At 35.2% G+C, this 71203-nt stretch overlaps 5 protein-coding genes across 8 annotated transcripts; 3 read left to right on the top strand and 2 right to left on the bottom strand.

Annotated features, from left to right (window-relative positions):
• The first annotated feature begins 23068 nt into the window (after positions 1–23068).
• On the top strand, positions 23069–28611 carry LOC121247249. The gene is made up of 14 exons (XM_041145625.1): positions 23069–23346; positions 23861–23939; positions 24040–24241; positions 24902–24976; positions 25098–25214; positions 25407–25435; positions 25757–25870; positions 26134–26248; positions 26346–26536; positions 26634–26750; positions 26969–27049; positions 27183–27421; positions 27563–27602; positions 27804–28611. The coding sequence occupies exons 1-14, from the start codon at positions 23312–23314 to the stop codon at positions 28386–28388; spliced, it is 2019 nt and encodes a 672-aa protein (XP_041001559.1). The 5' UTR covers positions 23069–23311; the 3' UTR covers positions 28389–28611.
• An 821-nt stretch (positions 28612–29432) lies between these two features.
• Positions 29433–32083, top strand: LOC121245765 (LIM domain-containing protein PLIM2b-like). Its single transcript, XM_041143621.1, has 5 exons — positions 29433–29806; positions 30266–30365; positions 30501–30532; positions 30991–31080; positions 31650–32083. Exons 1-5 carry the CDS (start codon positions 29672–29674, stop codon positions 31935–31937), a joined length of 645 nt encoding a protein of 214 aa, XP_040999555.1. The 5' UTR covers positions 29433–29671; the 3' UTR covers positions 31938–32083.
• A 1094-nt stretch (positions 32084–33177) lies between these two features.
• On the top strand, positions 33178–45889 carry LOC121246242 (K(+) efflux antiporter 2, chloroplastic-like). The gene is made up of 21 exons (XM_041144336.1): positions 33178–33410; positions 33726–35477; positions 35910–36093; positions 36192–36282; positions 36880–37016; positions 37114–37173; positions 37326–37445; positions 38198–38266; positions 38629–38694; positions 39310–39399; positions 39874–39978; positions 40058–40186; positions 40471–40680; positions 41317–41466; positions 43147–43200; positions 43333–43391; positions 43931–43997; positions 44070–44246; positions 44364–44420; positions 45268–45342; positions 45460–45889. Exons 2-21 carry the CDS (start codon positions 33823–33825, stop codon positions 45583–45585), a joined length of 3681 nt encoding a protein of 1226 aa, XP_041000270.1. The 5' UTR covers positions 33178–33410; positions 33726–33822; the 3' UTR covers positions 45586–45889.
• Positions 45890–46830: 941 nt separating this feature from the next.
• Positions 46831–54957, bottom strand: LOC121247186 (putative threonine aspartase). Of its 4 annotated transcripts, XM_041145539.1 has the most exons (12): positions 54693–54951; positions 54247–54297; positions 53408–53528; positions 53105–53189; positions 52380–52461; positions 52067–52199; positions 51220–51380; positions 50947–51110; positions 49225–49342; positions 49053–49157; positions 47254–47338; positions 46831–47155 (listed from the first exon to the last, which is right to left on the bottom strand). In XM_041145539.1, exons 1-11 carry the CDS (start codon positions 54834–54836, stop codon positions 47258–47260), a joined length of 1245 nt encoding a protein of 414 aa, XP_041001473.1. In that variant the 5' UTR covers positions 54837–54951; the 3' UTR covers positions 46831–47155; positions 47254–47257. The 4 variants fall into 4 exon arrangements, 3 of the variants coding, with proteins under 3 accessions (XP_041001473.1, XP_041001472.1, XP_041001474.1); XM_041145538.1 differs by having other exon boundaries at positions 46831–47338; positions 54693–54957; XM_041145540.1 differs by having other exon boundaries at positions 46831–47338; positions 51220–51377.
• Positions 54958–57113: 2156 nt separating this feature from the next.
• On the bottom strand, positions 57114–62363 carry LOC121246251 (phosphomannomutase-like). Its single transcript, XM_041144356.1, has 11 exons — positions 61947–62363; positions 61704–61748; positions 61543–61609; positions 60910–60986; positions 60454–60489; positions 60110–60165; positions 59932–60031; positions 59696–59791; positions 59482–59571; positions 57718–57769; positions 57114–57300 (listed from the first exon to the last, which is right to left on the bottom strand). Exons 1-11 carry the CDS (start codon positions 62013–62015, stop codon positions 57242–57244), a joined length of 747 nt encoding a protein of 248 aa, XP_041000290.1. The 5' UTR covers positions 62016–62363; the 3' UTR covers positions 57114–57241.
• Positions 62364–71203: the final 8840 nt, after the last annotated feature.

Below are 71203 nucleotides of genomic sequence, written 5' to 3'. Positions count from 1 at the left end.
TGAGATAATAAAATATTGTTAGAATATTATTTTTTAATATTATTATTATTTTGGGATTTGAAAAAGTTGAATTGTTTATTATATTTTGTGTTGGAATTTGAAAAAGTTGTAATGGTAAGTTGAGATGAGTTGATGATCCAAACGAAGCCTTAGTCTCAGCCAGTTAAATTTCAGCACAAGTTCACCGGAAAACAGAACAATTCATGCAAGGACAAGCCTTATTGCAGCCATTATGGGATTCAAGGTCACACAGTTGAGAAATGTTATCGGATTCATAGCTTTCCACCTAACTTCAAATTCACCACGAACAAGCAAGCATCTGGACCTCCTTCAGCCAATCAAGTTTGCATTGATGATCTCACACCTAGTTCTGGTCCAGTCATACCTTTTTCTCAGGAGCAGTGTCAACAGCTTATCTCCATGCTTCAATCTCAATCTCTTTCTCATAATTCATCATTTAATCCACAAAATCAACCATCTGCTAATCATGTAGGTATTGTTTCATCATCTGACAATACTTCAAGTTCCAATGTTCCATCATTTTTCGGTAAAAATTTCTCTCTTCTTTCATATTCATCTGTCTATTCTGTGAATGAGAATATTTCTAAGAAATCTTCTATTCATTCCTGGATTTTTGACACGGGTGCAACTGATCATATGATAAGCTCCCTTCATTTGTTTACTTCTATTCCTTCTTCCATTAATATTTTAGTTCATTCCAAATGGTAAGTTTGTTCCAGTCACTCATATTGGCAATGTTCAACTCTCTACATCTTTATTACTTAAAGATGTTCTCTATGTTCCTTCCTTTCATTGTAATCTCATTTTAGTAAGCAAATTAGTTTCTTAAATCCCTTGTTGTCTCATATTTCTTCATCATTTTTGTTTTCTACAGGACCTCTCCAGCTAGAAGACGATTACAGTGGGTAAAGAAACTCGAGGCCTTTATCATTTACTGCAAGGTTCACAAAAGACTATTGATGATTCTTCAATTTGTTTTTCTTCTTGTAATTTCAGTTCTACTATCAATAATAATGCCTTTGAAATATGGCATCGTAGATTAGGACATGTATCTTATTCTCGAATAAAATTTTTACTTCATGAGTTTCCTAAGGAATTTTCCAAGGAATCTTTCATTTCAGTTTCAAGTCACTCTTCTTGTAAAATCTGTCCTCTTGCAAAATAGAAAAGATTACCTTTTCCTGTTAGTACTTCAACATCTTCCTCTATATTTGATTTGGTTTATTGTGATATTTGGGGACCTTATTCAATAACTTCATATAATGGTTTCAGTTATTTCCCCATTCTAATAGATAATTTTAGTCGATGTACATGGGTCTATCTCATGAAGTCTAAGTCAGAAGCTAGAAATTACATTCAATCCTTCTTCCAATTTGTTCAAACTTAATATTAATGCACCATCAAGGTCCATAGATCTGACAATGGATCTGAGTTTGACATGAAACAATTCTTTAGTACTCATGGTGTTTTACATCAAAAGAGTTGTCCTTATTCTCCTCAACAAAATACTGTTGTAGAGAGAAAACATTAGCATATTCTTAATATTAATCGAGCTATCATGTTTCAATCTTCTTTACCATAAAAATTCTGGAGTGACAGTATACTAACTGCAGTCCATCTTATTAATATCCTCCCTACACCTTTGTTACCAGATCACAAATCTCATGAAATTTTATTCTTTGTTAAACCAAGTTATCAATACTTGAAAACATTTGGCAGCCTCTACTATGCTTCAGTTCTTACTCATAAAACCAAGTTTGATGCTAGAGCTAAGCCTTGCATCTTTCTTGGTTATCCCACTGGTGTAAAAAGGTTATAAAGTTTATAGCCTTCTTCACCATACTGTCCATATTTTCAGAGATGCGATTTTTCATGAAACCCCATTTCCTTTTAAATCCACTACTTCAGATTTCTCATTTATTTTTGTTTCTTCTAAACCTTCCATACCTAATCCTGTTCTTCCAATTCTTTTTCCCTTCCTTTATCTGTTTCCACAGATTTTACTCCATCTACAAACTTTAATTCTTATCAAAATAATTCCTCAGATTCTCAAATTCCAGCCCCATCCCATACTCTTTGAAGGTCATCAAGGTCTCATAAGCAACCACAATACTTGCAAGATTATCATTGTAACTTGGCTTCATTTCAGCATTCACTTCATCAATCTTCCCTATATGATGGTACTATTTCTACACAAAAAGGTATTAAATATCATTTTTCTTCGTGTATCTCTTATTCTAAACTTTCTCCATCTCACTTATCTTTTACTTTAGCTACTTCATCTCATTCTGAGCCTAAATCATTTTCTCAAGCCATTAAAATTTCTCATTAGAAAGAAGTTATGCAAGCTGAGATTTCTGCTCTTGAAGCAAATAACACTTGGACCTTAACTACACTTCCTCCTAGAAAACATCCTATAAGTTGTAAGTGGGTCTATAAGTGCAAACTTAGGTTAGATGGTACTTTGGAGAGATACAAGGCTCAATTAGTAGCCAAGGGTTGCACGGCGGATCCTTTAGACCTAGGTCTTTAGAGATCTGTCGTCTGGACTAGACCATGTTAGCCACGGAAGTGTGTTGGGGAGCTATTAACGTATGTAACTGACTTTTTAAAGTCAAATTTGTATGTTCTTTTTTATGAATGAAATGTGATCACTTTTATCACAAAAAAAAAAAAAGATTGATTATTTTGATACTTTTTCTCCTGTAGCTAAACTTACTACTATTAGATGTTTACTTGCTCTTGCTGCCTCTCAAAATTGGTGTTTGTAGCAACTTCATGTTAATAATGCATTTCTTCATGGAGAATTACATGAAGAAGTGTATATGGTGATGCCCCTTGGTTTTGCCAAACCCGTGAATATACGGGTTTGCAAGCTTAATAAGTCCCTATATGGGTTAAAACAAGCTTCTAGGCAGTGGTTTTTCAAATTTTCCACTACCTTAATTACTTATGGATTTGTTCAATCAAAGTCAGACTATTCTCTTTTCACTATGATCTCGGGTTCTTCCTTTGTGGCTCTCTTGGTTTATATGGATGATATTGTTATAGCTAGCAATGACTCTTCAATTTCTGCCCCCAAGTCCATCCTTGATTCTAAGTTCAAGTTTAAGGATTTAGGAAATCTTAAATATTTTTTAGGGCTTGAAGTTGCTAGAAGTTCCACTGGTATATCTATTTGTCAGAGTAAATATGCTTTGGAACTTCTCTCAGATTCAGGTTTATTGGCTGCTAAACCTGCTCAGTCTCCTATGGATCAGACTTGCAAGCTGTCCAAGGAAGATAATAATGTGTTGGGTGATTCTAGTTTATATAGAAGGCTTATTGGTCATCTTATTTACTTGACAATAGGCCAGATTTTTCCTATGTTGTAAATACATTAAGTCAGTTTTTAGACAAGCCATGTCAATCTCATCTTGATGTCGCAACTCGGGTACTAAGATATGTGAAGTTGAACCCTAGACAAGGTCTTTTCTTTTCCAGCTTCAGTTAAAAGCCTTTTGTGATTCAGATTGGGCTAGGCCCTGATACTAGAATATCTGTTACTGGGTTTTGTATTTTCGTTGGTGATTCCCTTATTGCTTGGAAATCAAAGAAGCAAGTGACAGTGTCTCGTTCCTCTGCTAAATCCGAGTATTGTTCAATGGCTGCTACTTGTTGTGAACTCAAATGGCTTACAACTTTATTTCAAACCTTTCCAATCTCAGTAAAGTCTCATGTTGTGTTGTATTGTGATAATAAGGTTGCTTTGCACATTGTTGAAAACCCTGTTTTTCATGAGCGAACAAAACATATTGAGATAGATTGTCACCTAATTCGAGACATTCTTCAAGCTGGTTTTATCAAAACTTTGCATGTATCTACACAATTTCAGTTAGTTGGCATTTATACTAAATCTCTCACTCATGACAGATTTAATTTTCTTGTTAGCAAGCTAGGACTCCTAAGTTTGTATAGTCCAGCTTGAGGGGGGGTCTTAATATTTATGTAATGTACACGTGTACAGTCTCTAGCCAAGTATATAAGTTAGATTTTTTATGTACAGAAAACAACTTTACTTTACGTGTAACTCGAGAACTTCAATATACAAGGCATTTTTCTCTTTGCTTTCTTTCTCTTTCGTAAACTCATAATTCCAAATTCAACATTTTGTTACAAATCATCGAAACCCTAAACACAGATAGAGAGAGAGAGAGAGAGAGAGAGTTAGTGTAGGAGAAAGGCAACAGAGAAGGAGAGAAAAGTATCCTCACTTGAGACGGCGTCATTGAACGATGGCGGCGATACAGAAGGGAGCAGACGCTCGGTTTGGGCTCGAAGCAAGAGGGCTTTTGGGAGAGAGAGAGAGAGAGAGAGATAGAGTCAGTCGGTGATAATGGCCGGTGCTGTTCAACAATGGGGCAAGCAATAAGAAACAGAAATTATATCATCTGGTTTCAGAGAGAGCAAAGAGGAGAGAGAGAGCACGTAGAAAAGAAGAAGAAGAAGGGCGCTTCATCTTGAGCGCCAATCCAAATTTGAGAACAAGCTTCTGATGTTTGCCGAAAGTAAACATCACATCATGCAGAAATTTCAGAATCGATAAATTATGGGGAGTTGCGTTCAGAGTCGAAGGAAAAAATAAAAAAGTTATCCACGTAGGACAAGTAGTAAAGCAGTAGTAGTCCAACCGCAATGGTATCATTACCCAAGTCGAAAATCCCCTTAATACAAAAATTGGCAAAAAATGAAAAGAGTTTGATGGAAACTAAGGTGGGCCTACTCTTAAAGATTATTTGCAAGTTTCAGATGGGCCAATTACAAGATCAAGGGCCAAGAAGATCAAGGAAGCAATGCACGAATTGGTGCAATCCACTTGGAATGAAGCTAGAATAAGCCCAACACTCAAGATGGGCTTGAAAGAAGGAGAACCAGCTTTAATCCACTTGGGATGAACCATCATACATTATTTTAGTTCGTATCTTGTCTTATACTTACTGTTTCATTCATATAATTTCCTTGATTCATGTGCTATTTTTTTTTTCATTGCTTCCGTGTTTTTCTTGTTCTTGTTTATTGGACCTAATTACTAGTTGGGATAAGACAATGTTACTTTGTCTTGATTGAGTTCAATTAGTTCTTAAAGAACTTGAGTGGAAAAACTCTTAAGGTAAAATGCAAGAGAGTGTGAGACTATTATCGGGAAAAAACCAAATTAAGAGTGAAACACTAGTGGAGTGCCATTATTCGAGTGTAAACACGTAAGGGAGTGTGTGAGGCTTTCTTTTTTGCCACTAACATTTTTTTGTGCAGCACCTTATAATGCCTCAGCGGAGTAGCGCATCACCAAGGGGGAGAGCAGATAACTCATCCTATGTGTTGCAAGCCATGCAACAACAGTTTGATCGGTTGAACTTTGTGTTGGGTGAAGTGAGAGACAGTATGGATCATCAAGAAGCAGCAATTAGAAATATGCAAGGTGAGAGAGATAGGAGGCGACGTGAGCATAGAGTTGAAAATGAGTATGAGAATGAGGGAGATGGTGAGGATGAGGAAGACTTAGCATCTGAAGTTGGGTTAGGTAGACATGGAAGAGTTGGGCGTGAAAGACGACTTGAGGGGAATCTCAGGGGTCGGGATGGTGTAGATAGAGATCTTGGGAGTATCAAAATGAAAATACCATCTTTCCAAGGTAGAGTTGACCCTGAGGTTTATCTAGAGTAGGAGAAAAAATAGAGTTGGTGTTTGATTGCCATAATTACTCTGAGGAGAAGAAAGTGAAGTTGGCGGTAATTGAGTTTACTGATTATGCTATTATATGGTGGGATCAATTAGTGACCAATAAGAGGAGGAATTATGAGAGGCCAGTAGAGACATGGGGAGAGTTGAAAGCTCTCATGAGGTGGAGATTTATACCTAGCCATTACTATAGAGACCTTTACCAGAAATTACAAAATCTTACACAGGGGTCTAGGAGTGTGGAGAATTACCATAAGGAGATGGAGGTGGCGATGATTCGGGCTAATGTAGAGGAGGACCGGGAGGCCACTATGGCTAGATTTTTTAGTGGTTTGAATAGGGACATAGCCAATGTAATTGAATTGCAGCATTATGTGGAGATAGAGGAACATGGTGCACATGGCTATGAAGGTGGAGAGGCAATTAAAGAGAAAAGGGACAGCAAGGTACACTTCGGTTTCTAGCACTACTTGGAAATCAAAGTGGGATAGAATGATCAAGCTGAAGCAAAGAGAAAGACCGAACCACCTAAGGGAAAAGATGAGGGAACTAGCAACAAACCCAAGGTAGAATCCCAACCTTTACGGAATAGAGATATTAAATGTTTTAAGTGTTTGGGTTCAGGGCACATTGCTTCTCAATGTCCAAATAGGAGGGTGATGATTATGCGTGACAATGGAGAGGTGATGACTGAGAGTGAGGATGATAATGATAAGGTGCCTGAGTTGGTTGATGCTAGTGATGATCATGGAGTGGTATACCCCGTGACAGGTGAGTCTCTTGTTGCTAGGCGTGCTCTCAATGCACACATTAAGGTGGATGATGCAGAGTAATAGAGAGAGAACATTTTCCATACTAGATGCCATGTCAACAGTAAGGTATGTAGTATGATCATTGATGGGGGAGTTGTACTAATATGGCTAGCACTACTTTGGTTGAAAAATTGAATTTACCAACCTTAAAACACTCTAGACCATACAAATTGTAGTGGTTGAATGATTGTGGGGAGGTTAGGGTGGACAAACAAGTGTTAGTTACTTTTTCTATTAGGAAGTATCAGGATGAGGTGTTTTGTGATATTGTGCCTATGCATGCTGACCATATTTTGTTGGGGAGGCCGTGGCAGTATAATAGAAGGGTGACACATGATGGGTTCAAGAACATGTACAGCTTTGAAAATGAGGGTAAAATAATCAAGCTTGCTCCTTTAACTCCAAGCCAGGTCTATGAGGACCAACTGAAATTGAAAAGTGAGGTTGTTCAAAAAAGAAATAGTAAAAATGAGAGTGATCAAAAGAGAAAGATTGAAAATGAGAATGATCAAAAAACAAAGAGTGAAAAAGTGATTGAGCAAAAAACAAAGAGTGAGAGTGAAAATGAGCATAAAAGAAAGAGTGAAAAAGAAAGTAGAGAGGTGGCTGAGAGTAAAGAAAAAAGAGTGGAGCCACGAGAGAAAAAAGAAAGAGAGTTTGCAGAGAGAAAAGGAAAGGCAAAAGTGAGTTTCTATGCAAGAGAGAATGAGGTTAAGAGGGCTTTCTTCGCAGATCACCTTATGATTTTTCTTGTATATAAAGAGTCTTATCTTACTCTTGATGAAACTAACTAGTCTCTTCCTAGTTTGGCTGTTTCTTTGTTACAGGAGTTTGGGGATGTATTCCCGGAAGAGAAACCAAATGAGTTGCCACCCATTAGAGGCATTGAGCACCAGATTGATTTTGTGCCCGGAGCTGCTATTCCAAACCAACCAACCTATAGGAGTAATTCAGAGGAGACAAAGGAGCTTCAGAGGCAAGTTGAGGATTTGATGGGCAAAGGGTACGTGAGGGAGAGCATGAGCCCTTGTGCAGTACCAGTGCTACTAGTGCCAAAGAAGGATGGACGTGGAGGATGTGCGTTGATTGCAGGGCGGTCAACAATATCACGGTAAAGTATCGGCATCCCATTCCTAGATTGGATGATATGCTTGATGAATTGCATGGCTCATGTATTTTCAGTAAAATTGATCTTAAAAGTAGGTATCATCAAATTAAAATGAAAGAGGGTGATGAATGGAAAACTGCTTTTAAGACTAAGTATGGGCTTTATGAATGGTTGGTTATGCCATTTGGACTTACAAATGCACCCAGTACTTTCATGAGATTAATGAACCATGTCTTACGTGCATTCATAGGCAAGTTTGTGGTTGTGTACTTTGATGATATCTTAGTGTACAACAAGGACTTAAATGAACATATTGAGCATTTGAGATATGTGTTTGATGTGTTGAGATATGAAAAGTTGTATGCTAATTTCAATAAATATGCATTTTGCATGGAAAAAGTTATTTTTCTTGGTTATGTTGTTAGTACAAAAGGTATTGAGGTGGATGAAGAGAAAGTCAAGGCCATCAAGGAGTGGCCAACGCCAAAAAGCATCACTGAGGTAAGAAGCTTTCATGGCTTAGCGAGCTTTTATCGGCGTTTTGTTAAAGACTTTAGCACTAGTGCTGCACCACTCACTGAGGTAATTAAAAAGAATGTTGGGTTTCATTAGGAGCTAATCAAGAGAATGCTTTTGCCACTATTAAAGAAAGGTTGTGCTCTTCACCTGTGTTAGCATTACCTGATTTTAACAAAACTTTTGAGATTAAATGTGATGCCTCAAGAATAGGGATTGGATCCATTTTGATGCAGGATAGGCAGCCCATAGCCTTCTTCAGTGAAAAGCTAAGTGGAGCATCCCTGAAGTACCCTACTTATGACAAAGAGCTTTATGCTCTTGTTCGTCCATTAGAGATTTGGCAGCATTACCTATGGCCAAGGGAATTTGTGATCCACACCAATCATGAATCATTGAAGCATTTAAGGGTCAAGGTAAGTTGAATAAAAGGCATGCTAGATGGATGGAATACATTGAGACATTTCTTTATGCCATCCGTTACAAGTAAGGTAAGGAGAACATTGTTGCTGATGCTTTATCCCAGAGGTATGTACTTCTTACTTCTATGAGTGCTAAAATGCTTGGTTTTGAATATGTGAAAGAAATGTATGCCGATGACGCTGACTTTTCTGATGTGTATATGGCATGTGATAAAGCGGCATTTGGTAAGTTTTACAAGCATGATGGTTACTTATTTAAGGAAAGCAAACTTTGTGTGCCAAGTTGTTCTATGCGTGAGTTATTGGTGTGTGAGGCACATGGTGGGGGCTTAATGGGATACTTTGGTGTCAAGAAAACTTTAGACATTTTGCATGAACATTTCTTTTGGCCTAAGATGAAGAGAGATGTTAATCGTATTTGTGGAAGGTGCATTACATGTAGAAAGGCCAAATCTAAGGTTTTGCTACATGGGTTGTATACACCCTTACCCGTTCCTAGTGAGCCATGGGTAGACATATCTATGAACTTTACTTTGGGGCTGCCTAGGACAAAAAGGGGTAGAGATTCTATTTTTGTGGTTGTGGATAGATTTAGTAAGATGTCACATTTCATTCCATGCCATAAAACAGATGATGCCACAAACATAGCTGACTTGTTTTTTAGAGAGATAGTGTGACTCCATGGTGTACCTAGAAGTATTATTTCTGATAGGGATGTTAAATTCCTTAGTTACTTTTGTAAGGTGTTGTGGGGAAAATTGGGTATTAAACTCTTATTTTCCACTACTTGTCATCTACAGACTGATAGTCAGACTGAAGTAGTTAATAGGACTTTAACTCAGCTTTTACACACTGTTGTTCAGAAGAATTTAAAAATTTGGAAGGATTGTTTGCCATTTATAGAGTTTGCATATAATAGGACCATGCATACTACTACTTCATATTCTCCTTTTGAAATTATTTATGGATTTAATCCACTTACTCCTTTGGATTTGATGCATTTACCTGTTGATGGCAGGAGTAGCTTGCATGGACAAAAGAAGGCGGAGTTGGCGAAGTCACTTCATGAGAGGGTACGACTTCAAATTGCTCAAAAGAATGAAATGGTTGCTTCCCAAGCCAATAAAGGGCGAATGCGTGTCATCTTTAAACCGGGAGATCGGGTTTGGGTTCACATGCGCAAAAAAAGATTCTCAGCCCAAAGAAGGACAAAGTTGCATCCTCGAGGAGATGGACCTTTCCAAGTTCTTGAGAAAATCAATGACAACGCATATAAAGTGGATCTTCCAGGTGAGTATAATGTTTCTGCTACTTTCAATGTTTTTGATCTTTCTCCTTTTGATGTAGGTGAAGATTCGAGGTCGAATCATTTTGAGCAGAGGAGGAATGATGGAAACCAAGGTGGGCCTACTCTTAAAGATCATTTACAAGTTCCAGATGGGCCAATTACAAGATCAAGGGCCAAGAATATCAAGGAAACAATACACGGATTGGTGCAATCTACTTGGGATGAAACTAGCAAGAGCCCAACACTCAAGATGGGCTTGAAAGAAGGAGAACCAACTTTGATCCACTTGATTCAAGCTGTGGAAGGCATGACTTAGAGATATGGCCTATTGTTATTGAAGACTTCCAATTTAGTTAAATGATTTATTTTATTAGTTTAGAATAAGTGGGCTTGAAGATGCCGGGCCCACACGTCTTATTTTTAATGAACTAGGGTTTTCGAGAAGGCCTTATATTTTGGCCAATGGCTTATTTGGAAAGTTACTTTTTAGGAATTAGGGTTTCAAGAGGTACTGTAGCGTTACTATAGCCGCGCGGACTGTAGCGCGACACTGTTCATCAGGGGCATTTTGGGTAAAAAGGGGTTTTATTTTGGCTAGGGTTTTAATTAGGTTTAGTTTAAATACTCCTTGTAGCCTCATTTGAAGGTTAGACAATATTGAATGTTATTTGTGAGTTGAGATTTCTCCTCTTGTTCTTGATTGAACTCTTAAACTTATCAAAGGTAAATCACAACTTTTGTGGCGTTCCTCCTTTGTAATCTAGGTTCTTGAGATGGGTTCTTCAACGGGTCTAGATTTTGGTATAATCTAGATTTTTGAAACGAGTTCTCATCGGGTCTAGGTTTTTTCCATCCATTGACTTGAATTTGGCTTTCTTAGGGAGTTTTCAAATTGATTGTGGTTCAAGGGATTTCATTCCCGCGGGTTCATATCAGAGTTCCTTTCACTTCCAACAACAACCTAAAGTCTTAAAAGAAAGTTAAAAAATATATTCTAATAATATTTTATTCAAGTTTTAACTTTAATATCAACTCATTTCATTTCATCTTTGAAAACAAACGAAGTAATATAATATTAAATATAAAAAATATTTTTTTAATATAATTAAACATTTAAAAAAATACAAATTTTCTAGTATTCATTTCTTTAATCATTAAAAAAATTAAAATATACAAACGGTGAGAACCAAGGACCAAACTCAAGTGAATACTATCATTCCCTTTAGTACCAATCCATATTTGAATTAATACCATTATTCATCAACAAATATTTATTTTAAGTGATTTTCTCCCTCTCTCTCAAATATTTCTCTCTCTAACATTCCTCAAAAAGATATTTAAATGATACAAAAAATAAATAGACAAATAAAAATAAAGGCTACTTGAAAGTTCACAAATAGCTTATTAGATCAGATGGAAATTTAGAAAGCATTTTTAAGTGCCAAATTAGGCTCTCTGTGTCTCTTGCCTTTTCCCCTAAGGGTGGCTGCTGATCAGGGTTAACCAAATGAAAACCAAACGACTTTGGGACTCATTTGCTTGAGAAAATTTTGTTTCTCCAGGATTTCTATTTAATGCTATTCCCAAAGTCGCCTACATTGAAAAATATTTTCTTAATTTTATTTAACCTCAAATAGATAGTATTTTTTTTTAGTTCTGCTACAACCAGTCACTTTTGCGTATTTCTTGTGCACTTCACTAATGTGATTGATCAAAATAATTATTTTATATTAAAAAAAGCGGCGCAGCCAATCACATTAGTGAAGTGCACAAAGAGTACGAAAAGTGACTGCATATAGAATTTTTATTTTTTTATCAATTAAAAAAAGAAAAGTCTTCTTACAAGCGAGTTTGCGTATCAAATCGCGCACCAATACTGACATGTAAGGCATCCATTTAATAAAACGGTATGAATTGAAGACAAAAATGATATTTTTCTCTCAAAATTTATTTATTTATTTTTATTTTTAATAAAAAAATGTCATGTCAGCGTTGGTACACGATTTGGCGTGCCAAACCATTGTACCTAGCAAGGCTCTAAAAAAATGAGGTATTTTGATCAATTCTAACAAATAAAATACCAAAATATCCCCTATTTTACATTAAATAAATACTACTCACTTCATTTAAAATGAAGAGTCACTTATGCAGATAGTTTATAGCACACACCTGAATAAGCATTATCTCGAGCCAAATAACACCTCCCCACAAGAAGTAAGCAAAATAAATTTAAAAAATAAAATTACAGAGGATGATCAAACTTTCCCCCTTCTTTATACCCTCTTCTCCAAATTAAGCTTGACAAAGTACAGTTAAGTGATGGGTAAGTAACAATGAAAGTAATTAATTTCCCTTTGATCTTGGCTTGACGATGTTGGTGTTACCAGCTTGTTTTACAGCTTCCACTATTTTTGGATAGAGAAGCATAATATGCAACCACCCTGCATCCTGTCTATTGAAATGGCTGTGAGTATTTTATAAGACCTGATGCTCTACACAACACTCTGAAACAAGAAGTACTTAACTTTCCAGCTATCTTCTTCCAATTCAATCACATTGAAGCCTTGGGGTTAGAGGAAAACATTACAAGCTGATATATATATATATACATATATATTATATGGTAGATCACTAGAGCAGAGCATAAAGTTGGGTTAAAATTAGCTCGAGTGGGTCTAGTTGCTGACTAGGAGATTCCTAAGAGAAATGAAATATCTACTCTTAGCTTGCAAAGTTCGTGCACTCCTTTTGAAAAAAGTGAATTTTTCAAATCTATATGAAAAACTCATTTTTTTTTTTTAAAGTGAACTCACTTCTTTCCAAAGGGAGTGCACGAAGCATCCTAAAACTATATCTAACATTATTCGATTAGACCTATTTCCAAATATGAAAGAATATTGTAATCATTGGGTGTAGGAATTTGTAATCTCTAGAACAACATGGATGTGATTTAGTGATATTCCTAGTTTTATATATTTTCCGAAAGGAGGATTGTGTGCCCCTAACCTTGCAACACTTTCACTCGCATATTGTAAGAGTCTGAGGTCAATGCCCGACAAGATGCACCTATTCCTTTCATCTCTTCATTATTTGAAGATACAAGATTGTCCAAAAGTTGATTCATTTTCAAACTGGCCAAGATTGGGTTTGCAAATACTTCCCATTCTAGAATTATTGAAAATCGATGGCGAATAAAAAAATGTGGAGTCCTTTCCTGGGGAGTTGTTGCTGCCCACTACTCTGACCAATCTTGACATTTATTCATTTCAAAATTTGAAATCTTTGGACATTGAGGGGTTCCAAGTTCCAACACCTCACCTCCCTTGTAAGATTGTTTATATGTGACTGTCCAAAGCTCAAGTACATGCCAGAAGAAGGCTTCCCTACCTCCCTCAGTATTTTAGCGACAAGAGAGTGTCTTGTGTTGGTGAAAGAGTTGAAAGGGAAACAAGAAAAAGAAGGGCTCAAGGTGTGGCTCATGTCCCTAGCATAATTTTTTATTACAGATAAATTCAAGGAGATGAAAGGTCAGGTGAGAGAGCCCCAATCTCAACGTTTTAAGTTATCTACATGACATAATTTGATTTGTAAGATTCATATAAGATTAATTTTATTTTTCAAAAGCAAAAGCATATGACTTTTCTTCTTAGAAAAATCGTGACACATTACTTTCATTCGATTTAACTATAATAGCAGGCACATGGAACACTTAGGTGCGCCCAGTTTGCTACTGATATGTTCATGGAGAAAATCTTATTATCTGCATTTAGATTTGATCTGAATTCTGAAGTTCATCATCTTCTCCTAAAAGTTGCTATGTGGGAAAAGGTAAACAATTGTTGTAGAGAATTTTCTTGTGGCAAGTGTGTGATCCATCCATGATAAAGGTGACTGATGATTTATCCTAATATCCAGACGACATTCACTATTTGGAGTGAAACACTTGAGTGCACTGTATTGTTCTTGTTTGATTTTACGAAGCTTGGACATAGTTGTGCTAAGGTCAAAAGGCCAAAAATTCAAATTCTGAAATGGACTCTGCCAACCAATATTGGGATAGTCAACATTAACATTTATGGGAGTAGTTTTAGAAATCTGGGAGGGGTGTTGTGGAGGTGGTTGGGTGATTTATTAGAGATGCTGAGAGAAAATCTGTGACATGTTTTTTCCACACATTGTGGTGAAGGTAAGAGCTATTGATATATTTCTGCAGTCGATTCCATTTCCAGTAAAGTGGTGCATTGAGTTTTGTCTCTTTTTTTGGGTTTGTTTGTGCACAACTTTGTTACTAATCATGAAGAGAGTTATTTGGTAAGTCAACTGAAAAAAACATGTAACGGATACACTCCATTGTTGTGACATAAATCTCTAGTAGCACCAAGAACCGGATGGATTTGGGAAGGATGCTGCCCCAAAATTTGATGATGGTGCCCAGCAAGGAGAAGAGCATGCATTTGAAACCTTGTGGATCTTGCCCCCAACATTTGCAACTTCTAGCTAGCTAGTCTAAAAAGATTGATCAAGACAAGTTAGAATGTGAGATTGGACTTCAAATTAAAAAGACCCAGATTTTCATCTGGTTTTTTATGAGTGATTATCATCTTTAAACAAGTCACGGATCATGACAATGATTTTCTAAATGCAATACCCAACGAGGAAATCTATGGTGCCTTGAAGCAAATCCCAAATCATAAAGCTCCTCGTCCAGATGGAATGACCGCTCTTTTCTATAGGCATTATTGGAATATCATCAAAAGAGAAGTAATAGTTGTAATCCAAAATTTGTTTCGAAGCATAAAGGTATTGAGACAAATGAACCATTACAAACATAGCCCTCATTCCAAAAGTCACCAAAGCTCAGCTCAAAATTTTTGACCAATCAACTTCACTAATGTCATCTACAAAATTATCAAAAAATCCTAGAAAATTGTCTAAAGACCACACTTCCTTGCATCATTTCTCCATTGAAAACAACCTTTGTTATGGGTCACAACATCAAAGAGAATTCCATAATTGCCCATGAGTTATTCCATCACCTAAAAAAGAAATCGGGAAAAAATGGTGAAATGGCGATTAAGCTAGATATGGAAAATGCATTTGACTACATAAAATAAGACTTTTTATTTGTAGTGATGAAAGTGTTAGGATATAACAAGGATTGGATCAATTTGATCAAAGAATGTGTCACGACAACCTCTTTCTCAATCCTTATTAACTACTCACCTAGAGGATTTTTCAAAGCACAAAAAGGACTTAGATAAGGTGATCCATTATCACATTTCCTATTTATTCTACGCATAGAGGTGCTGTCAAGACTAATTGCTAGAGTGGAAGTACAGGGAAAATTTGCAGGTATATGATTAAGTCGAAATAGTCAGCCAATATCTCATTTATTGTTTGCGAATGATTTAATTATCATTGGTAAAGCCAATGAGAGAAATGCACAAACTATCATCGACAATCTTGAGAAATATCAAGCTTGGTTAGGTCAAAGAGTCAACCAAGAAAAATCCTCTATCTTCATCACAAGGAATACCAATTCTGCCATAAGAGCTGAGATCTCTATGAAAATGCCATACAAGATGTCAACATCTAGGATGAAGTATTTGGGAATTCTACTCTCATTCGGCAGATAAAAAAGATAGCTATAAAGAAGTGTTGGAAAATACCAACAGGAAACTAGAAGGTTGGAAATCAAAATTACTTTCACAAGCAAGAAGAACAATGTTAATTACAATAGTGGCAAGCACAATTACTTCATATCAAATGTCAACTCACCTTCTGCCCATGTTAGTTTGCAAATCTTTGAATACGTGTTTCAAAAACTTTTGGTGAGAACGACAGAAGAGCAAAAGCACAATCTGACTCTCAAACCTTGGAAATCAATTTGCCAACCAAAAAATGAATGAGGGTTGGGTTCGATACTAATGGAAAACATGAATTTAGCTTTATTCACTAAAACAAGATGAAAAATGAGCCAAACAAATTCAAGATTGTGGCACTCACTCTGTCGGCAAAGTATCTAGACACATAATCTTTCTAGAGAATAAAGCAAAAAGCAACTGATTCATGGCTATGAAAAGGTATTTTGAAGATAAGAGAGTTATTGGTAAAAGGTAAAAGCTATCAAATTTTTAATGGGTTATTAGTCAATGTGTGGACAAATCCTTGGATCCCAACTATAGAAAACTTTAAACCAAAACCTCTTGCCCAAAACAATGAAACCCAATCTTCTCTGAAAGTATTTGATCTGTTTATTCCAAATACCCATATATGGAACACCTAGAAAATGCTAACTCTTTTTTTAGCAAGATAGCATTAGTGAAATCCAAAAAATTCCACTACCCCTCAATTATCCAAGATTGGATTGCCTCATATGGACCAATAGCCAACATGGATTTTTTTTTTTGTTAAAACAGCTTACCATGATGTTGCACCAAAAAATTCTAATATCCCGTTGCCAATCTTCCCATACCCAATTTTGAAAAAACTCTGGAAGCTGAAAATTCATGATCACCATAAATTACTCCTCTGGAAAATTATATGGATCATCCTTCCAACTAGAGTAAGATTGAAAATAATTATCCCAAATCTGCCTTCAACTTGCTACCCTCTATGCAATGAACAAGAAGAAACCATGTTCCATCTCTTCATTGAATGCCTAATTACCAGAATTTTATGGAGCCAAAGCAGTTGGCCTCTAAATCTCACATTGATGTCGATCAAGTTGATCTAGGAGAATGGATTCTGATTATTATTAATCCATAGCCTAGACTGGGATTAAATATCAAGGGGAACACCCATTCTAGATTTTTGCAATTCTAATGTAATATTTTATATGGAGAACGCGAAATGAACTAGTCCACAATCAATTCACTTTCTCCATCAGGAAGGTAAATGAACAATTGGATTTTCTCTACCAAGAAAATCTACAGGCATGGAAACAAAAATTGAAATCTCGGTTAATGCTGACATGGCAACCCCTGTAAGGAATCAAATTAGCATTTCCTTTGATGTAGTAGTGAGAGATTCTTTTTCTACGTCTTCGACATTAAGTCGCGACTCAGATGGTAAGATATTGGAAATCTGGACATCAAAAAATCAGTCCACTAATCAAGCTTTCGCATAAGCCATCTTTAGCCCTACTTGTAGTGAAGATGACAAAACACTTGCAAAAGGGACCCATTATCCTAGAACGAGATGCCCAACTAGTAATTTCTATCATAGTTGGCGAAGCTCAAATATGGCAGATCACGCCTATTATTGAAAACATTGGTTAGCTACTACAAAAGCAGAATGATTAAAGCTTAAAAAAAATTCATCGATGCTAAAATCAATGTGCGCACTCAGTGACACATGGACAGCAACCAACTTAGTTTTTGGTTGTATATCCTTAGATAATCTACCTACTTGTATCTTGCATATTGATAGTAGCAAGAACCCTCCCTCTTTATGTTTGTAATAGTTTATATTTATGGTAAGTATGCTTGATTAGAAAAAAAAAAATCTAAATAATGAACCAATACTTTAAATCTGTCCAGAAATCCAATGTCAACGTATCACAGACTCAATGCAGGCTACTTTACAGTCATCTACCTCACTTATTCTCTTTGAAAAACAGAATAAAAAGCACTCATGGATGCAAAATACATCTTGTGCATGCCTCGATTACAGTAATAACTTTTTAACAACCTAGACGACAGGCTATAAACCAAAAAGAAAAATTGTCAATTCATCCACCAAATTGTAATATCAAAGAGAGATGAGAATCGACGACTTGACTTTCATGCGAGCGAGGCAATCAACGACTGAGGTGTCTTTCTCCATGTTTCGCTCTTTGGTTCCAAAAGTATAGTTCGGGAGTTGCTAAGTCTTGTTTATATTTGAGTTGAGATGAATTGAATTTTTTATAAATAGTAATAAGTTGAGATAGTGAGTGAATTTTATGAGGCTCATCTAAGATGAGTTTAGATATATTTAAATGTTAATACGAATTTAAATGTATTTATGGAAAGTTAAATTTTTAGGCTCATCCATGGTTCAAAGGCATTGACTGGGACAAATTGTATGGAGTGAAAGCTGCATTTATTCCTGAGGTCAATGATGAATTGGATACTCAAAACTTTGAGAAGTTTGAAGAGGTAAATTAGTTGTTTTTACCATTTCTGAGTGTGTGAAAATACACTGATCTGCATGTTTTTGAGGCATTTTGTTGCTAACCTTTATGTTCTTTCTCATGATTTATTGATAATGCTATAGGCTGACAAACAAATCCAAACTTCGTCAAAAGCTGGTCCATGGAGGAAGGTTGGTATATACAATTTGAATTGAAATGAGACTAAAGAGGTGCTATAGTTGTAATAACCCTGGATGAAGTCTAGGAGGGTAGTGAATGAAATCCCACATTACTTGAAAGAGAGAAGTTCTTGCGTTTTATAATGATTCCATGAGGCTTCAATTGTTACCAACTAGTCATTTTGGAGCAGAAGTCAATATGTGGCTTGGGTTTTCTTTGGTTATTTATGATAAAAGTGTCTTCACAGCTAGTCAGGGTCCGTTTTATCCTCAACTTGGCTTGTATCTCATAACGTTGACCATTGTTTGGCAATTAAGTGCCATTTCCCACAGTTTGAGCAGCTGATATGACTCCATTGTTGATGGAACCACTGTTCTATTCACTTCTGTCATTCCAAAGTTTTCTTAATGTACTGTATTTGGCGACTCTGTTGTTCGGCATGTTCATAAATCATTTGGTGTTTTCCTCCTGTTGGTCTGCAAACTGCAATTGTTTAGTATTCAATTATTCATAAATATGATGAGAGCTTCCCTTTTTGTTTAGTTAGTTGATTCTTCTTGAGGTGTCATTAATCGGTAGTATGTTAGCACTACGTATCTTATTGCTGTTTAAATTCTTTACTGAAAGGGTGGTATTTGTTTCCAATGTTCTTATTGCTGTTTTCTCCACTGCTGCAGATGCTGTCATCTAAGGATATCAACTTTGTTGGTTATACATACAAGAACTTTGACATTGTAAATGATGATCAATTGCCTGGGATTGGTACGTGCTTGCTCTCTTAATGGATGCATACTTCTATTTGTCCTATTGGTTTAGTTTCCTTATTTGTCGATTGTTTCAACAGTTTCAAGAGTTCTTTAGGCTTTCTTTCTTATTTCTAGGTTTATCCCCTTTTTGTCGTTTTCATACTTTTTAATGTGTACCTAGCTGCTAATAAAAAAAAAAAAAAAATTGCTTACCTAGTTTGGGGGATTGATGGTTTTGGGGATCTGACCAAGGTTTTTATGTGCTGTGGGTCACTAACATGTCATAACTCATTTCAGGGTTGGAATTTATGCAACCGACCCAATGTAGTTAGTAGGCCTGTGCACATGGGCCGACGAACTGATTGATCCGATTTATTCAATCTGATCCGTCCGACAATATGACTGGTCATTACAAATCAGTTCTCAATCCGCTTAATGTCGGATTTGTTCTTTGGGTGTTAATTCCAGCGACTCTATAAATTTAAAACTTGCCACGGAAGTTAATGCGTACGAGTACGACTCTCGCAACTTTTTTCTATTGGCTTTGACACCATCTTGCATTGTCTTTCATATATTACATCTCCTGTAAAGCTTCACCATTTATGGCCATTGATATGCCTCGAGAAGCACAAGTTCTAAATGTTTTCATCATTTGCCTTTTACTCTCTCTCTCTCTCTCTCCTCCATTGCCTATGCAGCCTTTAACTCATCTCTTCCAATTTCTTTCTTTTTTGCATTAAAAGCCTTTCCTCTCATGGCGAAGACTCCATTAAAACGCCATAGAGAAGAAACCCTTTAGAATGTGTTCCGTCTCTATTTTTTTAGCACTGTTTCTCCTCTCAGACTTGAACAAATATCATTATTTGGGACCTTTGATTCCTCAAACCCAAACCACTAGCTGCCCACACAGCCCACATGCAGGCTCACCATACAGAAAATTTGCGAGATGAATTAGGAGAAAGAAAAGAAATTAATTAGTGATACCAAGAAAAATTCGCCATGAAAGCAACTCATCATCCTTTGAGCTTCTTTCTTATTCTTCTGTCTTCGCTCCCCCACCAGAGTCTAATCCGCCTCCTCCACTACCACCACCACTATCGAACCCAAGCTCCGAGTACCTTTTCTTCCATGAAGGCGGGTCTCCCCCTGATCAGATTCAGCATGCTGTTTACAGATCTGGTTCTCTACCGTCAGTATAACTTTGCTTGAGCTAGACGCCGCTGTTTGCAGATTTGTTGCCGCTGTTGCTGCTGCTGGTGCTGGGCAGGTCGAGGCTTGGGGATGCCTCACCTCAGCTCGAGATCTTCTCCTTCGATCCGAAGACCCCTTCTCTCTTTTCCTCTCCCGTGGTTTGTAAACCATTGAATCGGTTTTCATTTTTTTTCCCCTTAAGCGAATCGGTTTTCGTTTCTGGAAGCATGAAAACGACATTGTTTTTAAAGGTCGGGTCATACGGGTTCAACCCGGTTTGATTTTGTTTGGGTCGAGTCGGTTCGGGTTGGTGCCTTATATGAAAGTTCTCGTGTCGGGTCGGGTCGGGTGCAAACCTGGCTTTACTAGGTCGGGTTGCAGCCCTAGTAGTTAGGATTGGGTTATATGGCTGTATTGAGGTTATTAAATTGTACAGAGTTTCCTGACTAAATGTGGGGAAAGGGAGAGCTGATTATGAAAGTTCTTAACCTGCCTCTTCTACCATTGTATTCAAGCAATAGTTTACTTTTTTCAAACCTTTTTGCAAGACCATTTCTCAAGTGGTGGCCATATCCTTTGTGGACTGTGGCATAACTGGAGTTATTATTTATATACTCACCACGCCTGGTATGTCTTAAGTTGTACTAAATTGAAGTTTTAGAAATTTATACAATGATGTGCTCATTATAACATATAAAGCATAGCTTGCAATTATGTTCAGGTTATAACTATTCTATCTGTACACACTCTTTTATCGTTCTATTTTTGAAGTAAGAACATAACTTCATCTACTGAGATAAACGATGTGGAAATGATCTTTTATGTGGATGTTTTTTTGGGATTCATATGTACAGCTGAATTAAAGAAGAAGAGCACTAAAACTAAGAGGCCCTCCATCAAGTCCCTTTTTGGTAAGATATTTTCAGAACCTCTTATATTCAGTTTTTTTTTTTTTTTTATCCCCATCCCATTAAGTTTAGGATCTAGTGCGAGTATTTCTTTCATGATACTAACAAATCATAGAACTTTTAGATGTAGAGCCATATATATTACTTCAACTGGAAAGGGCACTAGGGCCCATGTTTCTTTAATTTCAAAGTCTTTTTTATTCATTCTTTTTTGTACGGCAATGAGAAGACTAGGAGTTTTTAAGGAATATCTCGGTGAAGTTGCCTAACTTTTAAGCAAATTCACAATGTCCCTTGCCTTTCCTCATCTACGATGTTGAAATTTGAACAGACAGTTCAAGTTAGTTTTTATTTATGAGAGTGCAGCATTTTGGATTGGCTGGTATCGATGTGCGAGCTTATTTCAAGTTTTCAGATTAGTGCTTGGAGTAAAGCTGATGCAGTTCTGTTGTCTTATAAAATCGGTTCATCTATTACAGATGATGAGTCGGCCAAGGCTGCCAGTCAACCTGTTCATGGGAGTTTTCTCAACCTCTTGCCTCCCCAACTAGAAGTCCCTGAGAAACAGAGACAATCCTAATGATCTACAGTTATTTTTGTCACAACCTCAGATGGCCACGAAAGAGTGATTTGTTCTTCGGTGAATGTCTTTCATTTTACTGCTTGGAATCACGTGTAAAGATGTGTTGAGTTGAAAAAGATTGTGAGTCCTACGTATAAAGAGATTTTGAATTGGAATGAGTTGAGTAATTTAAGAGTTGAATGTTTAGATGTTAAATTTATCTTAAAATTAGACTGAACTGAGTTAATCTAAGTTTCATACGGGCCTAAGTGTTTCACAATCGGAGACATCACCATCTTCTCCTTCCTCTGTCTCTCTCTGTGCGACTGAAGGATTCTTCGTAAATAGACGGGTACAAAACTAGCAGTTATTAGAAATTAACTGTACAATAGTTGTAAGTATACATTAAAATTAAATTAGAATATCGCGTATTTGATTATCTTTTAATTACTCAAAATTGTTAAATGTGGGCAGATATTCAGGCCGTATTACATGTTTAAATTCTGATAAATATCCGAATTAGTGAACAGTCTTATTAAATCAAGAGTAATGTTAAGTATAAATTTCAAATAAATAAGTCAGAATAGTTTTTTTTTAACACTTTCTTAGATAAGATCTATTTTTTTTATAAAGGCTTGTCTATTTAAACATTGTACAAAAATTAAGGCTAGATGAGATGACCCTATCTTGTTCACTCTATAATAGGATTCACTTGACATGCCCTTTTAGGTCATTTCACCGTAAGGGTAGCCAACTCTTGCCATCCCTTGGGTTGATGGGTAACCTAAGATCAAGGCCTTTCTTTTTTCTATTTTATTAATTTTGATATTAGTTGTTTGAAAATGAGTTAGAAATGAATTGTAAATAAGTTGTATGTGTATCATTACATCAAATTCAAATGATAAAATAATAAAATTAGAAACTCAATAATAAAATTAGAAAATGAGGACTCCTTTTATATTTTGACAGTTTTTTGAAAAAGGTAATTACTTAAATTTTATTATTAGTATACACTCACTTGTGATGAAAGGATATATTTACAATTATAAAATATAAGTACTCAAGATGAAAAAAAAAAAAAATTGAAATGGCCAGGAAGGGAATTGAGAATTAAAGAAATAAAAATTTTATTTACAGTCATTTTTATATAATTTTAATGTGATTATATGCGTTATTTTTTTAATATAAAATAACTGTTTTAATAAATTTTAACAGTAAAATATGAAAAAAATATGTACAAATGACTTTAGAACTTATTGAGAAATAGTGGAGTAGGTAGCCGAATTTCTTTCTAACCAAAATTAGCCAATCATGAAACGAAAGATGGGCTCAGCTAAGAAGGCTAATAAGGTAATTTCCAGATCGAATTTCAGTTGAAAATCTTCACCTTTATAACGCATAGACACGTTACAGCGGCAGTGACTTTACACCTTTGCTTTGTTGGTGAGTTGGTCTCTCTTTCAAGCACAGTAAGATAAATTTCTGTAGGCTCCTTGTTTTCAATTGTATCTGCCCAAAACATTTGAATGTTTTATACGATGTTTTTTTTTTTTTTTTCTAATGTTTTATACGATATGCTTACTAAAGGATAACTAGTGCTTGCACAAATGAAAAATTGGACCATTTGATTGCTAGTTTGTTGGAACGAAAGGCGTGTTTTTGACCGCTAATTGATGGGTTTTGTATGAAATGGATATTCTGAGCAATTTCTGGTGATATTTTGATGCTGAGAAACTTATGGGCTATGGTGGTGGAAAGGTTCTCCAAATGTTCATAATAAGTTGGACTTTGATGGGTTTACAAAATTTTGTAAACCTTGCGTTCTTCGGGGATAATTCAGTGACCAGTGTGTATTACGACAATGGAAGTTTTTCTTTTTGATTTATATGGTTTTTAGGATCCCACTCTTTGAAATTTGGCTGTGGTACGAGCAGGAATTATTCAGTTCAAAAAGTTGATTCTTTAGTAATAATAAAGCTTGTTGAAATCGTATTCAAATTTCAAATAATTAGACAAGACATCATTGTAAGTTATGTTTGGCAGTTGTCCAATTATAGAGCTTGTGCATATTAAAGTCACAAATCAATACGTTATCTACCAGTGGCACAGATTGTTTTCTATCGTGATTTCACTTTCCATGGAGAAAAGGGCCTAAAAACATTGATATATGTCATGTTTCAACAAAGCAATCCAGAAGAGTCCGTCTTCTTAATAAAGTTGCATTAGATGGTGGTTACTTGGGCATGACATCTGATCACTAATTTGCTAGCAGGTCCACCTTTCTGTGGGGACTTCAGTTGACAATGGAAAGCCAAGACAGAGATGAGATTCATAGATGTGTGATCAAGCTGGTACTTTTCTTTCCTTTCCCTTCAGTTTCTTTCACTTTCAGTTGTCTTTTATCAGGCATTCAGATGTAGAGGAATGCTGATTATGTTGACCTTGATGCAGAGAGTAAATCCTCAAAAGCGAAGGGAGAAGGTTTACATCGGCTGTGGAGCTGGGTTTGGAGGAGACAGGCCATTGGCAGCTCTCAAGTTACTTCAGAGAGTCAAAGAGCTAAACTATCTTGTACTGGAATGCCTAGCTGAACGGACACTTGCTGATCGATATCAAGTTATGGTTTCTGGTGGTGATGGTTATGATTCACGAAGTATGTCTCCTTTTTTTCAATAGTAATTTTAAGGTTTTCTAGCTCTGTGATGTTTATGTGAGTTACTGCCATCAAAACGGGAAGGGAGCATACAATTAATTAGAAGCACCCAAATATAGTTACCTTTTCTTCTGGTGATAACGAAAACTCAATGGTTCATTAGCAAATTTTTTGGCTTTATGGTGTTTAAATGTCTGGTTTATGTCCCTACTGCGTTGCATAAGTTTGGACTAAAGGTTTCTATTTACAGCCAAGTATAGCTATTGAGAAGCCATTAAACCTATTTACTACTTGTCTAGACTTCCTGAGAAAGCAAGTTGCTAAAAAGTTCCTTCTTCTATATATTCATAAAACTATGGCTCCTTCATGTGTTTTCCTTAATTTGTTATCCACTCTAAATTGAAAAATGAAAAGAAAGACATCTTAAACAGCTGTCCCAGAAATTTACACCTTAAACAGCTGTCCCAGAAATTTTCTTACTTATTTATGGAAACATATTAATTTTTATTTATTTATTTATTTAGTTTTATGTTTTGCTTTTGTTACGTTGATCACTTCAATCCAGTTTTGTGATATATGGTTTGCACACATTTCGTTCGTTAGAACTTTTCAATGACTTTCATTACTTATGAAAAAATGTACTTTTCAATAATTTGACAGTTTCTGATTGGATGTTTTTGCTGCTACCTCTGGCTATGGAGAGACGAATATGCATAATTACAAACATGGGTGCAAGTAAGAGGCTACTATTACAATCACTATGCAAGTTACATATCACTTCTTTATTGTTTGGACAGAGTATCTATTTGATCTGACTTTTTGTCCTTTGAATCTTACCTGTCTTTTTCCTGGAAAGTGGATCCTTGTGGTGCCCAGGAAAAAGTTTTAGAAATAGCTGGCAGCCTGGGGCTTCGTGTCTCTGTCGCCGTGGCTCATGAAGTTATTGACACAAAATCTGGTATTCTTGGTCACATAACATAAGAGGTTGCTAAAAGAATGAAATAAATATTTAAAATCAACATCAAGCAATCTTCATATCAATTGGGATCAATTATGCAATAAAATTGAGTATCATGCAGATTTTTTTATTGTTTTTTCCCCTTTATGTTTTGATGCAGAGATTTATAACTTACAGTAGAATTATTTTCCTTGTTTATCCATTCAGGTTCAGAGAAATCGTATTTAAGTGAAGGTGTAAGAATCTTGTCTTGTGTGTACCCTTATTTAAATTTGATGTTTATCTGCAATTTTTTAGAATTATTTTTTGTTTCAAAGTTTTGTTTCCATTAGATGCTAGCCACTTAATCCAAGGGACCCTTTGATTGAAATGTAATGCTTGCGTACTTGTCAAATTACATGAAGGATGTAAACTATTTTTCATGAACTATCTATCAAATTCTTAGAACGAAAAACTTGATGCATGGCAGTTTATTCCCTTTCCTTTTATTCTCCTGCCCCTTTTTTGTAATGCTATCTGTAAAGTTGATTTTGATATTTTTTTCATAATCTATGAAGGGTGTTAGCACGTATCTGGGAGCGGCTCCAATTGTTGAGTGTCTAGAAAAGTACCGGGCAGATGTGATTATTACGTCCAGGGTTGCAGATGCTGCCTTATTCTTAGCGCCAATGGTATGCGATTTGATTCCTTCCTATCATTTCAATTCTTCTTCTATGCCTTCTTTTTCAAGGAATTAGTAGCATGTTGATATATGTAATGAAATGTATTGTAGTCGTACCATATTTATTGCTAGAGTATATAGTAATTTTAATTTGATATGTCAATAAGACTATACAACACTGTGGATAAATTGAGTCCTCTCATCATGTTGATTTTTCTGTTTTATGATATACTCTCGGATGGTAAGTTGAATGATCAAGCTGGTATATGTTAGGTTTATGAACTAGGTTGGAATTGGGACGACTTAAAGCAGCTAGCACAGGGGTCTCTAGCTGGCCACCTACTAGAGTGTGGTTGTCAACTCACAGGAGGATATTTTATGCACCCAGGTGACCTTCTCTTTTAGCTTGATGATAAAGGTATAAATGAAGTTCTTATATGAATTTTATTTGATTGCCATAATGTTTTTCATTGTTTCTATTTCAGGAGACAAGTATAGAGATATATCTTTCCCCCAGCTCCTAGATTTGTCACTTCCTTATGCTGAAATCAGTTATGAAGGAAATGTATGTGTAGCAAAGGCAGAAGGCCGCGGTGGGGTATTAAATGCCAATACTTGCGCCGAACAACTTCTTTATGAGATTGGCGATCCAAGTGCATATGTCACACCTGATGTAGTAAGTTAGACCTTTGTTTACGACCAGTTTTCATAATTGCAGATATGAATCAGAAAAAAAAATGAAAAGAAAGTTGAAATTTTGTCCTTGAACACAGATAATTGATCTTCAGGATGTTACGTTCCACCCATTATCAAGCTCTAAGGTTCTCTGCAATGGAGCAAAACCATCTGCTGCGTTAGTGCCTGATAAACTCCTGCAGTTGGTTCCAAAGGTAGCTGTTGTATGCATTATTTCCTTTTGATTATATAAATGGTAAATATTTATATAATCGTAAAAGTAAAACAAGAAATCTATGGTCTGTATTCGAAATTATCTGATGCTTAAGTGCAGACATCTTCTTGAAATAATACTGCATATTAGAGATGCCTACTCCCTTTGTCCTTAGGATGTTACTATTTCCTCTGAGTTCCTAACCTTTTCTAATTTCAGGACTGTGGATGGAAGGGATGGGGAGAGATATCCTATGGAGGATTTGAATGTATTAAACGTGCTAAAGCTGCTGAATTTCTGGTGGATAAGCTTACTACCTTTGTGTGGGCCTCTGTTTTAAAGTGTGAATTAAATTGAATCTGATCTATCAGAGTGACACTCACTTTATTGATTGCTGAATTTCTGTGGGAATGTTCCTTTCAAATTTTATTAGGTGAGATCATGGATGGAAGAAGTATTTCCTGGGGTTAACCATCGTATACTTTCTTATATAATTGGACTTGATAGCGTGAAGGCAACCAGCATTGATGACAGTGCTTCACGGGGGAAAGTTAGTGAAGATATTAGGTTACGTATGGATGGCTTGTTTGAGTTGAGGGAACATGCAATCCAATTTGCTAGAGAGTTCACTGCTTTATATACAAATGGACCAGCTGGTGGTGGTGGCATCAGGTCAGTTTCTTACCAGCTTGAACATCCATTTTCATTTCTAGGACCTGTTGATTAAGAATAATTTAATGTGTGACCTTGCTACCTATGATAATGATTGATTTGTTAATTGACATGATTATTCTGCATTTTTACTGAATGCAGCACTGGACACAAGAAAGAGACTGTTCTTGAGAAGCAATTGGTACTCTCTCTCTCTCTCTCCCCAACTATATCAGTTTTTTATTGTTATCTGCAGCTCCTAGGATCAGGGATTGTTGAACCAAAGCTTGTGATACTCTTCACCAAGCAAATTAAATTGTCAAATATATTGGGTAATGGGTCAAAGATATTCTTCATATTTTCTGATGTCAGGAAAGTAGTGATAAAATGTTTCCTCTTTCAGGTTGATCGTGAACACATTCTATGGCGAAGTGGAGTAAAACAGACCCTAGTAATAAAATCTGATCATGACCAAGGAATTTGCTCCAAAGATCTTACAAAAACCAATGTTTTGCATGAATATTTGTTGCCACCAATGGATCATGCAGACACCGACGACTTTTGCTCAGATGTATCATCTCCCAAAATCATCCTCTCCCCTGCTCCATCTGGCCAGAAGATTCCACTCTATGATGTAGCACATAGCAGGGCTGGTGATAAAGGAAATGACGTGAATTTTTCCATCATCCCACATTTTGCTCCAGATATTGAGAGGTTGAAGTTGATCATAACACCCAAATGGTTAAAGGAAGTAGTCTCAACCCTTCTAAGTACCTCTCCATTTCCCAATACAGATGCCAAAGATACGAACAAATGGATCGATGAACATGTCAACGTGGAAATATATGATGTTAGGGGAATTCAATCCTTGAACGTTGTGGTCCGAAACATTTTAGATGGCGGTGTCAACTGCTCTCGGAGAATTGACCGACATGGAAAGACCATCTCAGATCTCATACTGTGCCAGCGGGTTGTGTTGCCTCCCTAATTGGCTGGTTAGCATGGTTTACTCTCATGGAGTGCATAACTTTTCATGTTACCTTCATTCCTCTCTATTTTCAGCATATAATATTACGTTGTTAAACCTTGTCATTAAATTGAATGTAGTGAAACTTTGGAGTTAGTGTTTGAATGTGTAAATACATTGGCTCAGTTATTTCTGGCTATTTATACTTTGTAAAAGTGCAAATAAAGATGGAACATTCACAGAAGCTGCTCTCTTATCATAGTTTTGTCCCTCTTTCTTAGATCAAATGCAACTACTTCAAGCATCCTCACGACCGGACATTCCTTCTTTCTTTCATGCTAATCGCTCGTACTTTTTTAATTTAGCCATATATGGATTACATAAAATCAATCACACAAACTGGCGTTGTTTCATATAATTCGTCAGATTGTAAAATTACTTTTATTGTAAAGTAGATCTAGCGGATCACATGAAACTACATTAGTTTGTGGGATTGCTTTTGTATAATCTATTTGTGATTATAACATTCGATATTGCTCAAAGAAATTATATTTAACCGAATAATTATCAAGCAGTTGCGAGTATGGGCATGTAATACTCTCAATTACTTTGTATAAATAATTTTTAATGACATAATAGTTAGAGTTAGTCTACATACAATCTCCAAATGGGGACTGTTTATACAAGCCCATACAGTTATATTTAAAAAAAAATTTAAAATTACAATAATATCCTTTTTAAAATGATCTTTTTTTCCCTTTTACCGCCATTCATTAATGAGATTACACACGTAGTCCTCCATTCAGGACTGCAAATAGAATTTCTCTAATATTTAATAAGAGATGCGATTACCAAACCATTCATTTTCTGGGAATAATTGTCTATGTTTAGCTAACTTAACCACCAAGGCACCGAATAGCAAAAACAATTGGCTATAAACTTTTCATCCCAAGATTTTTATCAATATTGAAAAGGTCAGAGCACCAAACCTTCTTTCACTCCAACTCATTCGGATTGTCCATAATTAGAGAGCATTAATTGCCATCTTTTCCTCGTAAAATTGGGATCTCCAATCACTTATCCACCATTCACTAACACCATAACAATCTGATATAAACAAAGTGTTGTTTAAACAAATCAATGACTTTGTTCACTTTGTCTGAGGTATTTACTTGGGTTTCTTTCTTGTGAAGTTTCCCTTTCATCCTCAGACAACCTGAACTAATATAGCAAAAGAGCTTTCCCAAGGTTGAGGTCTTGCCTGAAAGGGAAAAGCATAAACAGAAAACAAAAAACAAAAACAAATGGCATTCACAGGAACTCTGGATAAATGCAAGGCTTGTGAAAAGACTGTCTATGTGGTTGATTTGATTTCTCTTGAAGGATTTCCATACCATAAATCCTGCTTCAAATGCAGCCACTGCAAAGGATTTCTTTCGGTATAATATCTTGGATCCTTTCCCCTACCCTCTGTTTCATTAATCCTCAATCTTTCAATGTTATCCTTTTTAAAGTTCTTGTCTGAGTTCGAGAGTCTCGAGTGGAGAAAGATATACACATAAAGTGAGCCCTTTATAACATTTATTGCTATTCGGGGCGGGATAAATATTGTAAGGTCCACTTCATGTATTTCTTCTCACCCACTTGTGGCTCTCAAGTTCAAACTTTAAAGAGTATCTTAATCCGTCATTTCTTTCCTAGAGCATTCTTTTCCCTGCTGATCTTCCATTGCTTTTATCTTTCTTTTGATACATGTTTGTATTTTTGGGGGAAACATTGTTACTAAGTTCTGACTTTTGTGATTCCAATGTAATTAACAAGGTGAAACTTGGTGTATGTTCTTTGTACACACATGCATGTCATGATTGTTCTTGTAATTCTAATGATCCTATAAACAGATGAGCAGCTACTCTTCCATGGATGGCGTCCTGTACTGCAAGCCTCATTTTGAGCAACTTTTCAAGGAATCAGGCAATTTCAGCAAGAATTTTCAAACATGTGAGATTTTTCTTCCCAAACCTTTTATGTTTTCATTTTTTTTTTTTTTTACAAAATTTATAGGCGACATTTTGCCTTGCTAATTCAAGTAATGTTTCCTAACAACATCATGTGTATATTATGCTTCAACTGCAGCAAAATCTTCTGAGAGGCAAGGCGAGCAGCTGGTACGTTAATAACTCGTTTTGATAAATGCTACATCTACAAAGAGATATTCTAAAAAGTTATTTTAAAGACTCGTTTGGATAATAAGATGAGATGAAATTCTTAAAAATTATTTTCAGGGCTCGTTTTAATATTATTATTGTTTTGAGATTTGAAAAAGTTGAATTGTTTATAATATTTTGTGTGAGAATTTAAAAAAGTTATAATGATGAGATGAACTGAGATGAGATAGTTTCTGTATCCAAACGAGCCCTATAAATTTATATAGATTGACGTCGTCTGTTAAATTGTAATTTTTTTTTAATTGTAAAACAGATTTTGTTGCATATTATATCAAACCGTATTAGTCTGTGAAGTTTATGTCACTTTTATATGTTAAAACTTATCAGTTTCTGAGAATTTATCAGTTATTATTATTTTTATTTTATGACAATAACATGAGAAATTTGATCTTTTGTAGACAAGGGCTCCAAGCAAGCTCTCTTCCTTGTTTTGTGGAACACAAGACAAATGTGCAACTTGCTCGAAAACGGTGTATCCTCTAGAAAAGGTTGGTTATAATTACTTAAAAGGTTGTTTGCTTGATCAGCATGGGTTGTGTATTTTTAATCTCCATTTCTTTTACTTTTTTTTTGGGCTCTACATTGTAAGATTTTCATCTAAATCACATATCCATAAAAGAAATTTTAAAAAATTACAATATTCATTGTATTAGTGTTAAGTTTTATTTCAAGAGATTAAGCTAATAAGAAAATGTAAATAAAATATTATATTAAATAAGTGATTGTTCTAAAAATTTTATTTTTATTAAATAAAAGAAAATGTCCATTACAACTGATCAAAAGGCAAATGAAATTAAATCTCTTGTAAATAAATCATAGCTTGAAGGTAAGTTCTCTCCTTTTTATTTTATTTTTAGCAAGATGATCATAAAGATGATATCTATTTCTGTTATAAATCAAATTATACCATATAAATAGTACGTGGATGTTGTATTTTTCGTATATTAGCGGCCTTCAAGCAGGAGGATTTTTCAAAGTCGAGATAGTTGGTCTCCTTGAACAAATTATTAACCCTTTAATTATTGTTATTGTTGCTTTTTTTGGCTTTACCCAATAGGTGACACTGGAAGGAGAATGCTACCACAAGACATGCTTTAGGTGTGCTCATGGAGGGTGTCCTTTGACACATTCTTCATATGCTGCTCTTGATGGAGTTCTCTACTGCAAGCATCATTTCTCTCGACTCTTCATGGAAAAAGGAAATTATAACCACGTTTTGCAAGCAACCTCACATAAGAAGAATGATCAGCTGACTCCGACGCTGCCGCCTGAAGCAGCGGATCCAGCGCCAAAGCCAGAAGAAGAACTCGAGGACAATAGTACTACTACACAAGAGCAATCCTAGAATACACTTTGAATTATATTATTATGGTTAAAACATGGGTGCATGTATACCCTTTTTGCATTAATTCTTGAAACAATTATATGCCAACTTAAACTTTGTTCGCAGAATATAATTTCGAGATTCAAAGCTGATTTCAAAAGTTATAATTGACGTCTTTAAATTAAAAAAAAAAAAAAAAAAGGAGTGGAGCAATGTGTTCATTCTTGTTTCATGTTAGTTCTTTTGTTGGGAAATTATCATGATCAAAGTGTTGGCAACTTGATCTTTTTATCTCCTTATTGATCTTCTTAATTTGTTTCTATGACGTTAGTGATGAAAAAAAGCCTCACAAACTTTGTATAAATGAATATAGGGACCAACGGCTATTAATTATAAATATTAATTGCTCTTTATTTAATAATATTAAAATTGAGTAAAATTAGTAATTTAAGTGGATATATAATTATTTTTATTTTATTAGTTTAACTTTTTTTTTTGGGGTGTTGGAATATATTTGTAAAGATATTGGCTATGTTTTATTTAAAAGTAATGCTACGTATGAGTCTACAAGCGTTACACGATCGTTTTGAAAAAAAGTAAGGTTTATTATTAAAAAATTAGATTTGTTTATACGATTCTATATTTACTCACTTCTTTTAAAATGATTGCACGATATTTATACAATTGACGACTGTAAATATCATTTCTCTTCATTTAATACTAACATAACATAAAAAAAGAATACTAACACATATAGTAAGTGAATGATTTGGCTTTGTAGCATTATATGATATCCGATTCGTGATACCATATAATGCCTTCATAATTTAGGTGCCTTTAGATAGTGAGTTGAGTTGAGATGAGATGAATTGAGATGAAAGTTGAAAGTTAAATAAAATATTATTATAATATTATTTTTTAATATTATTATTTGTTTTAAGAATTAAAGAAGTTGAATTGTTTATTATATTTTATGTAAAAATTTAAAAAATTTATAATAATAAGATAAAATGAAATACTCTTATTATCTAAACAGGGCCTTAGAATGAGTAAACTTTATTATAGGCATGAATTTCCATCAAATGAGAGAAAAACTTGGAATTGCACCATGGGATGATGTTACACGCGCACCAAGTGCGCGTGGGAGTAGTAGGATTTCTACGGATATTCCTCGAGTACATCGACTGGTAATATTATAATTCCTGAAGGTCATTTCTGTAAAATCACTTAACTTAAAATTAGTCCACCAATGAGCATGGTTTTTCAGACAACTCATTTTTCTCGGAGTTTCTTACCTTCCAAACAAACGGCGAGAAAGTACAGAGAAAGCAGTGCCTAGTGTGAGAAACTATATTCATTTACTGCGAAGAAGAAAAGTTCAATGATATAAGGTCTAATCGATTTGTTCTTAGTTGCTTCATTTTCCGCCCGTAACTTCCGAACAATCCGCCATTGATTTTCTCGGCTCGATCCCAAAGTTCTTAATGATGATCGGTTAGTCCATCCATTCATACACATGCCTACGTACGCAAAGATTTTTATATACATGTATTAATTATTTTCACGCTGTGAGCATTACTGGTGCTCATGGCTAGCAGCTTAAAATAGTGCCAATTTTTATTCTATCACATTCATTCTGGCATACAAAATAACATGTATTTATGAGCCTATGTGTGTACGCAACATCCCTACGCATATTTTCGCGGTTCTAGGGTTGTTGAAAATCGGTTTTATACGGAAGTAATGAGGACAGGATTCAGTTTTTTAAAATTTATATTTCATTTTTTGAATTTGATTCTCGTTTACCAGGTACTTGAATACAGGGTGTCGTATGTCTGAAAAGTATTTTCGAGTTTGTATGAAGATTTTTGCACCGTAGAGTAATCTTCCACAAAGGTTGAGAGATATGGATTTTGCTTGTAGTTTTAGGCAGCCGAAGGTGTTCCATGGCTGTGAGGATACAAGCTATAAGAATTTGTATCGTTTTAATTCCCATTCGCAGTTTAAAAGCCGAGGTTTTGGCTGCAACTTTATGGGTAATTCGAGAATTATTTTGAAGCCGCATTTAAGTAAGAAGTCAAAAGAAATTATTGCTTCTAGTAGTTCCAAGAACTCAACTAGGGTTGACACTGGTGACTTTCATAGTCCATTTTGGAGTTCAAATTTGAGATGGTCTTTCTTTTGTAATGACAATTTTTTTAAAGGGTCAAGAGCAGTTTGGACATGGTGTCAAAGTAATGATTCTTTAGCATATGCTAATGAGAATGGTCGAAATGTGGATTTCATGGAAAGTAGTGATGAGAACTCAGGAGTTGATGGTGGCAAGTTTAGTGGTTCCAGAGAAGAAGAGGGGCAAGGAGAAGAAGTGGAAGTGGAAGTACCTAGCGTGGATGAACTGAAGGAATTATTGCAAAAGGCAATGAAAGAACTAGAAGTTGCACGGCTCAATAGCACTGTTTTCGAGGAAAAAGCTCAGAGGATATCGGAGGCTGCAATTGCCTTGCAGGATGAAGCAGCAAATGCTTGGAATGATGTTAATTCTACCCTTGATACTATCCAAGAGATAGTGAACGAAGAGTGCATTGCCAAGGAAGCTGTTCAAAAAGCAACAATGGCTCTTTCATTAGCTGAGTCTAGGCTTCAGGTGGTGGTAGAATCGTTGGAGGTTGCAAAAAGTGGAAATAATTCTTTGGAAGATTCCGGAGAGCGTGATGGGGAAAATAATAATATTAATGAAGAGGAAAAAGCGCTTCTAGCTGCTCAGGAAGAGATTAAGGAATGTCGGGAGAATTTGACAAATTGTGAGGTAGAGTTGAGGCATGTACAGAGTAAAAAGGAGGAGTTGCAGAAGGAAGTTGACAGGTTGAATGATGTTGCAGAGAAAGCGCAACTCAATGCCTTGAAAGTGGAGGAGGATGTGACGAATATTATGCTTTTAGCAGAACAAGCTGTTGCCTTTGAACTTGAGGCCACACAACGTGTGAATGACACAGAGATTGCATTACAGAGGGCAGATAAACATCTATCTAGTTCTTATGTTGATCCTTCAGAAACGATCCAAGGACAGGCTGTGATTGACGAGGCCGTGATTGAGGAGGAGAACACAGTCCAAGGTGTTTCTGGTGATGTTTCTGTTGAAAGGGACAGTGATGTGTCAACTGATGGTGATTCCTTTGTTGTCAAGCCTTTACCAGATAGTCAACCTGGCAAAAGCAATCAGAGTTCTGAATACTTGAATCAATCTGATGATCAGAGTGATCATGAAAATGGAAAGTTAACTCTAGACTTACCTAAGGAAGCTGAATTAGAAGCAGAAAAATCAAAGAATGTGGTTCAGACAAAAAAGCAGGACATGCAGAAGGATTTGACAAAGGAGATGTCACCCTTTAATGCTCCCAAGGCATTAGTGAAGAAATCTTCTCGCTTCTTTTCTGCATCGTTTTTCTCCTTTACTGTAGATGGGACTGAGTTGACACCATCATCAGTTTTCCAGGGTCTCATGGAGTCTGTGAGGAAGCAATGGCCCAAGCTAGTTGTTGGGTTGTTGCTACTTGGAGCAGGGTATGTATAACATATGCATGCTACTTCAACGTTTCAATTATTATTATTCAGTCTGTGTGCATGAGTCATCTGATCTAAATTTCTGTTTCTGAAAGAATAATATTATTTTCTTTAGGAATGTTATGTGTCACTACTAAATACAGGTTTTTCCCCTAATAATTGGTCATTTTAGTTTTATCGACTCTTTACATTTCTAGTTTCCGATTTGTGAATTTCTGTTTTTTTTTATTTCTTGGGTCATGCCCTCTTGGTGTTGCCAGAGAAAGAAAAAAAAGGAAGGCAGGCAGTACTTGAATGCCTTAAATATTATAGATATTTTCTTTTTCAGTTTTTCAGATGGACAATCCTGTGCTTTAATTTTTTAATGAGCTTTTTATAACTATTATAAAATTTTGCCTTCCACTGATCACAAGATGCTGAAATATATCACAGGGTCACCTTCTATGCTAATCGAGCTGAGAGGAATGCTCTGCTGCTGCAACCTCCAGAGGTCGTTGGCACTAGTTTTGAAGCTGGTATAGAAGAAGTCTCCTCAAGTGCAAGGCCTCTGATTCGACAATTACGGAAAATACCTAAGAGAGTCAAAAAACTAATTGCTCAGCTTCCGCATGAAGAGGTATGCCATTGTATTTCCCTGCACTACTTCCACCTTTTGGTCTCAAGTCCACATGTCTACAACTTTTTGATCTGATCATGTAAACAATTATTTCTTAGGTGAATGAGGAGGAAGCTTCCCTCTTCGACATGTTGTGGTTATTGCTTGCTAGTGTAATATTTGTGCCTATATTTCAGAAAATTCCTGGAGGTATTTGAATTCCTATATACTTTTAACTAGCCTTGAACTTTGTTGTCAATGTAATGATGTTGCAGTTGTAGATGTTTTCAGAATTTGAACTCATTTAGGAGCATGATCATGGTCAATGGATGTGCTTAGAAATATTTTTTTAAAACAATTTATTCAATTGGTCGATTCTAACAGATTTCAATGGCTTGAATAGCCATGATTTTCTTGGATTGCTACACATTCATGCATAGGTGTCACTCTTGTATATGTCCCGCGTACTTGGGCTAGGCTGCTTTATATCATCAATAAAATTCTTGTTTACTAAAAGGTTATGTGATCACATATCATTGAACAGAACTCTTAACCAACAAACTATCAAGAAGGTTTTTCCATTCTATATATCACTTTCCTTGTTTGCCATCTAGTTAGCTTTCTTAAACTTTTCCAGAAATGTTTTTGGTGTAAAAAATGTTTCTGGTTCTTTATACACCTGGCCATCATGGCATCAACTGCACCTATGCTACTGGTCTTTTTTTTTTTTTTTTTTTTCCTAATTTATGATCAAAGTTTTCTACAGTGTTTCATTGATGGTGTATATTTTATCTGCTGTAATTATAGGAAGTCCCGTTCTTGGTTACTTGGCTGCTGGGATCTTGATTGGGCCCTATGGCCTTTCCATCATTCGTCACGTGCATGGGACAAAGGCAATTGCTGAGTTTGGAGTTGTTTTCTTATTATTCAATATTGGCCTTGAGGTGGGGTTTATTTCTATAAAATCTTGCTGTTCTATCTTTGTATTTTATCTGTTCTAATGAAAAGTCATTGACTGATATTTTGAACTGGATATTTTAGCTCTCTGTTGAAAGGCTAAGTTCCATGAAGAAATATGTTTTTGGTTTAGGCTCTGCTCAGGTGATTGAAAAACTTCATCTTTTATGGGTTTTATCTGAGTTTAGTTAGTGCCTCTTTTTTTTCCTTAATTTTTTTTTATAAAACTTATATTTCTAATGAAAAAATCACGTGTTTGGTTTACCTTTGACTCTTAATATGCATAACAAATGCAGGTTTTGGTGACAGCAGTGGTGGTTGGTTTGGTTGCCCATTTTGTTTGTGGGCAGACTGGTCCTGCTGCAATCGTCATTGGGAATGGCCTGGCTTTATCATCCACTGCTGTTGTATTGCAGGTAATGTTGTAGCTATAATGAGCATTTTTGGCTCCCACTTCTAAGACATTCCCGTTTCCCTGTACTAGGACACCAATTTTACCAATATATAAACCTCCTAAACCAAACATTTCACCAATACGAAATATTCTTAAGTATCTAATACCAGAAAATAGACTCATGTATTCTTTGAATCGTGTTTCACCTTCAAGTATTAATTACTTCTAAAGTCTTGCAAAATCTTCAAAAACTACCTGTTGGACTTGATCCATGATATTACGATATGTGGCTAATCACAGCTTCTTATGACACTTGTTGACCATGTCACTTAGGCTTGTTTGGAAATAGTTTCCGTCCCAAAATTCTCATCTCATCTCATCCCATCTCCTTCCCAAACATCACTCAAACACAAATGCTTTCAAACTAATCATTACAACTTTCTCAAACTTTCAAACAAAAAATAAAAACCAATTCAACTTTTTCAAATCCCCAAACAAAAATAATATTAAAAAACTATATTCTAATAATATTTTAACTTTATAATATTTTTTATTCAACTTTTTCTCTCTTCTTTCCCAAAACCCCATAAAACATTAACTCAAACTATCTCTCTACTATTCACAAATTATCTTACTATTATTCACAAATTCTCATCTCATCTCATCTCACTCCCCAAGCTTATTTATCTTTATGTCAGTGAAAATGGCAGGAATCCATAAGTTGATATTTTATCAGTGGATAAGTGAAGCAAATCTTGTTGACCTCCTTTGCAGGTGTTGCAAGAACGAGGTGAGAGCACATCACGCCATGGACGTGCTACATTTTCTGTCTTGCTTTTCCAGGTTGGTTTTGAAAGTATGTTTTAAGAAGCGCCTTGAAATAAATGTCTCGAGTTAGATATTGCAGCTCTTTTATTCAGATGATATTCTGCCTGAACTGCTTCTTGTTTGCTGATATACACATTGTTGCTTACCATGCCATGTGCCTCTATCTTCACAATAAGCAAGGAGGAAAATATGAAACTAATATGTAAAGAGGCATAATATTAGTATTTAGCTCCCATAAAGCCTTTTTCTTGATAAGAATATCCATTCCTTCTTGTTTTTCTCTTGGCTGCACTTTGCCCTTCTAAGTTTATCATAATTTTTGAGAGAAAAATAGGGTTTCAAGAATAATTGTTTCCTTTTTTTTCGGTTTCTTACAGGATTTGGCTGTTGTTGTTTTACTGATACTCATTCCTCTTATTTCACCCAATTCATCCAAAGGCGGGGTAATATTTTCTTTTCCTTGGGTTTTCTTTTTTATTATTTGATCACATATGGTGATGAATGCCATGAATACTTATTTTCTGAGGCACTGCCAGTACTTATTCATTACTCAAACATGATCTGTGATCATACTGGTCAAAATAGCTATTCTATGAACTGTATAAGGGCCGATGGTACTTGAAACCCTACAGATGTTAAATCTATTAACTTCTGATAAAAAATAAGTTAATCTGTTAACTGTAAAAATAGTAAACATTAGTGTTGCACTACAGATGGACATATCACTTTGTTCAATAAAAAAGAGTTCCATATTATCATGCTGCACTTTCCCTCAGAAGTTCCTTGGTACTGCATCTTTGTTTCATTATTTAGGGAACTAAAGTCTTCCTGGTGTTCTGTTTTAGTAAAACGTGTTAAGATTACAGGAGTTATATGCAGCCTTTGGCGGTGCTCTAAAGACGATCATTTAATACAGAATAATTTGTTAATTCTTCTGAGTATAAATCTGGTCAATATTTACTTATAGTTGTGCCTATTGTTGTTTGTTATTGTCATCACTATGGATTCTTGTGCCACTTATTCTGTCATATGAGGAAAAATCATCTTTTGCCTATCAGGTTGGCTTCCAAGCCATTGCTGAAGCTCTTGGACTGGCTGCTGTTAAGGCAATGGTTGCCATCACTGCCATAATTGCCGGTGGACGCTTGGTACGTTTCAGACATCTTTGAGATTAACATGATCCTGGCCCTACTTTTCATTGGATACTTCTGACCATATAATTACATAGAATCTGCTACGGCCCATTAAGTGCTAAGGTTTAGAATTAATGTTGTGGTCAATGATATTATCAAAGGGGATCATGATAAAGCTTCTGTGTAATTTGTATGGGTATTTGGGGTTTATCAGTGATATATAGAGTAGAGTCCATTTCTAGGTTACCGATGCCGTAGTGCTTAAACTTATGCTCACAGTTGTAAGAAGAGAAAAAAGAAAAGAAAAGAAAATAATACTCTCTTTACTTTCGTTTTTGTGTCCTTTCATAAGATGTCTGGGGTTTTTTTCTCTCCTCTTCAATGGATTCCATCATTATCTCTATGAAATTTGATAATATGAAATATAGCTTGTGTTCCGTTAAATTTCCTTTTAGGTGGTCTGATTTTCCTTTTCTGTGGTTTTTGCAGTTGCTTCGACCAATCTATAAACAAATTGCAGAGAATCAAAACGCAGAAATATTCTCTGCCAATACACTTCTTGTTATTCTGGGGACCAGTCTACTTACAGCGAGGGTATGACTGCCTTTTATTATTTGTTGTTCTTATATTCTCTCTAAGTAACAACTTTATCCTTTTCTCCTCCTTAGAACAGGCTGGACTTTCAATGGCATTGGGAGCATTTTTGGCTGGATTGCTCCTTGCAGAAACTGAATTTTCCTTGCAAGTTGAGTCTGATATTGCTCCATATCGTGGCCTTTTGTTGGGTCTCTTCTTCATGACGGTATGAACATTGGTGTTGACATTTGTTAAGATCTGTTTTTCTGTTCTTAATTCTCCATAAACACTGTTGTATTTGATAGTAAAGCCACTTGTTGACCACTTATTTTAGATGTTCATTCATAAGGGAGATTCTAAATATGAAAGTCTTTGTTCGCACTTTTGAATTCCAATGGGCTAAATTCGAGAAATGTCTCCAGTTTAATATCTGAGTACCATTCATGTACAGTGTAATAAGCAGTATGATGTTGTCCATGTGTCATTGATGGAAATCTTTGTGGTTGTCAGGTTGGCATGTCTATCGATCCAAAACTTCTTGTTTCAAACTTTCCAATCATTAGTGGGACATTGGGACTCTTGATTGGTGGCAAGACCATATTGGTTGCTCTAGTTGGTAGGCTTTTTGGTATTTCAATTATATCTGCAATAAGAGTTGGTCTTCTTCTGGCACCGGGTGGAGAATTTGCCTTTGTGGCTTTTGGTGAAGCTGTTACTCAGGTTTTTCTTCTTATAAACTAGTAGATTTTTGCTGCAAGACTTAGACGTTTGCATTAAACAAATTGTTCTACATTACCATATTTATACTGTATGATTTTCTGTCAACTTATACTTCTAACAATTCATAGCAAGCAACCTTCTCCATTATTTGGTCTGGCTCCTAGATGATATTTGGTATGGTTATTTAAGGTGTTTCGTCTCATTTCTGCCAGAGAATACAAATGGCTAGACCATAGACATTCTGCTGAAATAGTTCAGTTTTGGAAATATAGATTGTTGTCATTTTCATGATTATCACTAAGGTCATGTTTGGGTAATGAGATGAGATGAGAATTCTGTGAATAGTAGTGAAATGGTTTGAGTTAAGATGTTTTATTGGGTTTTGGGAAATGAGAGAGACAAAGTTGAACAGAAATATTATAAAGTTAAAAAATTGAAAGTTGTAATGACGGTAATGATTAGATGAAAAAGTGGAAGATTTGAAATTGAAAAGTGTTTTATGTTTGAGTAATGTTTGGAAAGGAAATTATGAGTAATGTTTGAATTCTCATCTCATCTAAGTTCCCAAACAACCCCTAATTCATTTTTTCCCATTAGAAGTGAGTACTACATTTCACTACCTGGTGTTTTCTGCAGGGTATAATGTCTTCTCAGCTATCATCTTTGCTGTTTCTGGTGGTGGGAATTTCGATGGCCATCACACCTTGGCTAGCTGCTGGAGGCCAGTTAATGGCCTCTCGCTTTGAGCTGCATGATGTTAGAAGTTTATTACCCGTTGAGAGTGAGGTAAAATGTCTGTGAGAACTCACTGCTATTGGTTGTAAATATTAAGTGTTTAAACAGCTAGTGATATCCTGGGAAGGCATTCTCACTTTTAGTTTACAGAACTTTATATATTATCGCTCTTCATAGTTTACAAGTGGAATATATACCAATGTTTTGAATACCGTACCGGACGCCGTACCGGTCAAGGCACTGGAACGAAATATTTCGGTACCGGTACCGTTTCGGGATAGCGTTTCGGGATAACGTTTCGGAATAGTCGATATATGAATAAATTATATTCTAAAATAACAGTCTATATATAAATAAATTATATATAAATACATATATATATATATATATATAAATTATAAATAGTCTAGTCTGAATTGGGGGTTAAAAAATAAGCTTGTAGTTTGAAAAAATGAAAAAAAAAAAAAAAAAAGGCCGAAATATCGGCCTGTACAGGCCAAAATTCAGCCCGGTACGATCGGTATTTTGGCCGGTACGGAACAGGTATAGTACCTGTACTGCCCGGACGGCCGAAACGAAAAATTTCGGCTGTACCGGCCGGTACGGTACGAAATTTAAAACACTGATATATACTGGATTTTACTTGTCAGAAGTGCAGTCATAAAAAATCCATGTGGTGACTGATCATTATTTTTTTTCCATCCTGATACATTATGAATCTTCAGATGCTCAAGAAGATGAAATAAAATTCTGTTCATGCAAGTTAACTATTTTTTAAGTATCAAGGGAGGGGCTAAATAATGGAGAATAGACAGAGTGGTCATATTTTAACAGCATTGCAGTGGCGTTGATTTATTCATCTCCTAAGTGCCTTTCTATCAAGGCCACAGATTTTTTTTGAACTCTATCTACGGAAAATTGTGCTCTCTTGCAGTTTCAAATGTAGTTGGCTGTTGGAAGTCACTAGAAAGTGATTGATAATCTGAAGGTGCATATAATGTGTTTAATTTCCTTCTTGGCTTGCTGCCACTCTAAGTTGGATACCAAAATAGATTTAACTTATCAGAAAAGTGCATCCTTGCGTTCTAAACACATGGTATATTGGTATTGAAGTTTACATGTGAAAAAAAGTGAAAGAGGTTTTACTTCCGCATGAAGTCTGTGCACTTTAGCCAGTTTGGTTTGAACTCCACTTATAAATGAATAATTGTTTTGGGAGGCTGGTCAAATTTAGTTTTCTGATATGTGGTGGTAGGGTGACATATCCAACTTTCTAAGGGTAGTTTCCTTAATTTATGAGGCCTGCTAGTGGCACTCACTGGCCAGTTGTGACTGTTGTGCTCTGATTGGTAAATGTGCCCCAGCAGTTGCTTGATATGTGCATGTCCTGGGGCCTGTGTTTGATGTCTCTCCCATTAAACATGTGACATTTCGATTTCTGTGCAAGTCTCTGGCACTTTCCATCATTTAAATTTTATGGCCTGCAAAACATTTTGGTATATTGGTAAATTTTCTTTGCATTTCATATGATTATATATTCTTTTTGTCGTTACTTTATGTTATTTACGAGTACAGTTTTCTGGCACTAGAGGCAAATATACTCTTATACGTGGGATTGCATATATGGTGACCGCAAATAGCATATTATTTGCCCTGATCTTTATGTGATGTATCATGGACACAGAAATTATATGCATATGTTCAGTAATTAGTCTTGATTTATTTTTCCAGACAGATGATTTGCAAGATCACATCATCATTTGTGGATTTGGACGAGTTGGCCAGGTGTTGTAATATTTTGGAGGTCCAGTTAAATAAATTCATAAAAAATCATTGATACGCGAAGTGAATTTTTACATAACATATGTGCTTTTGTAACAGTAGTATCTTGTTTCCTTCTGCTTCTTTTGGCTCCAGATCATTGCCCAGCTTCTTTCAGAGCGATTGATTCCTTTTGTTGCTCTCGATGTGAGGAGGTAACTGATGGACTTTTAATCTCTAGCACGTATTTCAATTATTGCTCTTTAAGTTCAGGATAATTAGTTCTATGATAATATTCTATTATTAGGATGTGCGAAAATATGGTTGTCCTTTCACTTTGGAAATGCCTGCATCCAAAATATTGCAAAAGTAGCCTTCATGGTCAACATGTTGATTCTGAGAGCATGGATTTTACAGTCTACAACAAGTCTGCATGGCTCAGTTCATGTTGGAGTGTTTTTTCTTTGTCAATGACATCAAGGGGAACTCAAAGGCCATTCAAAAAAATGAATGCTACAATAATTTGGTGTCAAAAGAAAATTATTGCTATGTATATGACAAGGAGTGACCATCTTTGGAATGCTCATTTTTCTTCAAATTTATCTCTTGAATATCCCATTCTTTTAATCTTTATAAGAAATCTTACTCATCAAAACAAAAAAACATCTTTATAAGAAATTTGGTTAAAAGCAACTTCGAAAGGAAAAGCTTAAAGGTGATGTAATTTTTTGCCCTTGTTGTCTGCTGTCTTCAGTGATAGAGTGGCAGTTGGACGTGCCCTGGACCTTCCTGTGTATTTTGGAGATGCTGGTAGTCGAGAGGTGTGGCAAACTTTATGGAAACATGCTTACTTGCAGGTTTATTATCTGACTTGCTTTATACTGGGTGACTAGGTCCTTCATAAAGTTGGTGCTGAAAGAGCATGTGCAGCAGCAGTAACTCTAGATACCCCTGGTGCAAATTATAGAACCGTTTGGGCTTTGAGCAAGTATTTCCCCAATGTGAAGACCTTTGTCCGAGCTCATGATGTTGATCATGGCCTTAATTTGGAAAAGGCAGGGGCTACAGCGGTATGGTGTCTGCTGCACGCTATTTATCAATTAACAAAGTATATAAAAGTGGAAAAATAATTGTAAATTTTCAACTTTCCTTGTTTTGAGAACTCATGCTGTGAAGAAAACTTGCAGGTGGTCCCAGAGACCTTGGAACCAAGTCTTCAGTTAGCAGCTGCTGTTCTTGCTCAGGTATCTAATTGATTGAATCTGTGGTCCGAACAGGACTTATTTTTTCAAAACTTGTGATTTGACATGTTTTTAGTATTGTTGAGTGATGGCATGCATTGTGCAATCAACTGGGTGACGGCTAGTTGTGTGCAATTAAATCGAGTTGCATATTTGATAATTGAAAGGGAAGTGTTTAGTTAATCCTTTGTCATCGAATGAGCATAGATTCTGCCATGTAAAGGAGCTGTTGCCCACGATTCTCACTGTACATTGTTTGGGAATTGAGATGATCTTATCTTATCTAAAAACTTTTCATAATTTCCCTTCCAAACATCACTCAAACATAAACACTTTTCAATTTCAAATCTTCAATTTTTTCATCTGATCATTACCTAATCATTACAATTTTTCCAAACTTCCAAACAAAACACAAAAAACAATACTAGTTTTTCAAATTCAAAACAAAAATAATATTAAATAATTATATTCTAACAATATTTTAACTTTATAATATTTTTATTTAACTTTTTTTCTCTCATTTCTCTATACCCAATAAAACATCTTAATTCAAATCATTTCACTATTATTTACAAACCATTTCACTAGTATTCACAGAATTCTCATCTTATCTCTTCCCAAACATGCCTTAAAATAACTCAGTTTTAAATGGAACATGTATGATGCTTTTTTAATAGGTTGAGAAGGGGAAGAAAAATAGAAAAACCGTAACTTGAAACATGGAAGGGAGGAAAAAAAAATCTACTAGCATTCAGCCCCAAACGATCTTTCGAAGATGAATACTAAATGTTTTCGTTTTGGCTAGCATGTTTCATTCATATTAAACTCTTAGCTCTTTTGTTTCCTTCAGGCAAAACTACCGGCGTCCGAAATTGCAGCGACGATCAATGAATTCAGGTCCCGGCATTTGTCGGAGCTGACTGAGGTAATATATTTTTCCAAATTTAAATCAATACAATAATGGTTGAGAACCAGGTCACTTTTATCTCGTTTTGAGCCAAAATATAAGGGAGACTTGCAAGTTTATGGTCTATTTGTGCAGCTATTGTGTCAAAATACGGGAAGTTCTCTCGGTTATGGATTTTCTCGAGGCGCTGGTAGACCCAAAACTCAATCCTCAGATCCTTCAGACGAGAACCAAGTCACTGAAGGGACGCTGGCAATATGAACAATATTGAGCATAAACCAACTAAAAGAAAAAAAGGAACATGAAGAACTTTGTAGCGGCTTACATTTTTGTTTTTTGCTATAAATTGTACATAGACATCCTGGAAAAAGAAACAAAAAGGAAAAAGGGACCTACATAGATATGCTTTTGCATGGATTATTCCCTTTTTTTTTTTTTTTTTTTTTCCTTTTCTTTTTAAATTTTTGTTGTTTTCCCATGCTGGGGTAAATTTTGCTAAACTCCATTGTTAATGTTTTTGTGTAGACAAACCTTTCTATAATCTACACTACTAATTTCTAGTTCATCAGACCAACACATGATTGGGAAGTGGATTTGGTTTGGTTTCTTCTTTTTCAGTCTCTTGTATTCTCTTGGGGTGGGAAAGATAAAAACTGTTGGACCTCCCTCTAGAAGAGGGAAGTTCAACGTTCGAAATTTTTATCTTAGGTCTCTCCTAAGAAGGTCCTCCTTCATTTACCAAAGGTAGGGATAACTATCTGCCCTATATGGGCGGGTAGTCAGGAACCCACCCCCACCTGCCACCGCCCGTCCCCTAGCATGACGGGCAGATTGGGTGGACAGGACGGGTTGCAAGGCCCCCACGCCCCCACCTAGCCTTACCTGAAGATATTGAAAAAACAAGATCATCAAATGAAGCGTTTTTTACATGGACAACATCATTAATGAAGGTTCTGATAATGGATAATATAGGCATCGGTGATGGATTTGATGTTGTTTGTTAAAAATAAAAAAATAAAAAGAGGAAACCATTTACCATCATTTTTGTTGCTTTGTGGTGTGACTAGAGTTTTGTAGGCATCCACGTTTCACTTATTTGGGATATAAAAATTCATGCCTTAATGAAATGGCATGTTGCAGTCATAATGTAAGACATTGCAGCTTGAATAATTCCTTCGTGTTTGATGCGTTGCATATGGAAGGAATGCAACGTTCAAACTTCAAATTGTGAGAAGCCAGTACTATAACTAAAACCTGTTATACTCAACAAGTTAAACGAAGGCTTAAAGCAATTCCCATTTCTCAAATTATCTGGAATTTGTTTATTTGCTTTTCTTAGGTGATGTTTGGAAACAAGATGTTTTTGCAAATCTTCTCAAAATTTTCTTCCGCTCAATCCAAACATCTCTATACCAAAACAATCTCAAAACTGATTTTCATCAAAGCATCTTAGTTTGATTTCCAAAACTAAAACAACTTTTACAAAACTAGAAAAGAAGACAACGATTTTTCCCAAACATATTTTCAATGAGCCCCGTACCTTTGTCAAATCCCAATAAAAACATCTCTTCGAAATTTTCTCAATCTAATGCTTGGTCAAGTCAACTGCAAATGCTCACAAAAAGAGTTAATAAATGCAAACCAGTACATGATTTCAATTCTCAAGTGGTCACCAATGTACACAGGTTGTGCTTCAGCGATTGGAGGTATAGTAATACAAAGCAGCAAGCTCTTTCAGTAACTGAATGCAGCGAAATGTGAAGCAACAACCCAGCAATGAGGGATCTTTGGAAATACCACTCCCTCAAACAGTGGCTGCATCATTGGTACTCTGAAGTTTCATTTCCAAACATGAATGAAGTAGCTCTGTTCTGCAGTGACCCAAAAGAAAAATAACAGAATCTAGAAACAGGATGGCAATCACTGCACCTTTTCACCCCGCAAGATCAATACGTGCTTCAAAATGGTCTATCCCGGTCTTGCTTCGCTGGTTTTTACTCCTAAGAATCGAAACCTGAAAAAATGTGGGCTTTGATTTAGAAGCTCTAAATCTATGTCAGAAACAAACTAAACTTAATAAAGGTACGCAATTGATGTGGCCTTTTGTGTCGCCAGCCTTTCAAAATCTTCAAAATATTTATATAGTGAAACTTTCTTTTCATTTCTAGTTGTAGGCGTAGGCCTAAGACTAGGCCTGGTTTGGATAACAAAGTCCTCCCAAGTTATCTTATCTTATCTCATCTCATCCTATCTCCAGACATCACAAACACAAACACTTTTCAATTTCAAATCTTCAACTTTTGCACATAATCATTACCTAAACATTAAACTTTCCCAAACTTCCAAACAAAATACAAAAAAATAATTCTAACTTTTTTAAATCCCAAAACAAAAATAATATTCTAATAATATTTTAACTTTATAATATTTTTATTCAACTTTTTCTCTCATTTCCCAAAACCTTATAAAACATATTAACTCAAACATTTTACTACTATTCACAAACATTTCACTACTATTCATAGATCATCTCATCTTATCTCAGTATCCAAAGGAGGCCTAAACCTTGGCAATAAAGTTTGAAATAGAGAGGTTTGATACAAATAACAATTTTAGTCCATAGAAAGAGAAGAATGTAACACTCTTTGACTTGGGAAAGATAGGATACGCTATCTGTTAGTGCATCAAGGTTTACTCAAAGCATGAGCAACAAGCACATGGTGCAATTCAGTAGTCTCTAGCAGATCAGATTCTAGAGAGGCTGTAGAGGAGACATCAGCTGCAGGGTTGCGGCTGGTTAGAAGTTTGGGATATGCCTAAGCCTCTCGCAATTTGTTATACCTGAAGCAATGGTCAAACACACTCCAGAGAAAGAAGGTTAACCAATAACAAGTCAGTTTGATGAATTTAAATTATGCTTGATCGGACAAACATTGATAGAAAAAGTTACTTTTCAATCAGGATCAGGGCCCTACTTTCAAGCACTTCATCAAAACTATGTTGAAAGGATCCAGGAGTGAGATTGTTTCTGTGGAGGACATTAAAGATCCTTTAAAGTTGAAGGAGTTAAAGATGTCTGAGAATTTGGGTGAAAATCTGGCCTGGGGTCTTGTTGTTAGAGGTACACCCAGGGGGGAAAACATAAGATCTATTGCTTCAGTTTTTTCGTATCAAAGGGAGTAAGAAAGAATCCTATGGGCGAATCGGGGGGCTTAAGTTTTTGCAGAGTTTTGAGCCACTTTGTAATTTTCCTACTCTGAGATGGTGAACCTTTCTCCTCGTTGTCCATGCACCTAGGCCGAAGACCAAACCGTCTATCTCTTCGACCAAACTGTCTATCTCTTTGTGGATTGCTTTGTTATATTCTACTACTTTGATTTACCAAAACAGCTGACTGCACTCACAACACCATCCTTTAAAACCATCTTAGAATAACTTTCTTAGTATCTTCTTAAGGTATTAATGCCTTTGGAAGATCACAATGTAAGCCATTCATTTTCATTAGACATGCCATATGCCTCCTGGCATATTGCATCGTTTAAGGTCAGTTTACATTAGTCCAAAGTCAAAAAGGCATTTATGTCCTGGTATCCTAGAGATGGACAACAAAATAATTTGTCTTTCTACCAGGGTTCAAAATTGATATCAAACTCCGAAAAAAAAAAAAAAAAACATACGTATAAAAGGAAGAGAGGTTTGCGAGACTATGATTCCACAGAATGTGATACCTTGGGCCGATCCATAGAGTTTCCAAAATATCCTACTCCAAAAGATAAGGAGGAGTAAGCAGCTGCAATCTCTATAGCTCTGAGCTTTGCCGAATTTCCTGGAACCTGAAGCAACATATAAATATATAATCCCCCAGACAAGCAAAAGGAAAGGAGATGGTCAGAAGCTCACCATTATTGGAGCATCAGCTTGCACAAGTAGAATCCCCGCACTTCTATCAGTACCATTACTTTCTTGAATAACAGACCGTAAAACTTTAGTGCAGGCAGATGCAGGACCAACCTGTGAACTATGCGGGGAATAGAACCATGTCAAATTTCTATAATGGGCTTCATGCTGATAAGGTGTAGCACAAAAGATTGAATTATTATTTCAACAAATCAATGGCAGAAATGTCTCCAACTTATCTTTCTAAAATCAACAAACAATGAACCAGGAAAAGTTAAACATCTCCAGGAATACAAATCAATCATGGTTATGTCTAGTAAGTGAAATGTAATCACAAGCCAGTTTTTTTAGACAAATTAAGCACTAAGACATTCAATTTGATTCCCAGCAAAAATGTGTAAGCTCAGCATATACAGTAATATAAAAAAGTTGTAACCACCTAGGGGAAGTGCTAGCCATATATGCACTACAACTTACCCACTCTATGTAGGTTATTAATATTCCCAATGTAAGACTCGGGTGTTACAAAAATTGACAAACTTGACAAATAGGAAAAAAACTGTGATACCTATTCTAATAAGTGATAAGGGTAGATGGTATATGCGATCCCGCATTGCTTGGGAAGGAAGAAGTTCTTGCTCTTTATAATGTTTCAATGGGGTTTCAATTGTATCATTGACAAGTCCTTTTAGAGTATAGGTCATATGACTTGGGCCTTCCATTGGGGCTTTACAAATGGTATTAGAGCCTATCCTAACCAGAAATGTGGGACTTGAGCCGTGCCATATACGATGGATAGGCCCGAAGAGGATGTTAGGAATATATTGGGGGAGATTATGATACCCCATTCTGATAAGTGATGAGAGTAGATGGTATATGGGATCCCACATTGCTTGGGAAGGAGAAGTTCTTGCTCTTTATAATATTCCAATGGGGGCTCCAATTGTATAATTGACTGGTTCTTTTGGAGTATAAGCCATGTGGCTTGAGCCTTTCATTGAGGCGTTACGAAAGCAGTCAATTTCTATGCCCATACATGAATGGATCAATCAGCAACTCTGCTAAGGCTTGAATGAATTTAGATCTGGGTCATATTGAAGGGAAAATTAAGTTTTCCCACCTCAATATGATCCATGAAAGCAAGAAAAGATACTCTAATACATTTATGCTTTAACCAAGATCTCTAATTCAAAAGCACCAGCATACCATAATAACCCAAGCAATATAAAACCAGTAACTCAGGCATCCTTCAAATCGTTATAGCCTATTGCCCATACTACTACATTGCAACCAATCGACTATTAGGCAAACTAGGTACAAAGTCTTGTCGCTTTTAAACTTATGTGAACAGAATATAGCATTTGGAACTCGTGAAATACACAGTTCAAATCCTGACTTGTAATTAAATTTGAAAACATTGGAGTTGACCTCTCGTTTTGGAGATTTAGAACTACAATGTAATAAACAAGAAAAAGAAAAAAAAGGTTGGTTGAAGCTAACACGAAAAAAAAGTCATACTCAGAATCGGTTTCTATTACAGATAAAATAAAATTTTATTGATTGAAGTAAATAGGCATAACCCAAGTATACATGAACAATACAAAGAGAACACTGAGTTACAAGTTGGGGACTAGAAATGGATACACAATAGGTTTTTTTGTTTGATAAGCATGTTCACAAAAGTGAAAGCTATAACAGTTTTTCCTTGATAAGAGAGATGCATACATTGATGATGAGACACAGCACTCCCGAGCTGCAAAACCTCTCATCAGGTATTCTCCTGCACCTGTAGCACAACATCCAGCTAAAAATGGAGCCCCAAAGGGGCCCTTTGAGGATGCCCAACAACCAGAACCATACATTGCCGCTAGTCCCACGCGCCCACCAACCTGGTGTTTTTATTTTTATTTTTTTTAGGATAGACAAGTTAGAAAGAATTGACAAAAGTAAGAGAGCCATTTAAGAAACAAGAATGCATATTACAAGAATCCTCATAACCTTCAATGCAATACCACCACTTGAGGCCCCAGATGCTATGTGCCCTTCAGCATCAACACAAATAACTCCAACAGTGTCCATGATGCAATCCTCTTCCAAGGCACTAGGTATAGTTAATTTACCATCCCCATTCCCTCTTGAAGGATCACATAGTTGAGCTTCTAAATCCAAAAGACAAATGCAACTCAGTCATGTAAAAAGTCCTCAAACTTCATGGTATGTTCAAGAATTGTTTTTGGTTATACCTATTAAAAAAATTAATTTATTTTATTTTATTTGCAGGGGAGGCTCTTGTGTTATGGAGAGCAAACAATCAACAATATCACCAAATCCAATGAAGACAAGTTGGTTCATAAAAGTATAAAACATAAGGAGCTACTATACACAATGGTTTTACAAATTGGGTTCAAATGCACACATACTTGACAACAGGAGTACACAATTAATATATCGATCTTGGAAAATATAACAGGCCATAAAATTAATAGCTATTGAAAAAAATGAATGGAGATTAATACGAAAATATCATTACATCAAGATCTACTTATATTGTTCTAGGTATGGAAAAGGCTAATTCAGAGTTCTACATATTTCATCTCGCATAGGATGATATTAAATGTAAGATACTACTTATCAAAATAAATATTAAATGTAATATACTTCTTGAAGCACAGTGGCACAAGATGGAATGGAAAGATCAAATACCATGTGCAAAGCAGAAAGATGCAGGTATGGACATATTGTTACCACTACAGACATTTTTTAAAAGTAATGTTCCCACTAGAGACATTATCAGTTCTAAAATGGAAGGGATTGATCTGTGCAAAATCAGATGAAGATATAATACCCAATATTGGAGCAGCAGTCTCTTCTGGACTGCAAGAAAGTCCTATATTAGAAGTTTCTGCCTTAGATTTGGCTTCATCAACCATTGCTTTGTATTTTTTCCATTGTGCTTTTGCTCTTTCTGTAATTAACCACTGTTTCAAAATGCACAAGATCAATGTACACAATTGCTAGAAGTGAGAAAGAACACTACTGCTGAAAGATCAGAGACCTTAAAAATGTAAACTTGACACATCAACATGATATATATCTCTGGTCCTTTGGGCCGAATTAGGAGGTAGTAAGATTTGGGTACAAAAAGAAAAGGATATGACCTCATTAGCCTCAGCTATAGTTGCTGGAAAAGCAATGCCCTTGGATTTTGCCCATGTTCGAGCTCCTTCACCAACCAAGAAGCTGCACAACAAACATTTTTTTTTTTATATATTTTTTTTATGGAGTAACCTATCAAAAGATTTTTTTTTGCTGGAGTAAGTTTGAAGAATGAAATCATAAGGTGCCCTTACTCCTCATGTTAGCAGAACATAACTGATTTCCATCAGTATTAAACTCTTTTTCTTTTGATAAAATCATCTGATATTGAACTATTATCAAACCAATGTAGCTAAAAGTTAAAAATTGACTACTCATGGAGAATTGCATTCCATAATTAGACATCTAGAGATAGAAGGGGCCAAATCAAGGACATATAAGCATTTGGAAAAATCAGTGTCTTTGATCATGCATTTTCAGGAATGCGTACTTAGTAGTTATAAATTTATATAAAACAGGCATAGAAAAGCAATTATAAAGAAAAAGGAATTCCCATCAAATTTAGACTTGGGGGGGGGGGGGGGGGGATTTTATGGATCGTTTTGCATGATGCTTTTTTCCATAATTGTACATAAAAAGAAAACTCTTATCTCATATAGGTGAAAAGGGAAAGAAAGATGTTCCTATTAAATTATATAAAAAAAGCCACTGAAGTAACAAGTTTCAGAAAAGGAAGGGACTACTCATTTAATAGATTAAAAGTGAAGTAGGGCAGGGCAACCATTACATGGGAGGTATTCGACCCAACAAAGAAGATCCCATAATTTGATCCTTGGCCAGTAAAGCAGCAATCTGGATGGCATTTCGTACACCTGGTCTACAACATATGAAACAGACATTCATAACTTCTCTCTCTCTCTCCTTTTATCATTTTTACAAGTGACATCCAGTAAATCCTTTGGAGTATATATTGCAATGAAGATACAAGACCAGATTTATTAAAAGAATCCTATAGCCCAAAAATATTATTCTGACGACACAGCCTCATTGGTCAACTTGGAAAATATGAAATAATTAGAATTAAAAATACCTGACACTGCCCCTACAGCTCCAAACGCTCCAGAATCACCATCCATAATACTGGCATCACATTCTACACAACCATCTTCGGTCAAATTGGAGCCTCGACCCGCATTGGTAATAGGATCATCCTTTAATAAAGTTTTGGACCATCAAAACTCCCTAAACATGTTACATGATATAATAGATCTACAAGAAAACTGACACACCATCAAATGGTTCGACTCCCAGTATAGAAGGAAAAACCTCTCATCCTTCCTATTGCAAAAAATAAATAAATAAAAATAAAGGGGCAAATATTGGATGTTCTCAAGATCCAGCATATGCAAAGCAAATTAGACAATCAAGTAACCAAGACGTGAGACAAGTAAATATTTCTTCCCAGCTCTAATTTCCTCTCACTTAATAAAAGCCACATATTTTGAACTCTTGCAAGGGACGTTTCATTCTACTTCTTAGTAATTCTTCCATCTAAATTTAAATTCCTCAAGTCCATAAACCTTAACAGAATACTCTTCTGGGGAACAGCAGAACATCTCAATTAAGAGTTCACATGATGCATTCCCACACCCAACATAACTCGCTCCAAGTAAGCTGCCACAAGCAATTTTCCCCAGAGTATATGCCATAAAGCTCCTCAAATATTGGTTTATGCTTGCATACTAACATTCCAATATTTTGAGAGATAAAAGATAAAGTATTCATTCTATATTAGAAAATTATGAATTTTTATCTCTTAAGCATGACAACAACAACATCATACACTAAACAAACCAACAATAATCAAATAGAAAAATGAATACATACATGCAAATGAGCGTGCGAGTGTGTGGAAAGAAGAAATTATACCTCTAACACTTGAATTGCTGCCAAAACAGCATCTAAGCATCTGCCAGAGCCCTAAAACAAATAGAACAAAGCACATAAATCATACACGCCCCTCTAAACCGAACCCTTTCTTACTTCGTCTGACTCACGCCCCGTTTACTAAAGCATTCTAAAAGTAGAAGAAAAGAAAAGAAAAATGCCTGCCAAATATTCTGTCAGCACATAGCTTTGTTTCTATTAGAGTTCAATCCAAATTCCCAGTGTTCTTTGGTACCCCTTTATTTCTGTATTATGAAATGAAGAAACAAAAGTATACATATTTATTAGCATTTCAAAAAGCAGGTACATGAAATTCGTCCACTTTGAATTTGATATTTTATAATTTTCCTGGAGTGGGTTAAAGGGAACCAAAAATGAGATGTTTGCATCTGTTTGTGTATCAGGGAGGGAGGGAGAGAGAGAGTGACCTTGTGAAGAACAGTAGAAGCGGCGAGGCAAGCGCGTTTCATGGCGGACCTAAGGGCTTTCTCGTTGGAAGGGGCATGATATCCAGCGCCTACGTGCACGGCAACGAAGAATCTATGGCTTTGATCCTCCGCCATGGAAGCCATGCAATTATGTCGACTACGGAGACGTCGGAGAGGGAAGGAGAGTGAGTTCTAATTTCGTAAGATATCAGTGAAGGCGAAGCGGGGAAGACGACCAAGAAAGAAGAAAATAGTTTCCTCAAAAGAATAAATCTTCACGAACTCTTCAACTCCACGCTCCACATTTTTTTTTTAATTTTTATTATTTTTTTCTTTTATCAAATATTTATTATATGAATAATGAATAGAAAATTTGAAATAATTTAAAAAAAAAAACTCAAAAAAAATTTTAAAAAATATAGAGTATGGAATATAGAGTGTAATGGAGGTTGTGTAGCAGACCTCTACTGTTTATTAACAATTATTCATTCTTATACCCTACACCTATAATTTTTAAATAGTGATAAAGTTACTATCTTATTACTACTCATTTATTATTTATAGTATATTTGAAGTTTTTTTTTTTATCATTTTATTTTAAATATTTTTTTAATATTCTTAATCATTAAGAAAAAATTAAAAAAATATATAATTTTACTAATAATTACTTTCTTAATCATTAAATAAAATTAAAAATTAAAAAAAAAACAAATATAAAAATAATAGTAAATAGGTAGTAGGGGTAGTAACCCTATCATTACCCATAATTTTTTTCATAAGATGTGGAGTATTTTTTATAAGATATGAATGTTTTTCATAAAGTGTAAGATGTAAAATGATGAATAGTGACTGATAAAAAGAATTTTTCATTTTATTATCATCAATTATATCAGGTTTTTAAGTGACTCTCTTTTTTTTTTTAAATAAATTTTTAATTGAATTTTATTATTTTCAGTCATAGTAATTATATTGATAACATTACTTCGTTCATCGGTATAATTAATTATAAAATCTTAAGATGAAAAATATTTTTTTTTCTTATTACTTCTAAAAATGTTAAAAATTTTTTTTATTGATTTTAGTGAAAGGGAAGGGATATCCACTAACAAATATATTTTTTCAGATATATTTTTTGTTGAGGTTTTAAAAAATAGAGAAGGCTAGGTGACTACCAAACGTGCCCAACAAATGTGCACACTAATATAAATAAGTTTTTATTTTTTATTTTTTTCTTTAATCATTTTTTAAACATTCTTAACCATTAAGAAAACAATAAAAAAAAAATATAAATTTACTAATAATCACTTTCTTAACCATTAAGAAAAAATAAAAAAATAAAAAAATATGAGTAGCGTATTTGGTAGTCATACTATCATTTTCCTTAAAAAATAGTAGAGCTCATTGATAATATATTTAAGTAGAAAATTTTCAAGTTTTTAAAGTTTATTTAAATTTGTTTTTCTGTGTCATGAAAGTTGAGAAAACATGTTTTGATGAAGTATTTTTGAGATAGTTTTGGTCTAAAGATGTTAAGGAAAGTAAGATATTTTTTAGATATTTTTTTTTTTTCAAAACTTAGGACAAAAAAAAAAATCTTGTTGGCCAACATCTAAACTACACACGCATCCCTTTTCTCTTGCCTATTTTTTATTTGTTTGTCAAATATTACAAACTTGTTTTTATAAATCCCAAAAATGAGGAGATCAAGGCTTCGTTTGGATCATCAACTTATCTCAACTCATCTCAATTCATCATTACAACTTTTTCAAATTCTAATACAAAATATAATAAACAATTCAACTTTTTCAAATCCCAAAATAATAATAATATTCTAACAATATTTTATCATCTCAACTCAACTCAACTCAACTCACTTCAACATCCAAACACAACCTAAAAGTTGGTTTGGTTACATAAAATCAAGTTATCTCATCTTATCTTATATAATCATTACAATTTTTTTAAATTCTCCTGTTAAATATAATAAACAATCCAACTTTTCAAATCTTAAAATAAAAATAATATTATAACAATATTTTATTCAACTTTTAACAAAACATCTTATATTATTTCATATCATCTCATCTGAACTGCGTAACCAAACGAGACAAAGAAAAAGGCTTTGGTAGATGCTCAATAGCTCAATTATGTATTCAACCCTATTTGAATATTTGGTTGGCTTTATCACTACTTTCTATCCAATGCAATTCAATAAATCTCTCCCCCACTTCTCCCACCCCTTAGTAAGTAGAATTTCGTGAACCTCAATAGATTCTACTTCAGTGAATCAGTAGACAATCACCATGTAAATTTCTCAATAGAAAAAAACAAGTATAAAGGAATCACAGTTTTGAAATGAATTACATTGGTCTTCATTAATAGGTAGGAATCTCTGCAATGCATGTTTATTCATACATGTAGTTGAGAAATAAAGATATTTGTTGTTCATAAATGTAGCTGGAGCAACAACAACAAAATGATTACTCGTACATTTAAATTACAAACAACATACATTTGAAAACTAAAAGAAAAAAGTAATTGCCAGATGGTTAGGGTTTTGTGAGGAAGAGAGTTTTACACAGCTTCATTGTATCTTCAGGGCTGGTTACTGAAAAATGAACAGAAATTACAGTCAACATCCCTATCATGCCACAATAATAACAACTGATCTTTGGATGCTTAGCATTAATGAATCAACCCACTCAAACTTGCTACATTTGGAATGATTTCATTTTGTCATGGTCGGCATTTTAAACAAGTTTTTTACATATGAAAAAGTAGAAAAGGATACAAGCAAACCATAAAAGATGTAAAATAACCTTATTTTCAAAAGATTAGAAATGATCTTTTTATAGGTAATAAAATTATATTAAAATGTGCAAAGATGCATAACCCAAGTACTTATGTCCTGTAATTACTCCACCATATGATGGAATTGTTCATTTAAATGTTAGAAAGCAAAACGGGAAGTTTTTCCACTTCCAAAGGAACCTGTTATATGAGTTCAAGTTCAAGTGTAGCTAACCTGTGTGACCAACCGTTCGTTCTGATTCATAAATTTCATGGTCATTTCCTCCCTGCTCAAACAAAAAACCAGAACTCTTAAATCGGTATGAACAAAGAGTTGATGCAACTAAATTTAAGGCCAAATTTTGGTTTAAAGTATGGTAATATCAAGATCCATTATCAAATCATCAATAATTTTTGAATTGCACGATATCTGAAAATCTAAGGCCTCGTTTGTTTTCACAACTCCTCTCAAGTTATCTCATTTAATCATTACAATTTTTCCAAATTCTCATATAAAATAAAATAAACAATTCAACTTTTTCAACTTTCAAAACAAAACTAATATTAAAAATATATATTCTAATAATATTTTATTTAACTTTTAATTTTAATCTCAACTCAACTCATTTCATCTCATCTGTAAAAACAAACGAGGCCTAAGAGAAAATTACTATAGTGATCCTGGGGATTGATTCATTTTTCAAACTGATCCATAAGGAAACAAAATTTTCAAAATGATCCATACGGGAAACAAAATTTTCAAAATGATACTTGAGGTAATTCTTATATATCATAATATTCATCCCATCCAAATCCCATTTATTTATTAACAAAAATGACTAATGTGGCGTTGGCACTCGCCACATCATGACTAACTACAGACAGATATGCGTCATATATAGTATATACACAATCTACTTTTCAGATAGTCAAACCATACCTAGTCAACATGACATGTCAGAAATGTTTTTTAAAAAATAACAATTTCTATTTTTTAAAAAAAATAGACTAACATTGGAAAAAATATAAAAACTAAAAAAATTAAACTTAAGAAAAAAAAAACAAAATTTAATAACCCAATTTCTTTTAAATCAAATTAATTAAATTTATAAAAAATTGAATTACGTGTTGTTCGGGATGTGTATCTACATCTCTCATGTTTTTCCATCCTCTACTGCAGTTAACTTATCCTTTTGCCGAAATTACTCATTGAGAAGTGCTGCAACCATAAAAATAAATTCACAAACTGACATAACTTTATATGATACGTTAGATCTACTTTACAATAAAAGTAGTTTTACAATCTAACGAACCACACTGAGATACGTCAGTCTGTAGATTTACTTTTGTGGGATCTTTTTGTGGCTAAAGCATTTCTCTTATTCTTTACCAAAGCCAACAATACTGTTACATAGAAACTAAGAAGTACATATACCTTAGTACAGGATTGAAGCATAGCTCAATTTTGAAAAGTAGACAAATCACATATTAAGGTTGTGTTTGGTTCCCAAACTCAGCTGAGTTCAGTCTAACTTTAAGTTGAGTCTAACATTCAAACAATCAACTCTCAAATTACTAAACTCATCCCAATTCAAAACCTTCTTACACGTGAGACCCACAAACTTTTTCAACTTAAAACATCTTTATACGTGAGACCCACAACCTTTTTCAATTTTTCATAAAAAGTTATAAACTCATCTTAACATTCAAATACACTTTGAGAGGTTTGTATTCGTAAACCATCTCAACTCATCTCACTACTATTCATTACTATTCATCAACTTTAACTCACAAATCTCACTACTATTTACAACCCATCTCAACTCATCTTCGAATCCAAACGACACCTAAACTTAGTTTAGATGAGCCCCACATGACTCCCTCCACTACTCAACTCACTACTATTTATAAAGAACTCAACTCAACTGAGCTTAGCTCAACATTCAAACGCAGCCTAAATGATTGAAAAAGATGAATGATTAGAGACCTAAGGGCTGACCTTGTAAGTTTTGTCCCCAAAGAAATGGATTTCATGAAAATCATCTAGGTATCTCAAACAGTATGTCTTGTCCCAACCTTGAGGGAAAACCTGCTCCAAGCATTTTGCACCAAAATTAGATTCAAGGATAGTTCCACTTGCCAGTTAATTTACCATCAACCAAAAATCATCAAAACACAATGAAGATTAAGTACAGGCATTAAGTCCAACTCACATCAAAACTTATTTGTCCTCCTATCGAGAATGTCAGGTTAAGGTGAGCAAACTTCTCGCGAAGCACGGAGACCATTTTTGGGCGAATATTTTGAACCTGAAACCTCAAGCGCATGGTTTGTTCCATATTCATATTTCATACTAAACACATAAAAGCTATATCATGATAAAATAATAACTTTAAATTTAATATTTTGAAAAAGAAAAGAAAAGAAAAAGGAACCAAACAGTCCTTACCTTGTCAAAATTTTCAAATTCATCCCTTTCTTCTTGGCTACAGTTTCGCCCAATTGGTGATACATTGAGCATGCCACTTCGGAACTCTATGAATGTTCCCCTAATGGTATTTAAAACAGAAAATCTTACTAAAGAGAACACACAAGAAAAGCATATTTAGGAATTTCATTGCACCAACCTTTTTATAGGGATATCCAAGTCAGCAATATAATGTAGCGTAAAATTGATAAATTCCTGCAAATTTGCAATCCATCAGGACAAGAAAATGATAATTGCGGTAGCACATGTTGTGCATACAGATTTTAGTCTACCCTACAACCTACATACCTAACAGGCATTCTCACCAACCATTATCATTATGGCCTAACAGAAGAACAAGTTTCTAAATCACACAGATACTTCAAATCATCATTAGCGAGCTTTTTTAAATGCACGCACACATATATGGGGGACCACTAATTTTTCTTGCCCCTTAAAGTGTAAGAACGCCCCACAAGAGGGCCAACCTAGGAAGGTCCTTACCTTAAGTTTGTCTTCTCCAAGAAATGACTTTAAGCTCTGGACAAAGGAAGAAACACGATGCCTCAGCATAAGCTTATCAAATTGACGAAATAAGAAATATGCAAAATATAATACAGTTTCTTTATCATTCCCCAGAATATGAAAAATAGTTGGGAAGCACCCGGAGGCAACAGAGAGGTATTTTCAAACTTGGGTAATATGCTAAGAACAATGAGACTAGGATTTGATACATAATGGTCCGGAATAACAAACACTTTCATGGGTTCGCTAACGTACACTGGGTCAGCAAAGTACTTGTATACAATCATCAATGGCATTTTGAAGTTTAGTGCATCCACTTATATAAAACGACACATATGATTCTGGTTCTCGCATATTGCGGATATCCAAATTTATAATCATTAGTTATACATGTGACTGCTTTCTTGTATTCTGGTTTCATGCTGTAACTAATACCTGGGTTCCAACTAGCTTTCTGTCTTTGTGAGCCACAAGGCCATTCTCAGAAAATACATAATCATAATCATCGACAACTGCACAGAGAGAGAGAGAGAGAGAGAGGAGGGGGGGGGGGTGGAGAATAGGGACAATCATATAGATAATTAGCATAGAGAACATTATGAAGCAGACAACTGCATTTGGCCATTTTTGAAAACCATTGATATGTACTAAAGACAACCTTAAGAGACCATAAAATGATTCCAGACACTGTGAACATCAAGTAAAATAAAAAATACGATTTTTTTTTTTTAATTCTTTCATAAAAATATGCAACAGAGATCAGATGGTAGCATGTATGTATTCACAAAAATAAAAAAAACCTAGAGAAATGATGGTTAGGCATCTCATACCTAAATAAAAAACACAAGCTTATAAAGGTAGCTTATAAAGGTTAGGTATGAAATTAATCGCCAATCCATGAAAAGTATAAATGCTTAATTGTCAAGTTTAATGATGAACAAGCAACGCAGCAAGTCTATTTCCAAATCATGCTGAATCAAATCGAGTAATCAAACAGACTATTGGTTCCTAGCTAGTTTCTGAAATGTTCTCCTAAAAGCAAATAGCTAAGAACCTGATAAAGCAAACCTGTCTTTCCAAGCTGCTCAGATATTTTACTAAGGTCAGATCCTCCCACAACACCAACTGTCACAACCTGCAGTCAGAAGAAGAAAAGAAAGAAAAGAAAACTTTTAAGCAATATCTTGCTGGGGGACAGTGACCACAGTTAATGCTAATAAATCATGTACCTTTCGAAGCTCCCCCATGAACTCTAGCATCTTTGGAGTGACCGCCTAGCATTTCAGTGGAAAGAACAATGCATCAGACAATTTAAGCTCTATATATATTTATGGAGGTATGTATGATTATGGGGTGTGTGTATATATACATATTACTCCTCATGTGACCATTCCATAATCATAACAGAACCATGTAATGAAACAAAATTGAAATTAAGAAGAAAAAAGGAACTCGGAGGAGAAATTGGGTACCTTTCTAGGGGCAGTAAGGGTCCCATCAACATCAAATAAGGCAATTAATCCAGGTTTCCTGACAGCCATTACGCTCAATATATTTTTCTTCCACACCCAAAATCTGAAATATCACAATGTTTCCAACGGAAACTTAACAAATTGGTGGTTTAGAGTCCCGATTGTTTGGGATATGGTATCTGGATCCTGCTGTGAAATCGTTGTCCCGGGTTTAACGAGTTAAGGTTGACTTCAGCGACTAAAACTTAGATTTGGAATTGTACCCTCGAATCCCAGTCCAACTTCAAGCCAGTTGTATTCAGATAAAAATGAATCTTAAAATTAAGGTTCTAAGCAGTAACAAATCAAAGAATCAAGAGAATGTATAAAATGGGAAAGAGTTTGCTTACTTGAATAAACCCAGTTGTTGAAGTGAGAGAATGATTTCTATGACTCAATGGCACTAAAGTTTGAGCGCAGAATTTGAAGATCACAAAGTCAAAGTGCATAAGCGGGGAGTTCCCGGGGATTATAAAAAGAGAAAATATTTACAGCAGCCAATCTCTTATAAAAATTTTCTAAGGGGTTTCCTGAGAATTAAAATAGAGGCTGAAATGTACGATATGCAATTGGTCAGTTCATTTAGAAAAAATTCAAGCAGACGCATCTAAGACTGCCACGTGCCTTTTATTAAATCATATGGACGGAATTAATACTAAATATATTAAATACTAATGATTTATACAAACTCTAAATATATAAATCATGCAAAGACTTTCGTAAAAAAATGAATCTTATCTTAAAAAAATATAAAGATAAAAATAATTATTTTTTAGTAGGACTCACTTTTTAACCGAATAATTTACTCTTATGATAAAGTACAATGGCTTCTGACAAAATTTTTCATTAGAATACAAAATGTAATGAATTATTATATCCTCAAGTCGCGGAGTACATTATCTATATTTGATTTATAAAATTTAAATTTTAAATTTTTTTTAAAATTAAATTATAACATGTAAAAATTTTACTAAATGTTTTATCCACATTGACTTATAAATAGAATTTTTCAAACGAAATTATCCTTTTTTTTTAAACTTTGACGTGTCAATGACTATGCATTTTATTGACATAGGTTTAATTTTAAGAGAAATAATAATTACAGTAGTAAAATGTGCAAGCGCCGCGTAATTCCTTTGAAAAAAATGAGTAAATACAGAACCTATATGAAAAAATATTAATTTTTTAATAATAAATTCTACTCTTTTTTTAAATGATTATATGGCATTTGCACACTTTCTAATTATATATAACATTATTCTAATTTTAATATTTATTTTTGTGACTCTACTTATTTATTAATATTTAATGACTCAAACTCGTAACATAGTTCAACTTTGTCTTTTATATATGCGGCTCAAACTGGGAAATAGTGCATGTTCCAATACCAATTGCTAAGGTATGGTCCTTGATTAAAAAACCACAAACATATAGGATAATAATATGATTAAAACATAAGATGGTAACAATTTTTTGTGATAATACTATATATTATTCAATCATTTTTATTAATTTTATGCTCGTGTCAAGATATCCAATAAATAAATAAATAAAATAAATAAGAAAAACCACGGAAATTATATATATAAACCAAAAACTCCAAGCAATCCAAAAATAACATTTCTAAATTCTCTCTAAATTCTAAATAAATATTATTCAGGTTTGGACAGTTAATTAAGGCATGTGTTGTGTCTTCTACTGCACTAGAAAAAAATTGGTACTTGTCTTCATTCAGTACCTTCCTCTTCTTAAGATTAGACTTTGTAGGTAGCCTATTGATGCATGCTCTTCAAGCAAACACTTTCACTTTGTACGGAATAGTCATTTTCTAGATTGCCTTCCATATTCAATGTTGTCTACTAACATTTGAACACTCCCCTTCCACTCATGTCCTGTCCGGTTCTCAAAATAATCTATAAGCACTTAAACTAAATTTACTATCCTTCTCATGTGCCCAATTTTGTGTATCTTCATGTTCTCCAAGACTAAGAACTATCTTCATAATTTCAGTAGCTATTGCTGGTGGGAGGAGATTTCTAACTTTGAAAACATCCCACCATCTCGTTTGGTTATCAATCACTTCTTCCATCGTAGCCTCTGTATTCTCAATCTCATCCTCATTTATGGAATGTGTCAACTGTCTGAGACCAGAAATCTAGATATCATTCCAGATTTGAATCACTCTTCCATTCCCCACCCTCTATCCACACCCTTGAGCCAACTTCTTTTTAACTTTACATATATCTTTCCAGACATAAGATGGATTGATTCCCATTTTGGATTCAAGAAACTTCCCCTTAGGAAAATATCTTGCTTTGAATATTTTGTAAAGTAAAGAGTCTTCATCTTTCATTAATCTCCATTCCTGCTTAGCAAGTAAGGCTTCATTGAAGATTCTTAAATCCTTAAAGCCAATCCCACCAACTTGTTTAGGAATGCACATTTTCTTCCAGTTCACCTAACGAATCTTATTTTCCTCTCTTCTCTGTCCCGAACAAAACTTGGCCATCATCTGTTCCAAATCCTTACACAAAACACCAGGTAGCTTGAAACAACTCATGGAATATGTTGGGATTGATAAAACTATTACCTTAATAAGAATTTCTCTTCCCCCTTGTGACAATAACTTCTCCTGCCGACTTTGTAGTTTTTTTCACACCTTATGCTTAATATCAGAGAATGCTTTATACTTTGATCTTACAACCATAGGTGGTAAACCCATATACTTATCATATTGTTGAAATTCTTGAACACCCCACAAGGATAAGATCTCATACTACTTCTCAGTAAGGACATTTGGTTGAAAACCATGGTTGTTTTTTCTCAGTACACTGTTTGACCTAAAACCAACTCATATTTCTCTAGTGAGCTTTGTACAACTTCATTTTCTTGTAGATTAGCTTTGCAGAATGAAACATTGTCATCTGCAAATAGCAGATGATTCACCTTTAGAGCCCCTCTACAAGTTTTGATACCACTAATCTTCTTTTCCATCTCATCTTTTTGTAGCTTAGTAATTAAACCCTCAATGCATAAAAGGAACAAATAGAGAGACAAAGGATCTCCCTGTCTTAATCCCTTAGAATGATTGATAGGCCCCATAGGTACTCCATTTATCATAACAGAGAAAGAAATAGTCTTGACACACAACATTACAAGCTCCACCCATTTGGTGTCGAAACTCATCTTAATCATTATTTCTTCCAAGTAACTCCACTATATTGGATCATAGCCTTTACTCATATCCAACTCCAAGTTTAAGGACATATATCCTTTTTTTTCCAACCCTTTTATGCCTCAAATAATGTATCACTCATAAGCAACCAAAATGTTATCGATAATTAATCTTCCAGGAACAAAAGTTGATCGAGATCTACATATCATTTCAGGCAATACCAACTTGAGCCTATTAGACAAAATTTTGGAAATCAACTTATAAATAACATTACAAAGACTAATAGACCTATATTCAGTCACTCTTTTTTTTTTTTTTTTTTGGAATTAGTGTAATAAATGTGTGATTGAGTGAACTAGGGAACATACCACTATTTAGAGCTTGCAAGATAGTAGCAGTAACAGATTTGCCCACGATGTGCGAATATCTTTGGAAGAAAACAGGTGCCATACCGTCAGGTCTAGGAGCTTTGTGAGGGTGCATCTGTTGTAGCGCTTCAAAAACCTCTGCCTCAGTAAAATCTTTTGTGAGTTCCCTATTCATATATGCAGTAACTCTTCCAATTAGTTCATCCAGAAAGTCCATGTCACCTCTCTGGGAAGAGGCAGTGTACAAGTCTTGAAAATACTACAAATAAGCTTATCTCTTCCCTCTTCCTCTCTCCAACACCCTTCTTCATCCTTAAATCTGCCAATCTAATTCATCTTTCTTCTTTGAAATGTTTTATTATGAAAAAACGTTGTATTTTAGTCACCTAATTTCAATTACAGAGCCTTAGACCTCTATCTCCAAAAAATTTCATCTCATTGGAGCCAACATTGTAATTCATTTCTTGCCTCCTAATGTTCATCCACTTTCAGACACACAGGGTCACTAGTCTGTAATTGTTGCATCTGAGCTCTAGCCTGTTGAATTTTTGTCTGTGCCCTCCGAAAGGACTATCTGTTCCACCTCATCAACTGTTGACTACACACATAAATGTTTCTCTAGACTTCCTCCATATTTGTGTATCTCGAGTTCTTACTCCAACTATTTGCAATAACTTTCTCACATTTATCTGCATCCACCCACATGGCTTCAAACCTAAACAGTTTCCTACTTCTTCTCTTGTATTTCTCATCCTCCAGAAGCAAAATAAATGGTGCATGGTCAAAATGGGCTACTGATCCATGTAAAATTTTAGCTTCTGGGAATATATCACACCATTCTTTGTTGGCCATAAATCTGTCCAACTTCTCATTTATGTTATTAGCCACTCCCCTTTTACTCCACCATGTATGTCAAACTCCTTCATAACCCATGTCGAATAGATTACAATCATCCATAGTGCTTCTAAAATCCTCCATCTGTTTCTCAGTCTATACCTACAACCACTCTTTTCATTTCTACTAAATATTTCATTAAAGTCACCAAACACTAACCATGTTTGGTTACCCTCTCCCTTTATTGATGTGGGTAAACTCCAGGTTTTAAATCTTTTTGCTGTTTCAAGATGCCCATAAATAGTAAATACCTATAAGCTACCACTCTCTATTTTCACCTCCAACATCTTTCACCCATGCATCAATGTGGTGCTTAGAGAAGTTTTTACCAGTTAGGGCACCTCATTTTTCCACATAAGGATTAAGCCTCCACTACTTCCTTCACTGTCAACAATAAGACAACAATCAAATCCCAACGGATATTTTAATCTCTCCATTTTATTACCTTCACTTTTGTCTCTGCACCAATAAAATCTTGAGAACTTCCTTCTTAACTAAGTCACAAAGGGCACGAATTCCTCGTGGGTTCCCAAGCCCATGATAATTCTAGCTTATTATTTTCATTGCTCACGATGGGGCTAGGAGCCAACCACTGCCGATCGAATGGTTTTGTGTTCTAGATCATACATGTCCACCTTCCTCTGTTTTCAATTTTTCTTCTTGGATTCTGCACCTTGTTCCTTCTAATCCAGTTCCTTTCGCTTATGAGCCTAAAGTTTCTTCCCCTGCACTTTTTTTCTGCGTCATCCTCAGCATGCCGTTGCCATTTCCTTCGAACAGATGAAGTATTCTTCTTCGATAGTTGGGCTATTGGGCCTTCATCTGGGGCCACCACCAAATTCTCATATTGGGCTTTGGGTGAACTCGAACCCAGCTCTTTCTACGGCTCATTTTCCTTTTTAGCATTTGGTAACAGTACATTCTCATTTGAATCCCCAATTGGCTTATTAACTTCACTCTCAGCAATTCAAAATTCCCTTTTATCCTTGAGAAGCGCTTCACAATGGTCGGGCTACAAATCTCACAAAAACAGCCCTCCATTCATCTCAAGCCACGTAGGAAAAAACACTCTAAGAGGAATATACTCCACCACAGAGAATCAATTCGTATGTGCTCCCGTTTCTCATTCGCATCGTCATCTGCCCTTATCTTTGTCTCTACTTTCATCTTCTCCTGCCGCCGTCGCCAAGCATCTCCATCGCAGCATCGCCCTTCATCTCCACCCTTCGCCCCTCTCTATCGCCTACCTCCCCTATCTCTGTTGATCATCTCCATCTCCTCTCCATCAAAACCCAATCAAACCAAAATCCACAATCAAACCAAAATCAACTCACAATCAAACCATAATCCATTCAATATCACAGTGAAACCCATCTTAAACCCGCAATCTCAGATTATCAAGTATAGAGAATAAGCTCAAAATCATAGTGAAACCCATCACAAACCTGCAATCTCAGTGGCACTGGGTTGATGCCAGAAAGACGTTGGTGGCAGCACTGGGTAGAGAATCTCATCGGCGGCATTAGGAGGGTCAAGATTAGGGGCGGGTAGTGTGGAGAGTGGCGGAGAGGGTGGCTTTGATGCAAGAATCAATTAAGAGGGAGGGGATTGTGGCAGAGAGGGGGGCTCGAGTTCCTTGTGCGACGACGGAGAGAGGGGCCGTTGTGGTGGTGGTGAGGGCGGTCGTTGTGGCGGAGAGGATTCTGTGGGAGGGAATGGAAGCCAAATCGTCCGAGTTCGTGGGGGAGAGAATGGAGAGAGGGAAATCACGTAGAGAGAGAGAGAGAGAGATTCTGATGTAGTGTTGGTCTAGGATAAGTGTGGTGGAAGTCTTAGGTGTTGCTATGTGATTTGGAGACTGTTATTTGATTAAAATCAGCTCGACCGATCCTAAGGAATTCTCTTTATCCTTTGCTCCATCATTTTCGCCAGTTTCTCTTACACTATCTATTAAATTTCTGTTACCATTTTGAAAATCTCCCCCATTTTCGTCGCTTGTTTTCTCCAAATTAGATTTTCCTTTCGTTTCGCCTATGTCATATACCGGATATCTTGCAGCCCTTCAATTTGAATTTAATGATAGAATAGGTGAAGGATTTTGACCGGAATTTGCCTTCTGTTCATAGTGGTCTCGTCCCCTTTCGGTTGATCCACCTGCTCACATCCACTGCCCAAATGGAAAGTCATCTTCGGGGATCGAATCTTTGTTTTGCTGCCATAGACTAAAGTCATGGTGATTGTGCCCCAATTTTCCATAGACGTAACAGAAAATTGGTAGTCGCTCATACACGAACATTACCCAGCACGAATCATGAGGTCTCAAATTGATTCGTTTACTTGTTATCAGAGGTTGCGTGATACCCTAATTATGGTAAATCCTCCTCAAGCCACATCACCCCTATCCACATCAATCTCCTCTATATTTCCAATGGTCTCATCGATAAGCCTTCCAACCTTCTCTTTCATCGTATGCAACGACAATTGTATATCCTAATTTGAAAGGATGCTTCAGTAATCTTTATTTTATTTATTTGCAATTCCCCTTCAAGATCTTTCAGCAAAACTAGGTTCTTGTCAATGGACCACGGCCACTCTATCTTAATTCTTTCTTTCTCAATACTATCTTCAAACTCGGCCAGCAACAGTCTGAATCCCAATTATGTAAAAGTCATTTTCTTCATTGAACGCCATATATTCCTCATTGTTTGTTTAAAAGCTTCCTTGTTGTAATTTTCTTCATTGAGAGAGAAAGCTTCCGGTACAGCTCTTCAAGATTCTCCTCCATACTCCTCACCACATCTATTCCAAATTTCTCCTCATACTACAGAGTCCTACTTCAAAGCAAGGATGATAACCTGTATCACGAACAGGAGTGAGCCTCTACGAGAGCATAACTCTCGAGAGTTAAAAAAAAAAAAAAAAAAAGAAACCTGTGCACTCAGCTAACTTTTGGTTGCTCTCTTTATCAACAAAATATGCATGACTTCCAGTAATACAAAATGAGGTTTTAAGTTTGATCCAAGTGAGCAAAATCCCCTACATATAATCAAAACCTTTCAAAACCCATTACTTGTTATTCGACATGATTATCAGACATTGGATATTGAGAGAAACATGGCCTTTACAAGTTGCAAGTCTTCAACCTGAACTTGTCATTTTCAATCACGCCAGTTAATGTGTTACGTCAGTTTATAAGTCTTTAAGTGCATCATGAATTATCCATTTAAAAGGAAAAATATTTCCAATACATCACATTAATTTGTGTAATTGAGATGACAAAATCTCATATGATCCAAGAATAGTATTTCTCGGCCAATTACAAATATTCTAAAACTTTTCTTCCATGTGCATGCAATAAATTATTTCTTGAACCTCGCGGCCACTTTCCATCTCAAATTAAAAGTTTGATGGACTTTTCTCTCTTTTTTTTTTTTTGTTTTTTTTTTTTGTTTTTTTTTTCTCCTTAGCATGATATTAGTTTTGAAAATATTAAAGATATTGGATATTGATATGATTAAACTCATTTCCCGTAACAATTTATAGAGAAGGATTTTAATACATATATTTTTTTTAAATATAAATCTTGTAACAAAGAGTATGTTGAAAGTAATAAAACCCATAATACGTACCATAGTGATTAAAATGGTGATCAGACTTTCTTTTATCAATTCAAGACGATTAGTTGCTTTGATTTTTCAAGGGCAGGTCATGATTTTCATGCCCAAAAGGTGTGGATGAGATTGCATTTTCCAATGTATCGTCCAAGCATGGTTGCTTCTTGTGGTAATACCCTTGAAAACAACTTGGTGGCATCTCTTGATGCAGATATATATACATTGACAATTAAGAGAAGTGCTAAAATCATAAAATTGTTTTACAAAATAGCGCTTTAATTTCTTCTCCATTTCTATTCTCTTATCTCCTTCTCTCCCATGAGAACTTAACAAACATATAAATAAAGCTAACATTACAATACATAAAATGAAAAATAAATATTAATTAATAAAACTTAATTAAGGCCTAGCTTGTTTGTTTTCACAACTCCTCTCAATTCATCTCATCTCATCTTATCATTACAAATTTCTCAATTTTTCATACAAAATAAAATAAACAATTCAACTTTTTCAAATCTCAAGAAAGAGGCTTCAAAAGTTGTTTCATCTGTCGAGGAGAATCTTACATGATCACTAGGATAAGCACTATAAGTATCCATTTTGAGGCAATCGTTTGCATGTCCATGGGTAAGGGAGGTGAGTTCTATGGTGTTTATATAAATCTTATTTTATAAAGAAACTTAATTCAATTGAGTTGTAAATATGTTGATCAATAGAATTTAGGCTCAAACTAAAACAAAATTAATTGTAAAGATACTGAATTCGCTAGACCTGGTGGTGTTGAAATTCTACCTCAAAGATTTACAGCTTCATATTTTATGAAGATCTCCAAATTCCAATATTTTTCAGGTCAAGACAGCTTGAGAATAAATTTTGCTAGATGTGGGTGAAGTCTCGATCGACACAAAATCATGTAGTAGTTACTTGACGTTCGCTGGAGTGAAACTTTCAAGAATGAAGATTTTACTTGATGTGCACGATTTTTAAGGTAAAGAGAAACTGCAATAATTCTTATATTATCTTTTTCTTTTTCTTTTTTTTGGAGAAAACTAATAGAAACACATTGAGCTTTCTAGATACTTTCTCACTGATCATTTCCCTCACACAAAACCACAGAAAAGCTTGACAACCATTAGAATTCTGGTTGGAATTTTGAAAGGGAAGAGT

The sequence above is a fragment of the Juglans microcarpa x Juglans regia genome, chromosome 1S (assembly GCF_004785595.1).
Source record: "Juglans microcarpa x Juglans regia isolate MS1-56 chromosome 1S, Jm3101_v1.0, whole genome shotgun sequence".
NCBI classification, from domain to species: Eukaryota; Viridiplantae; Streptophyta; class Magnoliopsida; order Fagales; family Juglandaceae; genus Juglans; species Juglans microcarpa x Juglans regia.
The sequence above is the reverse complement of the archived record's forward strand: the minus strand, read 5'-3'. Positions and strand labels throughout refer to the sequence as shown.

What these genes read in the sequence shown, in the direction of transcription:
- LOC121246251 (XM_041144356.1), bottom strand. Translation starts at nt 62,015, where the DNA reads ATGGCTGTCAGGAAACCTGGATTAATTGCCTTATTTGATGTTGATGGG. An exon ending in TTGGATATCCCTATAAAAAG is followed by an intron (nt 60,032 to 60,109) that starts GTTGGTGCAATG and finishes AAATACCATTAG; the next exon opens with GGGAACATTCATAGAGTTCC. An exon ending in GAGGACAAATAAGTTTTGAT is followed by an intron (nt 59,572 to 59,695) that starts GTGAGTTGGACT and finishes TGCTTGGAGCAG; the next exon opens with GTTTTCCCTCAAGGTTGGGA.
- LOC121246242 (XM_041144336.1), top strand. Translation starts at nt 33,823, where the DNA reads ATGGATTTTGCTTGTAGTTTTAGGCAGCCGAAGGTGTTCCATGGCTGT. An exon ending in TGGGTCTCTTCTTCATGACG is followed by an intron (nt 40,187 to 40,470) that starts GTATGAACATTG and finishes TGTGGTTGTCAG; the next exon opens with GTTGGCATGTCTATCGATCC. An exon ending in TATTACCCGTTGAGAGTGAG is followed by an intron (nt 41,467 to 43,146) that starts GTAAAATGTCTG and finishes TTATTTTTCCAG; the next exon opens with ACAGATGATTTGCAAGATCA.
- LOC121247249 (XM_041145625.1), top strand. Translation starts at nt 23,312, where the DNA reads ATGCTGAGAAACTTATGGGCTATGGTGGTGGAAAG. An exon ending in ATCTGGTATTCTTGGTCACA is followed by an intron (nt 25,215 to 25,406) that starts TAACATAAGAGG and finishes TTATCCATTCAG; the next exon opens with GTTCAGAGAAATCGTATTTA. An exon ending in CTAAAGCTGCTGAATTTCTG is followed by an intron (nt 27,050 to 27,182) that starts GTGGATAAGCTT and finishes AAATTTTATTAG; the next exon opens with GTGAGATCATGGATGGAAGA.
- LOC121245765 (XM_041143621.1), top strand. Translation starts at nt 29,672, where the DNA reads ATGGCATTCACAGGAACTCTGGATAAATGCAAGGCTTGTGAAAAGACT. An exon ending in CAGCAAGAATTTTCAAACAT is followed by an intron (nt 30,366 to 30,500) that starts GTGAGATTTTTC and finishes CTTCAACTGCAG; the next exon opens with CAAAATCTTCTGAGAGGCAA. An exon ending in CGGTGTATCCTCTAGAAAAG is followed by an intron (nt 31,081 to 31,649) that starts GTTGGTTATAAT and finishes TTTACCCAATAG; the next exon opens with GTGACACTGGAAGGAGAATG.
- LOC121247186 (XM_041145538.1), bottom strand. Translation starts at nt 54,836, where the DNA reads ATGGCTTCCATGGCGGAGGATCAAAGCCATAGATTCTTCGTTGCCGTG. An exon ending in AGCTGTAGGGGCAGTGTCAG is followed by an intron (nt 53,190 to 53,407) that starts GTATTTTTAATT and finishes GTTGTAGACCAG; the next exon opens with GTGTACGAAATGCCATCCAG. An exon ending in GACTGCTGCTCCAATATTGG is followed by an intron (nt 51,381 to 52,066) that starts GTATTATATCTT and finishes TTTTGGATTTAG; the next exon opens with AAGCTCAACTATGTGATCCT.